Source organism: Oryctolagus cuniculus, chromosome Y (genome assembly GCF_051225735.1).
Source record: "Oryctolagus cuniculus isolate XC-2025 breed Fujian yellow rabbit chromosome Y, ASM5122573v1, whole genome shotgun sequence".
In the NCBI taxonomy this organism is placed as follows: Eukaryota; Metazoa; Chordata; class Mammalia; order Lagomorpha; family Leporidae; genus Oryctolagus; species Oryctolagus cuniculus.
This window is the reverse complement of record NC_142889.1, coordinates 21,541,969-21,614,057: the sequence shown is the minus strand read 5'-3', so window position 1 is coordinate 21,614,057 and position 72,089 is coordinate 21,541,969. Positions and strand designations below refer to the sequence as shown.

Genomic DNA, 72,089 nt, shown 5'->3' with positions numbered 1-72,089 from the left:
AGGATAACAGCACAACATACCAAAACTTATGGGATGCAGCAAAAGCAGTGTTAAGAGGAAAGTTTATATCAATAGGTGCCTACATCAAGAAATTGGAAAGACACCAAATAGAAGAGTTTTCAATTCACCTCAAGGATCTAGAAAACCTACAGCAAACCAGACCCAAATCTAGTAGGAGAAGAGAAATAATTAAAATCAGAGAAGAAATCAACAGGATTGAATCAAGAAAAACATTACAAAAAATCAGCCAAACGAAGAGCTGGTTTTTTGAAAAAATAAACAAAATTGACACCCCATTGGCCCAACTAACTAAAAAAAGAAGAGAAAAGACCCAGATCAATAAAATCAGAGATGAAAAAGGAAATGTAGCAACAGACACCACAGAAATAAAAAGAATCATCAGAAATTACTACAAGGACTTGTATGCCAGCAAACAGGGAAACCTATCAGAAATGGATACATTCCTGGACACATGCAACCTGCCTAAATTGAACCAGGAAGACATCAAAAACCTAAACAGACCCATAACTGAGACAGAAATTGAAACAGTAATAAAGGCCCTCCCAACAAAGAAAAGCCCAGGACCAGATGGATTCACTGCTGAATTCTACCAGACGTTTAAAGAAGAACTAACTCCAATTCTTCTCAAACTATTCAGAACAATCGAAGAAGAGGGAGTCCTCCCAAATTCTTTCTATGAAGCCAGCATCACCTTAATTCCTAAGCCAGAGAAAGATGCAGCACTGAAAGAGAATTACAGACCAATATCCCTGATGAACATAGATGCAAAAATCCTCAATAAAATTCTGGCCAATAGAATGCAACAACACATCAGAAAGATCATCCACCCAGAGCAAGTGGGATTTATCCCTGGTATGCAGGGATGGTTTAATGTGCGCAAGACAATTAATGTGATACACCACATTAACAGACTGCAGAAGAAAAACCATATGATTATCTCAATAGATGCCAAGAAAGCATTTGATAAAATACAACACCCGTTCATGAGGAAAACTCTAAGCAAACTGGGTTTGGAAGGAACATTCCTCAATACAATCAAAGCAATCTATGAAAACCCACAGCCAACATCCTATTGAATGGGGAAAAGTTGGAAGCATTTCCACTGAGATCTGGTACTAGACAGGGATGCCCACTCTCACCACTGCTATTCAATATAGTTCTGGAGGTTCTAGCCAGAGCTATTAGCCAAGAAAAAGAAATTAAAGGGATACAAATTGGGAAGGAAGAACTCACACTATCCCTCTTTGCAGATGACATGATTCTGTATTTAGAGGACCCAAAGAACTCTACTAAGAGACTATTGGAACTCATAGAAGAGTTTGGCAAAGTAGCAGGGTATAAAATCAATGCACAAAAATCAACAGCCTTTGTATACACAGACAATGCCATGGCTGAGGAAGAACTTCTAAGATCAATCCCATTCACAATAGCTACAAAAACAATCAAATACCTTGGAATAAACTTAACCAAAGACGTTAAAGATCTCTACGATGAAAATTACAAAACCTTAAAGAAAGAAATAGAAGAGGATACCAAGGCATGGAAAAATCTTCCATGCTCATGGATTGGAAGAATCAATATCATCAAAATGTGCATTCTCCCAAAGCAATTTACAGATTCAATGCAATACCAATCAAGATACTGAAGACCTTCTTCTCAGATCTGGAAAAAATGGTGCTGAAATTTATATGGAGGCACAAGAGACCTCGAATAGCTAACGCAATCTTGTACAACAAAAGCAAAGGCGGAGGCATCACAGTACCAGATTTCAGGATATACTACAGGGCAGTTGTAACCAAAACAGCATGGTACTGGTACAGAAACAGATGCATAGACCAATGGAACAGAATTGAAACACCAGAAATCAACCCAAACATCTACAGCCAACTTATATTTGATCAAGGATCTAAAACTAATTCCTGGAGCAAGGACAGTCTATTCAATAAATGGTGCTGGAAAAATTGGATTTCCACGTGCAGAATCATGAAGCAAGACCCCTACCTTACACCTTACACAAAAATCCACTCAACATGGATTAAAGACCTAAATCTATGACCTGACACCATCAAGTTACTAGAGAACATTGGAGAAACCCTTCAAGATATTGGCACAGGCAAAGAATTTCTGGAAAAGACCCGGGAGGCACAGGCAGTCAAAGCCAAAATCAACTATTGGGATTGCATCAAATTGAGAAGTTTCTGTACTGCAAAAGAAACAGTCAGGAGAGTGAAGAGACAATCGACAGAATGGGAAAAAATATTTGCAAACTATGCAACAGATAAAGGGTTAATAACCAGAATCTACAAAGAGATCAAGAAACTCCACAAAAACAAAACCAACAACCCACTTAAGAGATGGGCCAAGGACCTCAATAGACATTTTTCCAAAGAGGAAATCCAAATGGCCAACAGGCACATGAAAAAATGTTCAAGGTCATTAGCAATCAGGGAAATGCAAATCAAAACCACAATGAGGTTTCACCTCACCCTGGTTAGAATGGCTCACATGCAGAAATCTACCAACAACAGATGCTGGTGAGGATGTGGGGAAAAAGGGACACTAACCCACTGTTGGTGGGAATGCAAACTGGTCAAGCCACTATGGAAGTCAGTCTGGAGAGTCCTCAGAAACGTGAGGATAACCCTACCGTTCGACCCAGCCATCCCACTCCTTGGAATTTACCCAAAGGAATTTAAATTGGCAAACAAAAAAGCGGTCTGCAGCCTAATGTTTATTGCAGCTCAATTCACAATAGCTAAGACCTGGAACCAACCTAAATGCCCATCAACGATAGACTGGATAAAGAAATTATGGGATATGTACTCTTTAGAATACTATACCGCAGTAAGAAACAACGAAATCCAGTCATTTGCAACAAAATGGAGGAATCTGGAACACATCATGCTGAGTGAAATAAGCCAGTCCCAAAGGGACAAATACCATATGTTCTCCCTGATCGGTGACGACTGACTGAACACAAAGAGGGAAACCTGTTGGAGTGAGGTGGACACTATGGGAAACGGTGGCTTGATCAGCATAGCCCTGACTGTTAATGAACAACTTAATACATTATCCCTCTTAGTAGTTTTTTTATCTGTTCTACTTAATATGACTGGTTTAGTTCTGTAATTGATGCACAGTTATTCTTAAGTGTTGAAAATTAACTGAAATGTGATCCCTGTTGAACATGGGAGTGGGAATGGGAGAGGGAAGAGATGTATAATTTGGGACATGCTCAGGCTGACTTGCCCCAAGTGGTGGAGTTGGAAGCATACCAGGGGATTCCAATTCAATCCCATCGAGGTGGCATGTACCAATGCCATCTCACTGTTCCAGGTGATCAATTTCAGTTCACAGTTGGTCATGGTGGAGGGACTGGGAGTCAAAGGGAGCACATAGACAAGTCTAGTACCTGCTAATGCTAACCGATGGAGTAAATAAAGGGGAGAGTGATCCAACATGGGAAGTGAGATACTCAGCAGACTCATAGAATGGCAGATGTCCTAAATTGCACTCTGGCCTCAGAATCAGCCCTAAAGGCATTCGGAGCTGGCTGAAGAGCTCATGAGAGTATTTCAGGCATGGAAAGCCAAGACACTCTGGCAAAAGATCTGTGCGAGTGAGATCCCAGTTGAAAGAACAGGTCATCAAAGAAGGAGGTACCTTTCTCTGAAGGGAGGAGAGAACCTCCACTTTGACTATGACTTTGTCTAAACAAGATAAGAGTCGGAGAACTCAGAGGGCTTCCATAGCCTTGGAAACTCATGACTGGAGCATAGGGAGGTTACTGATGCCATAGACAGGAGTGTCAATTGGTAAAGTCAACAACAGGAGTCACTGTGCACTTACTCCTCATGTAGGATCTCTGTCCTTAATGTGCTGTACATTGAGATTTAATGCTATAACGAGTACTCAAACAATATATTTCACTTTGTGTTTCTATGGGGGTGCAAACTGTTGAAATCCTTACTTAATGCATACTAAACTGATCCTCTGTAAAAAAAAAAAAGAAATTATCAATTCCCAACTTGACTCTCACTGGGATTAAACATGACAATAGGTCTGCTCTGATTTCATCATCGTTTTAAAAAAAATCATCTATTATTTTTCACTTTATGTTTCTGTGTGGGAGCAAACTGTTGAAATCCATACTTAATGTATACTAAGCTGATCTTCTGTATTTTAAGATAATTGAAAATGGATCTTGATGTGAATGGAAGGGGAGAGGGAGTGGGAAAGGGGAGGGTTGTGGGTGGGAAGGACGGTATGGGGGGGAAGCCATTGTAATCCATAAGTCGTACTTTGGAAATTTATATTCATTAAATAAAAGTTAAAAAAAAGAAAAAAAATTGATCCCTTAATCATTATATGATTTCTTCATCTCCTTTAACAATTTGTTTTCTTAAAGTCTATTCTGTCTGATAGAAATACAGCTAGTCCTGCTCACTTTTGATTTCCATTTGCATGATATGTATTTTCAACCTTTCATTTTCAGTTTGTGTGTATGTTCATTGATAAAGTGTGTTTTGTATAGCTTGGTCTTGTTTTTTTTATCCATTCAACCAATCTGTACCTTTTATTTGTGGAATTTAGTTCTTTTATGTCAAATAATTATTAATATGTGATGATTTTGTTCAGCCATTTTCCCATAAATATCACTATTGTTTGTTCAGAATCACAATTGTTCTATTTTAAAGACTTCATTTGTTTGAAATGCAGAGATACAGAGAGAAGGACAGAGAAGGAGGGAGAGATAGAGAGAGATTTACCATCCACGGGTTCACTCCCTGAATGGGTGGGCCATGCTGTAACCAGGAATCAGAAGCTTATTCCAGGTTTTCCACATGATGGCAGGGGCCTGAGGACTTGAACCCTCTTTTGTTACCTTCCCAGGAACATGAGCAAGGAGCTGAGTCAGAAGTTGAGCACTCAGGGCATGAATTGATGACCATATGGTAAGGCAGCACTGAAGACCATGGCTTCACCTGCTATGCCACCATGCTGGACCCACCACTATTCTTTTGCTAGGGGGTTTTCCGTCTTCACCTTCTTTCATGATGCTGATTTCTGTTCTCTCTGTATGTAATACATCCTTAAGTATTATTTGTAAGGCTGGTCTGATGTTGAAAAATCAGAATTGGAGTATCCAGGACTCATAATGGTGCCTACATGGGATGCTGCACTTCAGATAATGGGTTTGCCAGCTACATCACAGTGCTGGCCCTGTTTGTTTATTTCTTATGAGAACCATTCTAACAGTGGTCAGGTAAAATCTATTGTGGTTTTGATTTGAATTTCTAATAGCTACAGAATCTAAGTATTTTTTTCATGTGCTGTTGGCCATTTGAATTTCCTCTCTTGAAAAATGCTTGTTCAAGTCTTTTGCTCATTTCTAAACTGTATTGTCTGCTTTGATGTTGAGATCCTGAGCTCTTTATAGTTTCTGGATATCAATCCTTTATTAGTTTCACAGCTTGAAAATATTTTTTCCCATTCTGTAGGTTGCCTCTTCATTTTGGTGACTCCTTTTTTAAAAAAATTTTTGCAGTACAGAAGCTTCTCAGTTTGATGCAATCCCCTTTGTCAATTTTGGCTCTGATTGCCTGTGTTTCTTTTTTTCCCCAATATGTCTTTGCTTATGCCAATGTCTTGCAGAGTTCCACCAAACTCTCTAATAGTTTGATGGTCTCAGGTCACAACTTTAGGTATTTGACAAATTTTGAGTGGATTTTTTTTGTAAAGTCTAAGGAAGGAGTCTTGCTTCAAACTTCAGAATGCAGAGACCCAGTTTTCCCAGTACTGTTTGCTAAATTGATTGTCCTTGCTCCAGAGATTGATTTTAGCTACCTTGTCAAAGATAAGTTGGTTGTATATGCATCAATTGATTTCTGGAATTTCTATTCTGTTCCAATGGTCTACACATCTATTTTTTGGCAGGTCTTTATTTCACCTTGATTTATGGATGAGATCTTCCATGGGTGTTCTGGTTTGGCTGTGAACCCAAATGCAAGAAATTGCTTTCATTTTTTAAAGATTTATTCATGATGTGGTTCACTAGTTTTGTTCCTCCCTCATTCATCATGCCTCAGCTATCCCCTGCCTTGAGTTGCCTCCTGACTTTAAGAAAAACTAATGTAAATCAGCTTGTGTTCTCCATGTTGGGGATTTACATAATGCTAGTTTCTTAATTCTGGCTACTAACTCTCCCTCCATAATATATTTAGATTTTGGCACAAGCTACTATGGAACCAACTTCCATTGAGGTAAAACATGTTGGCAGATTCAGATTCCCATCAGGAAAATCTCTAAATTATTTGGCATAGGCCATAATGCTAGTGTCCTATGATCTGTGCTTAGCAGGAAAGATCACACAATAAACAGTAAAGAAGTATGGGAGGAAGTTATTGTTCCCATATGATTTACTATTTACTACTAAAATAGTATCTGAAACCCTGTCCAATATTAATCACTATGGGCAGTTGTATCCTGCAATGTTAGTGTTTGTGTAGCATTCATTAACTAAAGTTGTATCTAATACAATGTTACTAATTAAATGTGTTGCATGAATAAATGCTGCTTCTTTGTAATAGTAAGAGTGAAATAATTTAACCCTTTGATACTGAGATGCCTTATAGGAAAGGGTACACAAAAATCTCCATTAATTGAAAGTATGTCATAAACTCTTGCATACCAAGCCATCAACAATCATGGAGAGCCATGAGTGTTTGGTGCAGTAGTTAAGATGCTGCCTCTTGGGATGCCTGTATCCCACATTGGAATGCCTGGTGTCGCTCCCCCTCTTCGTGGAGGAACAACACAGGACCCTGCGTTGTTCTTTTTGTCTGCTCGGCCCTCCCCGGGTTTGCTGCTGGTTCTTCCCTGGTTGGCTACCATCCCTCCCACCTCCATGGAAGGGCGGTTCCCCCTGGCCACTTTCCCCACTTCCGCGGGGGAGCGGCACACCGCCAGCCAGCTCTCTTGGGAGCTGCACAGGTGTTCCTTCAGATAGATGTTCCCCTTAGATGTTCCTGGTGCATGTTGTCTCTCTCCTCCTTTATAGTCCTCTTCCACCAATCCCAACTCTGCTACCCACACGCCAAGTACGCTGCTCTCCTCCAATCAGGAGTAAGTCCTACAGTTTATTGGTTGAACTGGAGGCAGCTGTGTAGAAGCTGTTTCTCACTTCTCAGCGCCATATTGTGGGAGAGCAGATGCATAGAATAAGTCTTAATTCTAGTAACTTAGTCTAGTCCGAGTTGCTCCCCACACCTGGTTCACGTGTTGGCTCTGGTTCTGATTCCAGCCTCCTGCTAACATGTGCCCTGGAAGACAAAAGGTGTTGATTACAGTGCTTTGATACCTACCACTCATGTGGGAGATCCAGGTAGAGCTCTAGGCTTCTGGTTTCAGCCTAACCCAGCCTTTGCTGTTATGGCCATTTGGGGAGTGAACCAGTAAATGGGAGACCTCTATTTCCACCTTCCAAACACATTTTTTAAAATCAAGAATCAGACAGAAGTAAAAGTTAAGAGACTGATGATAAGCCAGCTAGTAAAGTCTTCCAAACATGAGGGGGTAGTAAGTGATGAAATGTGATTCCATCAACTCCAATAATTTCAAATATCTTTATTGTTTCATTCAATGAATTTAATAGTGTTCGTCATTGAAGAGAAAATTTTAAGATATTTTTTTTTTTAAAGGCAGAGTGACAGGGAGGAAAATACAGAAATATAACAGAGTCTTCTATCCACTGTTTCCTTCCCCAAAGGGCCACAATGGTCAGGGATGAGACAAGCCAAACCCAGTAGCCTGGAATTCCATCTGGGTCACCCATGAGGGAAGTAGAGGCCTAGGCACTTGTACCACCCTCTGCTACTTTCCAGGTTGCATCCTCAGTGAGCTGGATCAGAAACCAGAAACAGTGCAGCTAGGACTTGAACTGGCAGTCCCATATGGGAGACCAGCATTGCAGGTGGCAGCTCAATCTGCTGCACCACAGCTCTATCTCCTGGAAAAAAACTTTTTATTTTCACAATTTTTTGACTCAACAATTGTGACTCTTAAGGGAGGAACATCGATAATGGTGAAAACTGCATGCATTGGAATTTGTGGCATTACTGTAACTCCAGGAGCTGTATCAAAGTGCATTAAATGGTCTCTAGCACTTAGTAGAATCACATAGATAATAAATGCTTGTTGAAAATAGATCTTTGTAAATGATAGAATGGGGATGGGAGAGGGAAGAGGAAGAAGGGTGGCAGTATGTGCGGGAGGAGGGCAGGGTGGGAAGAATGACTATATTCCTAAATTAGTATATATGGAATGCATGAAGTCTTTATTCCTTACATAAAATTTTGATAAATAAATGAATGAATGAATAAATACATAAATAATTGCTTGTGTAATGACTGTCTAATAAAAAAAGCAAACACAACTTAAGAAGCCCATAATTAAGCAATTACAGTAAATCTATTTAATGGACTATCACACAGTCATCAAAATTAAGCTTTTTTTAAAAAAAATATTTATTTATTTGAAAGACAGAGTTACACAGTGAGAAAGAGAGGCAGAGAGAGAGAGAGGTCTTCCATCTGCTGGTTCACTCTCCAGTTGGCCACAGTGTCCAGAGCTGTGCGGATCCGAAGCCAGAAGACAGAGCTTCTTCCTGGTCTCCTACATGGGTGCAGGTGTCCAAGGACTTGGGACATCTTCTACTGCTTTTCCAGGCCATAGCAGAGAGCTGGATCAGAAGTGGAGCAGCCGGGACTTGAACTGGCACCTATATGGGCTTCCGGTAATGCAGGCGGTGGTTTTACCCACTATGCCACAGTGCCAGACTCAAAATTAAGCTTTTGAAAACTATCACTATATGACATGGAGTGGTGTTTGGTGTAGTGGGTATAATGCCTGCATCTTGTATCATCTCATACCAGAATGCCTCAGTTCAATGCTCACCTCCAACTTCCTGCTAGTGAAGATCCTGGGAAGCAATAGGTAATAACTCAAATAATTAGATCCCTGGCACCCATATGAGACCTGAATTGAGATTTTGGTTCCTGGATTTTGCTGAACCTGGTCATTGTAGGCATTTGGGTAAGTGTACCAGTGAGTGAGAGTGCCCTTCAAATAACTAAACTTAAAAAAAAAAAAAAAAACTAGAAACATATTGTAGGTGCATTATGATTATTCTCATGTAAAAATATCTGGATAAGTAAAGTGGCAAACTATAATAATTATGCTTTTATCAAGCTAGTAGAACCTTGGGTGATTTTTTAAAATTTACTCTTTTTAAAAAGGTATTTATTTTGGATAAAAGGGAAATACTAAAAACCCCCACCATAGTGAAGTAGGTTCTGCTTTGTTTCTGGTATTTCCAACTCTTAGTCTATTTTTTGGGTAACTTTTGTCAGTCACATAGTGTTCATATACCATAATTATTTGCCTACAGGAATATTTGACATGATGGCTTGTTTGTAACATTTCATTGGAAAAAAAGAAATGGTGGAGCCATATCATTATCCAAATTCCCTTTCATATGTTGAGGCTAAAATTTAAAAAATAAAAAAGGGAATCCCTGTGAGTATCAGTATTGTTGCATTCATTTTGTCACAATTTTTATACCTTTGTCAAAACAATGTTTTAAAATATCATAATACATATATAAAGATCTTTTGTTGATCTGTGATTATTTAAAATTACTGTAAATGGATGAAATGATCATCTTTCTATTTTATTATTATTTATAGCCCTTGCCTATATCATCACTTTACTAGGGTTTTTTTCTTTAACTTGTTTATCTATTGAGTGGGACATTTACCTCATTGATGGTAATGTTACTTAAAATTGTTATCTCAAATACTGAAAAGGAGAAGGAAGGAAGGAAGAAGGAAGGAAGGAAGGAAGGAAGGAAGGAAGGAAGGAAGGAAGGAAGGAAGGAAGGAAGGGGAGAGTTAAGGGAAGGGACAGTGAAGGGGGAGGTTGCTAGGGAGGAAGGGAAGCATCATATTTTTAGAATTACATCTATAAGCTGCATTTAACCTGCCTTCTTTGTGTTAACATTACATTGCACAAAAGAACAAAATATTTCAGAAGAAAATAATATATTTCATGGAATACATATAGTCATCTATAATTGTTTTTGAGAGCTATCAATAGATCAGGTGGATTGAAATTTGGCCTAGTAATCAGCATGTGTCCATCTCATATCAGAGCGCCTGTGTTGAATACTTACCTTCAGCTTCCTGGGAATGCAGACCCTGAGATGTGGCAGGTGATGGGTCTCTGCCTCTCACGTGGGAGACCTAGAGTGAGTTCCTGGCTCTGACTTCCACCCAGCCTAGCCCTTTCATTTCAGGCATTTGGGAAGTGAACCAGTGGGTAAAAGTGATCTCTCTCCTTGGTATTTCTGCTCTATTCTATCTCTCAAATAAACAATTTATTAAAATACAAGATAAAACGTGTAAAAATATTTGGGTAGGAAAAGAGCTGAAAGTCATAATACTTGTGATTTTATCAAATTAGTGAATGATAATTTTTTTACTTTATTCTAAAAAAATTCACTTTGAAAAAAAGAAATACTGAAAAGGATCAATAATAAAAAACAAATCTGAATTCCAGCATCCAGGAAGGGCACTGCCAATAAGGAAGTAAGTTCTGCTTTGTTTCTGTCCTTTCCCCATTTAACCTATTCTTTTGATGACTTTCTTTTTTTTTATTTAATGAGCATAAATTTCCAAAGTACAGCTTATGGACCACAATAGCCTCCTCCCCACCCCCGTATCTTCCCTCCCATCCACAACGCTCCCCTCTCCCACTCCCTTTCCCCTTCCCCTTCACATCACGATTAATTTTCAATTATCTTTATATACAGAAGATCAATTTAGCGTATATTAAGTAAAGATTTCCACATTTTGCTCCCACACAGAAACACAAAGTGTAAAATACTATTTGAGTACTAGTTATAGCATTGATTAAACACCTAAGAGTAATTGTGTATTAATTACAGAGTTCAACCAATTGTTTTAAGTAGAATATAAAATGCATCTTTTGTATTGTTGTGGCTTCCCCCCGACCTCCCTCCCTCCCGTGGCCCTCCCCTCACCCACTTCCTCTCCCATCCCGCCCTTCATCATGTTTCATTTTCAATTACCTTCGTATACTGAAGATCAACTTAGTATATACTAAGCAGGGATTTCAACAGGTTGCACTCACACAACCGAACCAGGTATAGGGTATTGTTCGACTAGTAGTGTTGTTTTTTTGAGTTTCATAGATAAACATATTGATGACTTTCAACAATCACATGGTGTTGGCACACCATAATCTGCTTGAATAATGTTTGATATTATAGGCTGTTTGCAATATTTAATTTAAAAATTACAAATTCACGTCATTACTCAGCGAGGCGACCAGAGTTGAAAGTAAAACATCTGGAAAGTGGGTAAGGGTAGGTGCACAATCTGGGCAGACTGCAGGGAACAGGAGCATATGGGCTCCTCAGGGGCTCAAAGATGTGAAATCTCCATGTGTGGTACTTAAAACATGGCAAAATCTGGACCAGAAGGGTCAGAGATAGGTGGCAGAGTCCCTGACCTCTGCACTCCAGTCCTGCATAAATGAAGTTTGTCAAAGGCTTTGATTTGCAAAGGTGTCTGTGCCCTGAGCTGGAGAGGTTATGAGACCTAGCAGGGTGCCCTCCCTATTGTAATTCTCGCAATCTGAGCTCTGATTTGGGCAGTGGAGGATAAGGATGAAACCTGGAATGGATACGCTGGGGTGCAGAAGAGGGAACCTGAGGGGTCCAGTGATAGTCAGGGGCGTTCCTAGTCCAGGGAGCCTTCCCACAGCTGACCATGGAAAGTAATGGGGTGGAGAGACTGAGACTTGAGATGATATTTAGACGGGCATGGGTAGGTCCTGGATGGCTGTAGATCGCAAAAAAAAAATAAAATAAAATAAAATAAATAAAAATAAAAAATGACCAAAGGCCGGGAAGGCCAGAGGCAGGCTGATGAGAGTGCCCTGAAATGGAGGAGCCGCAGACTGGTGAGTGGGGACGGCGGATGCTCCGAGTGACCCTGAGGTACAAATGAGACGTGTGATGCGGTGCGGGTCAGTAAAGGGGGAATGGGCCACGGGAGAATAACAGGGTCACACACATCTGACAGTCAAGTCTCGATTTGCTCCGGTTTCTACCTTTCGTGGGAGAAAGCCAGGGTTACTGGCGTCGGAGATAAGAGGCCTGGGGCGGAGTGGGAGAGGGAATATGTGCGCCTAGCGTCACGTTGAAGTGCAAAAGAGGCGGGTGAGACCGGGGTGGAGGGCAGTCTAGTGGGCACAAAGCTCCCCTGGCTGGGCACCAAGGCCCTCCAGGAGTCGCCGCCGCCGGGGTTCTCAACCACGGGGCTGGCCAGGGAGCCGCCTGGAGGCACTTGCCCCTGTGGCCAGCTAGGGGCGGCCATCCGCGGAGCCGGTCAGATCCCGCCTCCCTCGGCCCCCTGGGGGCGCGCCTCAAGCTGGGCTCCTGTCGCCAAGAGCATCCTAGGCTCTCCGCTGTCTGAGAGCCCACCTGGGAGATGGGAACTGGACGCCATAGGCAGTCCTGAAGGGCAGTCGGGGAGGGGGTCTCAGAGGTGGAGAGGGGAGAATGCCCGCCGCAGGAAAATGGAATCCCACGCTCCTTCTGGCCCCCGCGACCCCTCCATGAGGGAGACCGGTTCTCAGCGCTGCCGTCATCCCACCATCCCTACTGGGATCCCAGCTCCGGCCATTCCCGGGATCCCGCCTCCATACATGCTGCCCATTATTCGCGTTCTTCCCGCAGCCCCCTCTCTGGTTTCCTGTTTCCAGTTCCTCCCAGGTTCAACCCTCCCCTGCCCTAGCCCTCCCCGTGCCCTCACCGCCTTTTCTCATCCCACTGCCAGCCTCCTTCTTTGGCTCCCATCGCTTCAAACCCGCATCCATGCTGCTGTTTCTGCTCTGGCCAGCTTCTTGCCAGCATCCTCCTACATGGGTCCTCAGCGCCACCTGTCTGTCCCACGGCGGCTGTGGCTGCGTACTTCTCCTGGCTGTCCGTTTGAAATAGGATGTGTGGTTGTGGCCCTGCCTCAGAGCTGAGTCCACCCACTTCCTGGAACCCTGAATGCTCTCCCAAGTCCCACATCCTACGCAGCCATAGAGTGACTCAGTCTCCCCCATCCCTCATCATGTGACTGCTGTGTGCTCCACATCCCCTGGAGTAAGTACCCCTAAACCATTCACTCTCCATTCCCCAGCCCTGCTCACCCAGGACCAGGCTGAGCCCCAGGACAGAGGCTCCAGGGCCTGATACACTGCCCTTCACAGCCTATCAGTCCTATAGGCCCAGGACAGCCAACTGGCCAGCCTGATCCCCACCCACCACCACCATTCCCCTTCGCATTCCTGCCTTTTGCTTCTTCTGCCATCCTCCCAAGCCTGATGCAGAGGGCTGACACCTTGCCTCTTAAGCTGCTTGGGCAGAGAGACCTGAAGCTTGACAGGAGTCTGGGGATCAGGAAGGAGGGAGGCATGGGTTAGGCTGGGAGAGGCTGGGGAGGGAGTGCTGCTGGGAAGCCCTTATGATGAAGGGGTTCTGTCAAGGGTCTCTCCACAGCTGACTTGCATGGGAGGGGCTGGGCAGATCCTGTGGCAGCAGAGAAGCTCTGCACAGGAGGAAGGGAGCTGACAGGGCAGGTTGCTCACTTAGCTGGTGATATTGGAGACTGTCAGGGTACTTCAAAAACCTTGTGGGAAATAGAGCTATAAGAGAAATTCATTTCGTGCAAACGTTTTTGAAATCCATGCACAAAATGTTCAGAGTATACATTTTCCAAGAACATTTTGAAGTCATCCTCATACGTCTTTGGAAGGTTTTAATGAGTTGAGTCAGTTGTCTGCCCTGGAATTGGGGCAGGAGGATAGTCCCGATGACCTTTCATGGGTCTCAGAAGTGGTACTGAAAGGCATTACAAGCATCACCTTTTTCTTCATCATAAGCCCTCCAGATATATCACCAATTTACAGATAAGAAAATGGAGGGTCAGAACAGTCAGAATAAGAACCAGGACTTTGGGGCTGACACTGTGGTGCAGCAGGTTAAATCCCTGGCCTGAAATGCTGGCATCCCATGTGGGTGCCGGTTCTAGTCCCAGCTGCTCCTCTTGCTCATCTTGCTAATGAGTAAGTAGCAGACATGAATCAAGCATCACTCTGTTTCTACCATCCATTTGGGGACAAAGATGAGAATATATAAAATCTACTTCCCAGTTGCAAAAAGTTATTTTATTATCTAATGTGTCAAATAATTGATTTGCACAGAAATCTTATATGTGTTCTTATGTCCTATCTAAAACATTACTGCTTAAAGGAGCATATTCTTGTGGTACATGAAAATTAAATGGATCTGTGTAAAATGTGTTAGCATACTCTTAGCAATCAGTTTCAATTATATATAACTTTTCAATGTGTTGGATTCATTTACAAATGAAATGACAATTGAATGTTTTTTTCTTATCTTAAGTAACTGAAGAAATTTTACTATGGGATATTTGTGCTACATCTTAAATGAACTCTCTAGCAGCTCTTTAGTTTCACCCTTAAGGCAATCTAAAGAATCGCAGAGGTAATGATTTGGAATACTTGTATCTCAGAAAGTAATTAAAGAAGCATCATTATTCACAGACAGTAGATAAAATAATTCAGCAACTAGGCAAAAATAATCACTGACTCCTTAGAATGATTGTGAATGATTTTAACAAATACATCCTCAAAAGCAGACATCTGATAGGTAACGTGCAAAAGAAGAAAGATCATATGCACCAACATTTTCTTGTAAAGAAATGTTAATTTTAGCTCCAAGCCTCATTATACTAAGATTGATCCACTTTCTCTTCATTGAGTTTATACATTTCTTGCATTGAGGTTTTCTAGTTTTTTTTCATTGCATGACTATTTAGTGTGTGATGACACACAGATGAACCATATAATGAACATTAGGCTTCTCAGTCTTCTGAGTAGGCAATGATGTTCTTTCCTGTTATTATGAAACAATTTAGACTACATTTTGTCAAGAGTATTGCTCCAGCATGGATATACATGAGGCACCATGCTACAGTAAGAGCAGCCACAATGCCATTCAAAATTGCCACGCTGTCGCCCATGTGGAAGGAGTGTCCAGTCAGTTTCTTGACTGGCAGGTGAAAGAGGAGTAGGAGGAAACATTCCTGGTTCAAAAGAATCAAATAAGTCACTGTCCAAGAAAAGCTGCAACAGGAGAATCCAGCAGTTAGGGATATTATAAGCAGCATCCAGAACCCTAACAGCCCAGCGTCTACACCATCTTCATTTTTCAAATTCTCAGCATGCAACTCTTTAACGGCCAGGTAGACGATGGCGAGCAGAAAGGCGAGGAGGATGGCGAACAGCAGTGAACACAGAATAGAAAGGACCTGAACCGGCCACTGCTGAGATGGGGTTCGGCTTCCCGCAGCAGCCGGGAAGATGCATTGAGCTTCTCTGGCAGCACCGGCGACCCATATCCATCTGGTGGGAACAGAGAACCTCTCTTGCACTCCAAAGATAGTCCAGCTGAGAACTCTCTCAAGTCGCGGGCCACTTGGTTGCATCCCTCCTGGTCGTCGACTTCGCCTTCACCCCAACTGTCCCCCTGAGAGAAGGCAGGGTATGTGGAGCCGTGAAGGGCGCCGGGGTGCCAAGGCGACTGTGGTGCAGTGCCGAACGCTTCCCACTCTCCACAAAAGACATGGTGGGAAAGAAGGTGTGTTTTCAAAATTGTGAGTTCTGATTGTTATATCTCCTCATGTAATAAATTTGTAACTGAGCATCCATTGATTTCTGTAGTTGTCAATCCTTTCCTTCATTATAAGACAGCACTAATTTAATTTTTGTTCCACTCATTTCTTTACCATTATATTTTTTCCTTGCCATTCTATTTATGATGCACCCCTTAACTTTGTGATCAAGTTAAATAACTAGTTCTTTAGCACACTATAACATTAAAAAAGCTAAATAAGATCTCTTCTTAACTATATAAAATTTTCAAACTTATTCACACAAAACTCAATACTTTGCCAGCGCCATGGCTCACTTGGCTAATCCTCCACCTGTGGCGTTGGCACCATGGGTTCTAGTCCCGGTTGTGGCACTGGTTCTGTCCCAGTTGCTCCTCTTCCAGTCCAGCTCTCTGCTGTGGCCCTGGAGTGCAGTGGAGGATGGCCCAAGTGCTTGGGCCCTGTATCTGCATGGGAGACCAGGAGGAAGTGTCTGGCTCCTGGCTTCGGATTGGCCATCTGGAGGGTGAACCAACAGAAGGAAGACATTTCTCTCTGTCTCTGTCTCTCTGTCTCTCTCTCTCTCACTAACTCTGTCAGTCAAAAAAAAAAATAGCCAGCGCCACAACTCAATAGGCTAATCCTCTGCCTTCGGTGTCAGCACCCTGGGTTCTAGTCCCATTGATTATTTTTCCTGTCTAATTCCTTTGACAGAATCTTCCAAAATGATGAGAGTGGGCACCCTTGTCTGATTCTATGATTTTTTAAATATTTATTTCTTTGAAAGGTAGAGTTACAGGGAAAGGGGGGGGGGAGAGATGGAGATGCCTTCCATCTGCTGGTTCACTCCCCAAATGGCCACAATGGATGGAGTTTGACCAATCTGAACCAGGAGACTGGAGCTTCTCATGGGTCTCCCATGTGGGTAAGGGGGGCAAAGGACTTGGGTCATCTACTGTTCTCCCAGACCATAGCAGAGAGCTTGATTGGAAGTGGAGCAGCAGGTACTTAAGCAAGTGCCCATATGGGATGCTGGCACTGCAGGTAGTGGCTTTACCTACTATGCCACAGTGCTGGACCCTACTTCTGGATCTTAGAGGAAATGCTTTCAATTGTTTTGAATAGGTTGAGAAGCCTTGGGATTATACTTTAAAAGTTATTAGAATTCATTAGTGAAGCCATTTGATCTTGGATTTTTTTGGCTTTGTCTTTGTTACTGATTTTAGCTCTGGCTTAATCACTGTTTTATTTAGGTTATCTGTGTCTTCATGACTCAATTTGGTAAAGTGTTATATGTCCAGAAATTCATCCATTACTTCAAGATGTTCCAATTTGTTGCTATAGTAATTCCTAGTGACTTTATTTCTGTGGTATCCATTGTAATACCTCATTTATCATCTGTGATTTTATTAATTTTGGTCTTCTCAATTTTATGGTTGAGTGGAACAAAAGGATGTACATTTTGGTTATTTTTTTCAAAAATGTTATTCATTACACAAATCTTTCGTATCTTTGTTTCAATTTTGTTTCTTCTAATGTTTATTATTGTCTCCTACTCATTTTTGGTTTGTTCTTGTTTTTCTGGACTATTGAGATGATCATAGATCATTTGTTTGATGGATTTCAAATTTATTTCAGTAGGTAGTAAAGTTTTAACACAGCTTTTACCATATCTCAAATTTTGATATATTGTAATCTTCATTTGTTTTTAGAAATTGATTTCTCTTTTGATTACTTCTATGATCCACTGTTCATTCAGTGGTATAATGTTTAGTTCTCTATAGGTTTACATTTTTTCTAAAGTTTCTGAAGTTTTAATTCAGTTTTATTCCATTGGGATCAGAAAGTATACATGGTACAATTTCATTTCTTTAAATTTCTTATGGCCTAGCATCTCATCTATCCTATATAAAGTTCCATGCATCAATGAAAAGAACATGTACTCTGAAGTTGTGGGGTGAAATGTTCTGTAGATATCAGTTAGGTCCATTTGGTCAAAAGTGTAGATTATCTCTGTTGTTTATTTGTTACATTTCATCTACTTGATTTGTCCATTGATGAATGTGGGTGTGGAAGTCCCCCATTACTACTGAGTTGAATCTGTCTCCCTGAAGATCCTTTCTGATGTGTTTTAAATGGCCAGATTCCCTATCATTGGGTACACAGACATTTACTAATCACATGTTCCTGTTTGTTGAGTAGATACATTAATCATTAGTAGTAGTGCCCTTCTTTGTTTGTTTCTTTTTTTTTTTTTTTTTTTGACAGGCAGAGTGGACAATGAGAGAGAGAGACAGAGAGAAAGGTTTTCCTTTTGCCATTGGTTCACCCTCCAATGGCCGCCATGGCCGGCGTGCTGCATCCAGCACACCGCACTGATCTGATGGCAGGAGCCAGGTGCTTCTCCTGGTCTCCCATGGGGTGCAGGGCCCAACTACTTGGGCCATCCTCCACTGCACTTCCTGGCCACAGCAGAGAGCTGGCATGGAAGAGGGGCAACCAGGACAGAATCTGGTGCCCCAACCGGGACTAGAACCCAGTGTGCCGGTGCCGCAAGGTGGAGGATTAGCCTAGTGAGCCGTGGCACCGGCCTCTTTGTTTCTTTTAACAGTTTCTGTGTTAGAGTATTTAATGTCTGATATTAGTGTAACTATGTTAACTTTTATTTCTATTAGCATGGGATATCATTTACCATATTTTCACATTTAGTCTGCATGGTAGTCTATGAGGTGTGTTTCTTGTAAGTAGAAAATAGATGGATTTTTTTTAAAAAACTGTTCAGCCATTCTATGTCATCCAATTGGAGGATTTATGCCTTCTACATTTATGTTTATTAGTAATAAGCAATGACTTGGCCCTGTTTTTTTTTTCATGAATATTCCAATTATTAATTTTGGATTTCCTTAGTAATTTTACTAGGAAATTTTCTGTTTTCACATACTTTCATGATGTATCTTTTTCTGTTTCTGTGTGTAGTGTGTTCAGAAATATTATTTGTAAGGCTGGATTGTGGTGACAAATTATTTCCATTTCTATTGGTTTTGGAAGTTATTTAACCATCAATTATACATCAGAGCTTTTCTTGGGTATTGTATTATGGTTAGGCTTTTTTTTTTCTTTTAGGACTTGACCTGCATCTCTGCACCCTCTCTCAACTTATAGCATCTCTGATGAGAAATCAGCTTGTCAATCTACCTTGATATCCTTTGATGGTAATCTGGCATTTTTCTCATGAACATTTTGGGATCTTCTCTTTATGTGTTACTTTAGAAAATTTGGCTATAATGAGTCATGATGAGGATCATATCTGGCCCAGTGTTTTTGGTGTTCTATCTGCTATTTATACTTCAATTTAAATATTTAAATCAATAAATTTTCTGTTATTTCATTGAATAGGCCTTTTAACCCATTTTTTCTTTCTATACCCTCAGTAATTCTTAAGACACATATGATTGATATCATTTATTGGTATTCCATAAATCTCAAACACTATTTTTGGTTTTTCTTTTTTTTCCTTTCTTTTCTGAGAAGCATTTCAAAGATTTGTCTTCTAGCTAAGAAATATTTTATTCTGTGTCACCAAGTCTGTTGTTAAAGCTTTACATTTCTATTGAATACTTCATTTCTAATATTTCAGATTGATTTCTCAACAATATCTATTACATGGTAAAATTTTTCATCCAGGTCATGTATGCATTTCTTTAATTGGGTCAATTGCTTCTCCTGTTTGTGAGTAATCCTCTGATCAACAATTTGACTTCTGAACATTTCGAGATGTGGAATATGGAAAGTGCAGTCTGCTCTGGGCTAGGGGAAAACAGTATTTTAAAAAGTAGATAAACTGCATTCTCAGGGGAGAGTTGGAGGTAAAACCACAGTGGAGAGTCTGTGTGGAAAGTGCAGATGTACAGCTATGAGTGCAGAGCCAGAGAAAACACCAGCTTTGCAAAGCAAGGTGCAGTCAGCCTGCAGTGACCCATGCCACTGGCTATTTAACCAGAGAGAGGGCTTAGTGGCCTTCACTGTCTTTTGTTATGGTCTGGAGCCCAAAGCAGAACAGGGTGCCTGATAACCACAGTGGAAAAAAGGGGCAAGTCTTCTTCTCCTGATCCTCTCACAACAGTGCCCAGCAAGTGGCTGAGAGAGGTTGGGCACCATTTTAACAAGAAGAGAATGAGTGTACACCCAGAAACTGGTGCAGATAAAATACAATCTTGTCAGCAGAGGCACCTGCAGCAGTACTGGTGAACACAGCAGGCAATGGGCAGGGTGAAAGAGTCATTCTGACCTCTGTAATGGCTGCAGAGATTCTTGTATGTTCCTGCATGGCAGTCTGTGGGGAGAAAGCATGATTGTGAAATGGGAAGGGCTGTGGCTGGTGGCCATTGTGCAAGCATGTGATACAGAAATTTAACCAAAGTAAAATTTCATGTTCCCCACTGACTTTGTGTAGGGCTGGGAGAATTCAGGTGTCTGGGTACCCTGATAGGAGGTGCCCTAGTCTCTCAACATATCATAGGTTCTGAAGTTCAAACTGAAGCTGGCTCTGAGCATCTCAGTTTCTCTGTGGAAGTGACAGACTAATGGAGTGCTTGTATCCTCTGCACACCATGAATGTGGGAGCCCTGTGTGCTGAGATGGTGGGAAATCTGTGACTGCATAAGAGGTCACAGAATGTACCTGGGTTTCTGGGCAATTACTGTGTGCAGCTTCACATGCCCAGAGGTCCCTGATTGCCTGGGATGGTCATTGAAGTGAGGTTTGTGCTTACAGTGAGGACTGAACAATTCCTTTGTGCAGTTCATGCAGAGTGCAAGTGAGTATGTCACTGACTGAGGACTAACATCTGGGCATTGATCACCTTGTAAGAGAAAAAGTATATGTGTGATTATACCAACAGATGACCATACCTCCATTTTCTGTTAACAAGAGGAGATCTGTATTGCCCAGTATATTCCTACCACCCTGGGGCACTGACCAGAATTCTGGCCACACTTAGCACATACCACTGGATATATCACTGAAACACCCAACACTCCACTAACACACAGAGGCAGAGTTAAAAAAAAGAGATCAGAGGGAAAAACCAACATGGAACTCTGAAAATGCCCAAAAATAAATGCAGAAATTCAAGAAACAAGAATAAGGAAGATAAGAGGACTCCCTCCCCCCACATAACACAACACTTGATATCAGAATGTAAAGATGAAGAGATGGATGAAAAGACTGAAATTGAATTCAAAAGATTAATCATAGGATTACTCAGAAGCAATGAGGAGCAAATTCACAAATTCAAGTAGTCCATGCATGACATGATCGAAAAAATCTACCATTAAACTTGAGATTTTGTAGAGAAATCTAAATGAAACATTAGAAATGAAGAATTCAATATGTCAAATAAAAACTTGGTGGAAACAACAGACTGAGTGAGGCAGAAGAAAGAATAGCCAATCTAGAAGACAAAACTTTAGAAATTTTTCAGTAAGACCAAAAAAAGAAGAAATTAGAAAAAATAAAAATAGTGTTGGAAATTTAAGTGATGTTGTCAAGTGACCCAAAATATGAGTCTTAGGAGTTCCTGAAGTTGTGGAAAGAGAAAGGATTAGAAGTTCTATTTAGTAATATAATTACAGAAAACATCCCTAGTTTGAGAAAGAAAAGGATATCCCAGTACAGCAAGCACATAGAACTCTTCCTAGACATGGCCAGAAAAGATCCTCACCACAACACATTGTATTTAAACTATCAACAGTAAAATATAAAGAAAAAATCCTAAAATGTGCAGAAGAGAAGTGACAGATTACTGTCAGTGGATCTCTAATTAGACTCACAGCTGATTTTTCATCAGAAACTCTACGGGCTAGGCAAGAATGAAGAGACTTAGTCTATGTACTAAGAGAAAAATAAAAAAAAAAAAACTGTGGACCCGGAATACTGTAGTCTGCAAAGCTCTCATTCATGAACAAAGATGAAAGAAAGACCTTCTATAACAAACAGAAATCCAATTTGTCACTACTCTTCCAGTCTTGCAGATGCTTGTGGAAGTGCTACACACAGAAACACAGAAAGATAGATATCATTATGAAGAAACGTGAAAGCAGAAAATCTATTTGCTGATTACAAGAAACATAACTCACCAACAGAAATGCACACGGAGCAAAAGTGAAAGATTAGAAGATATTACATCCTAGCAGAAACCAAAAAACAACAGATGTAACCATCCTAATATCAGACAAAATAGACTTTAACACAAAAACTGTAAAAAGTGATAAAGAAGGGCACTATATAATGATTAAGGAATTAATCCAACAGGACACAGTGACTATAGTAAATGTATATGCACTCAACACCAGGGAGCCTGGACACTTAAAATAAATGTTAATGGATCTAAAGGGAGACATAGACTTCAATGCAATTGTAATGCTGAACTTTGACAAAACATTTTCATCAATAATCAGGTAAACTAGACATAAAATCAAAAAAACAAGCAACAGAACTAATCAACACTATCAGCTAAATGGACATGATATTTACAAAACTTGTCATTCCACATTTCATTCTAATTTCATTCCTTATCATGATTGACTGCTAAAAGTAGTAGGCTTGAGTAACTTTCCAAAAGTGGAACCACAAAATGGAAACAAAGGACAGTTCCTGTAGAAAATATATGCTCTACCTAAGCTAAAGAGATAGGAAGATGTACATCTTAGGATATCTCTGGGAACAGAGTAATCAGGAAGTACCTTCTTAAAAAGGAGGAAAAAGATTTTTATTTGTTGTGGAGGAAGAGCAAATAGAGAGGAAAGGAGAGGGTATATGGTGAAGGAATGAGAAAGGGGGAACTCTGTGTGTGTGTGTGTGTGTGTGTGTGTGTGTGTACACCAGTCTTCCTGCAGATTCAGGTGACTGAGAGTAAAGGGAAAGTTTAAATGATGCACATGCTTTTCTGTGCAGTTTAGGTCCTGTGCTACACACAGATTCACTCTGGATTGCTAAGTCACAGACAAAATGATGGTTTAGTATAGACAAAGCAATTTCTGAAAGCAGTGGAGAAGTAGAAGATGTAAAATTTTCACTATTAGTTTCTCATTTCAGTGAAGAATAAAGAGTGATTCCTAGAGATCAGAAACAGAAAAATTCAAACATTTTAAGGGTATTTGCCATGAGCTAACATTGTAGCACAATGGAATAAGCTGCCACTTGGGAAGCCATAATGCCATATCAGGGTGCTGGCTGAGTCTCTACAGCTCTGATTCCTTTCCAGTTTCCTGCTAACACACCTCATAAAGATGGCTCAATTGCTTAGGTCCTTATTGTCCACAAGGAAGACCATGATGGAGTTACAGGCACCTGGCTTATGTCTATCCCAGCTCTAGCCATTGCAGTATTTTGAAGGGTGAACCAATAGGTAGATTTTCTGTCTCTGAATATTCCTCCCTCTCTGTTGTAGATAGGTAAACAAGCAAATAAACAAACAGCCAAGGAGGAGCACCCAGAGGTTCTGGGATTATTAGTTGTCTGTGAGTCACAAAGAAAGCCTGTCCCAACACATCAAATTGAATAGCAATGAACCCTGTACGTAAGTATTAGAATCCTAGAAAATCAAAAGAAATCATAAAGCTCATGTCAAAGTCAAATTCAATGGCAAAACCTTGAAGATAATTTATTTCCCAAATGCTCTTATTCTCCCTCCATAAGTCATATTAACTCTTTCTAATGAAATAACATATTCATTTATTTCTGAAATTGAAAAGATCTAAGACACTTGGTCCAATTAAACTTTTAAATTTTAAATTATTGTCTCAAGAAAATAACCTTTGAATTCCAAACTACCTGTTATTTTGTTTGATATAAGGTATGTTTCTATGAATAATCTAATCATTTAAAGAAACATCTCTGTGATGTACAGCATGTGTCATTGAGAAACAGTTTTCTTTTGTAGTTAAAGGCAGGCTCTGGATTTAAACTGGGTTTTAGTTATATCTAAATACTGAGTAGCTGTGTGATCATAGGCAAATATTTAACCATTCCATGCATCCATTTTCTCATTCAGATATGATAATAATGGTAACTGCCTCATAGAGTTGATAGAATTAAGAATTGAAGCTAGAGAAATGAAATACAATGTATGCCATCAGTACATAACAGACTTATTTATTTCACTTGAAAATGTAATATTCTGGAAGGTGCAATCTCAGGCAAGAGTTAGGGAAAAAACACAGTGGAAATTCCACAGAAGGAAGAGGGATGCTATGCTCTTACATGGATTGTGTGGATGCACAGAATGAGTATAGGAACAACATAGGACCCCAGTAGCCAAGAGTCTAAATGCCAGTTTTGGACACTGAGGTGATATCAGACTGCAGTAGTCCAAACAACTGGTGATATAGCTTCAGGGAGAGCCCCACAGGGCTCCAGGATATCTGCCAAACTGGAAGGAAGATAGAGGCTCATTTGTCTCCCCCGTGCCAACAATGATGTCCTACAATTAGCTGAGAGAGAGAGGGCAGAATTTTGGACACACAAACAGCTGCACCACCTTGTGTCCACAAGCCTAACAACCAACTGCAAGGAGATGCCTGAGTCTGGCTGGGAGGACTGACAGGGGACTGAGTACCCATGTAGGACTATGAGGTGCCCAACATATTAAAAACTCTTGGGCTCACCTGCCTAGGAGGAGCACCCATAGGTAGCTGGCTCTGAGAGTGTCTCTGCCTCTCTGTGGATGGGATGGACTGGTGGGGTAGAGTGGATCCTTGGTGCTGCAGGACTGTAGGATCCTTGCATGTTGGGACTGTGGAAACACTATGGTTGCATCTAAGTCACAGGTGTTGCTGGGTCTCTGGGAAATCACTGTGGATTGCTCTACATAATCACAACTCCTTGACTGCCTGGGGCGGGTCATTCTGGTGGGATTCATGCTCACACTGATGATTGCATGGATCCTTTGTGTGGTTCTTCTGGCAGCATGGATGAATATTTTACCCAGTGGGGTTAGCACCCAGGCATTAATCACCATGGAAGAAAGGAGGTGAAAATGAAACTACTACACCAACACAGCTGATTAAACTCTCTCTTCTGTTAAAAAAAAAAAAAAGATCTAGCATGCCCAACTTGGGTGTCACCCTTGATACTCCCCCAACCCTGGCACACTAAATAGAGCTCCCAGACACAGCCAGCACACATCTCTGGGTATTCACTGAAAGGACAGACACTCCACTAAGCCGCAGAGTAATGACCCAAAGATAAAAGTAATCAGAGGGGAAAAAATACAAGTATCTCCAAAAATGCCTAAAAACAAACACAGACATTCAAGAATCAAGAATAAGGAATACAAAGTGATGCACTACAGGAACACAACAGTTCAATACTAAAATGTGAAGAGGAATAGATTGTTAAGGGCTGGAAATAGAATTCAAAAGATTAATCATAGGGTTATTCGGAAGCAATCAAAGTTAAAGTGATGATTTAAAGAAATTAAATCACATGAATGAAATTTTTGCATAAAATTCAGATTTTAAAGAGAAACAAAATGAATTCTTACAAATGAAGAATTCATTAGATTAAATAAAAATGATGCAGAAAGCCTTAACAACTGAAATGATGAGGCAGAGGAATGAATATTTGAGTTAGAAAACAAATCTCTGGAATTTTTACAATCATATAAAAAAAAAACAGAAGAAATTAGAAAAACTAAAAACAGTGTTGCAGATTTATGTGATAATATCAAATAGCCAAACATACATGTATTAATAATTCCTGAAGATGTGGAAAGAGAGAATGGATGAGAAGTTCTATTTAGTGAAATAATCACAGAAAAATTACCCAGTTCAGAGAAAGAAAGAGACATTCAGGTACAGGAAGCAAATAGAACTAACAGACATGAACAGAAAAATTCTTCCCCACACATATTGTAGTTAAAATTCAACAATAAAACAAAGAAAATAGTCTAAAGCATGAGAGAAATGCCAGATTAATTTTAGAGGATGTCTAATAAGTATTACAGCTGAATTCTCATCAGAAACTCAAAGGGTAGGAGAGAATGGTGAGGTATAGTCCACGTCTTCTCCTCCCCTCTTCAGAAACCTTTTATTTAAGGAAAAGGAGCTTCATACATTTCGTAATTACAACTTCAGAAACATGGCTATTCTTCCCACTGTACTGCCCTCTAACCCACTCTCCCACCCCTTTTCCTCCTCCCTCCCCTATTCTCACCTTTATGTTTTTACTAAGATCTATTTTCTGTTAACTTTGTATGCATATGATTAGCTCTATGTTAAGTAAGAAGTTCAACAAATAGTATGAATGACAAAAAAAGAACTTTTCTTCAACAGTTAAGACAAGAACTGTTAAAAATACAGTCCACGTTTTAAGAGAAAGAAACTATCAACATAAAATACTGTATCTTGCAAAGCTCTCATTTATTAATGTAGGTGAAACAAAGATCTTCCATAACCATGAGAAAATGAAAGAATTTCTCACCATTCATCCAGCCTACAAAAGATGCTACAAACAGAAACCCAAAATGATAGGACTATGAAAGAATGTGAAAGTAGAAAACCACCCAGTAAAAGTACAAAGAAATTTCAAAGTAAACAATATGAATATTTAGATTAGAAAAATGGGAGGGTCAATCCTTATTTATCAACAGAAACTTTGAATGTAAATAAAATAGATCAAAACAGAAATCAACAAAAACCTCTGGGAATGAATGAAGACAACAATACAACATACCAAAACTTATGGGATACAGCAAAATTAGTGTTAACATAGAAATTTAGAGCAATTGGTGCCTACAGCAAGAAATTGGAAAGGCAACAAATAATGACCTATCAATGCATCACAAGGACCTAGAATGACAACAATAAACCAAACCCAAACTTAGCAGGAGAAAAGAAATAATTAAAATTATTAAAGAAGAAATAAACAAAATTGAAGCCAAATAAATACAACATACATAAAAATACAACATCCAATCAAGATGAAAACCTTAAGCAAATTGGGTATAGAAGGAATATTCCTCAACGTATTCAAGACAATTTGTAACAAACCCACAGGAAGCATCTTATTGAATGGAGAATAATTGGAATCATTTCAGTAAGACTTGGAACCAGACAAGGATGCCCACTCACACCACTGCTCTTTAATATAGTCTTTAAATTTTTAGCCAGAGCCATTAGGCAAGAAAATGAAATCAAATGTATACAAATTGGAAAGGATGAAGTGAAACTATCCCTATATGCAGATGATTTTATATATAGGGGATACAATAGATTCCAATGAGAGACTACTAGAACTCATAAAAGCATTGGATAGGGGAGGTGCTGTGGGAGAATGGTTAAAGCCTCCTCCTGCAGTGCTGCCATCCCATATGGGCACTGGTTTGAGTCCTAGCTGCTCCACTTCTGATCCAGCTCTCTGCTATGTCCCAGAAAAGCAGTAGAAAATGGCCCAAGTCCTTGGGCCCCGGCACCAGTGTGGGAGATTTGGAAGAGGCTCCTGGCCCTGACTTCAGATCAGCATAGCTCTAGCCATGCAGCCATCTGGGGAATAAACTAATGGATGAAAGACCTTTCTCTTCCTCTCTACCTCTACCTCTTTGTAACTCTGACTTTCAAATAAATGAATAAATCTTTTTTTTACAAAAGAGTTTGGAATGCTGGTACCATTGGCTAATCCTCTGCCTGTGGTGCTGGCGTTCACTATGGATGCCAGTTCTAGTCTCAGTTGTTCCTTTTCCACCCTAGCTCTTTGCTGTGGCCCTGGAGGACAGTGGAGGATGGCCCAAGTGCTTGAGCTCCTACACCCTCTTGGGAGACCGGAAAGAAGCACCTGGCTCCTGGCTTTGGATTGGTACAGCTCTGGCTGTAGTAGCCATTTGGAGAGTGAATCAATGGAAAGAAGATCTTTCTCTCTCTCTCTCTCTCACTGTCTATAACTCTACCTGTCAAATAAAGAGTTTGGTAAAGTGGCAAGATATAAGATCAACATAGAAATGTCAACATCTTTTAAATACACAGACAATGCCATGGCTGAGAAAGAACTTTTGAGAACAATCCCATTCACAAAAGCTACAAAAGGAATTCAATACCTTGGAATAAATTTAACCAATGATGTAAAGATCTCTTTGATGAAAATTACAAAATATTAAAGTAACAGAAGAAGACATTTCAAAATGGAAAATTCTTCCATTTTCATGAATTAGAAGAAGAAATATCATCAAAATGTCCATACTACCAGAAGCAATTTATAGTCTCAATGTGATTCCCATCAAAACACCAAGGACATTCTTCACAGATGTAGAAAAAACGATGCTGAAAATCATATGGAAATATAGGAGATTCCAAATAGCTAAAGCAATCATATGCAACAAAAACAAAGTGAGAGGCATTAGTTTTCTTTTTTTTCAGATTTTATATTTTATTTAATTTTTAAAAGATTTTATTTATTTGAAAGGCAGAGTTACAGAGAGACAGAGAGAGAGAGCAATTCCATCCTCTGGTTCACTCCCCAATTGACTGCAATGACCGGAACTGTGCTGATCTGAAGCCAGGAGCTCCATATGGGTCTCCCATGCAGGTGCAGGGGCCCAAGTTGGGCCATCGTCCACTCCCCGCAGACATCACCCCATCTCCTGTGTTTATCTGGCGGCTTGGCCATGGACCCAATGGCTGACAGTGACGCAGCTCTGACACACTTGTCCCTGCTCTTGACAGACAAGACCCCAGAGACAGCGGGTGCTCAGCTTAGCGGTTAAGACACTTGCTTTTCTTTCTCCTCCTGAAGATTTGTGTATTTATTTGAAAGGCACAGCTATGCAGAGAGAGGGAAAGAGGTCTTCCATCTGCTGGTTCATTCCTCAAGTGGCGGCAATGGCCAGGGCTGGGCCAAGCCAAAGCCAGGAGCTGGGAGCTCTGTTCGGGTCTCCCATGTGGCTGGTAGAGCCCAGCACTTAGGCTGTCCTCCATTGCCTTCCCAGGCACATTAGAAGGGGGCAGGAATGGAAATGGAGCAGCCAGGATGTGAACTGGTGGTGTGACAGGTGGCAGCTTAACCTCCTCTACCGCCGTGCTGGCCCTAACACCTGCTAGGACATCTGCATTCTAGGTCCCAGTCCTGGGTCCCCCCGACTCAGCTCCCAGCTGACGCCTACCTTGGGTCCCCCTGACTCAGCTCCCGACCGACGCCCACCCTGGGTCCTCCCCTACTCAGCTCCCAACTGACGCCACCTTGGGTCCCCCTGACTCAGCTTTCTGGGTCCCTCTGACTCAGCTCCCAGCTGACACCCACCCTGGATCCCCGGACTCAGCTCCCAGTCAATGCCCACCCTGGCTCCCTGCCACCTGTGGGGGAGCCCACGCAGAACTCTGAGCTTCGGCTCCTTCAGCCTTCCCAGGCACCCGGGGGTGACCCAGTGGATTCGAGCTCTGCCTCTCACACTGAGCATGAGGTAAAGAGAACACAAAACTCCAAGAACCAAGGCTGCAGGCCCAGCGCAGAGGATTCCACTTAGATTCCCAAGGGCCTGAGCAGCCTGGCTTTGTCTGGGCCAAAGCTCCCAAGGTTGGGCGCATTTGCGACTCCCAGCCTGTGCACGGGCTCCCTGTGCTCTGCCCCAAGCAGAGAGGTGCTAGGGCCCAATGCTAAGTGCGCTCTGTTCTTGTTTTGTCTGAACCCCCTCTGCCGGACCCTGCCTGGCCACACCACCCTCCTCTGGCTGGACGTTCCGGCGGCACTGCCCGGCCCCAGCTGAGGGTGCAGGCTGCTCCGCGAAGACACAGAGACGGAGTCACTCCGCAGCGGGGCAGCGGACATGGCATGGCTCTGCCGGGACTGGGCCAGCAGATCCCAGAGGCCCTGAAGGGAAGGGGGCTGCCCAGCTCTGGGGCCTGCGGGGGAGGGTCTGCGGGGACGTGGCTGCGCATGCTTGAGCCAGTTACTCAGCCTGTCTGTGCCTCCGCCCGTTCCTCAGCTGCGAATCACAGGAAGTGAGCTTGTAAGGGTCAAAGAGGTGACACGGGGCTGGCACTCAGCCCAAAGGCCGCTCCCCAGCCCACAGGCCATGCCCCTGACCCATAGGCCACGACCCCAGCCCAGGCCATGCCCCCACCCCACAGGCTGCTCCCCTGTCCCACAGTGGAGCCCTTGGGTCCAGTGCCCGGCTCTCACTGCTGTTGCCAGCTCCCTGCCAGTCCACACCCTGCGAGGCAGCGGTGACAGTTCAAGTGCCGGTGCCCCTGCCACCCGCACAGGAGACCCGGATGGAGCTCCAAGCTCCTGGCCTTGGCCTGGCCCAGCCCTGGCTACAGGCACTGGAGTGAACCAGTGTGTGAAAGACCCCTCTGTCACTCTGCCTTGCAGAAAGATAAGGTAGGTAAGTGAATGAATACAACTTTAAGGATGTTTAAATCCGTGGACTTAGAACATGCCTGGGCTTCCTTTAATCAGCCGAGGGCCCAGGAGAGAAAGGCCCGAACCCCCGGGGCAGGGCTTGCAGGTGGCCTCTCCCTGGGCCTCCACACCCACGCGCACCCCCACAACAGTGCCCCCCCCGCAGGGTGAGGACAGTGCATGCTGGGAAAGTGTGTGGGCTGCAGGCCGTTTTGCACCCAAATAATCTTTAAGACATTTTCAAGACTTTATTAGACTTGAGCAGCCAAGACAGGGAACCCCCACTGCTGGTTCAGTCCCCAGATGGCCACGGCGATGCCCACAGGGGAGCCCTCCCTGCTGCCCTCCAGGACTCGCCCCAGCCTCATGATGTGGGGTGTGGCTGCCGCAAAGAGGGGGCCCATGGCAGCCCCTGCCCTGGGCAGGTGTGCAGGCACCATCTGCCCGCAGTCACTCAGCATCAAGTTCAGGCCCCCAAATCCCATCGGAATCAGGGGCGCAAGACTCGGGTTGGATTATCCTGGGCTAGAATTCCTCTCCAGCCAGGGACCACGAAACCGGAGTTACTGCTCCTGGGCAGGCAGCTCCATGCAGAGGGAAGCAACACCCCCCCACACACACACCCATAACTCCAAAGCCTGGGGGGGGCAGATGCGTTGGGTTTTACTTTTCAGGGCGGGTCCCTTTTGTGTGAGGCTTGGGGGTGACCTTCTGGCTCCAATCTGTCCTCACTGCCATATGGCCACTCTGAGGGGTCAGTGCCTCCCAGGCAGGGATGAGCCCTCAGTGTCAGGGTCACTGCTGGGCCCTCCCTTGGCCCCTACAAGGAGAGGAGTGATGCTGGCGTGACACACACACAGCCCCCCAAGCCCAGCCCGCTTCCCACTGAGCCCTGTCTGAGAGGGGTCTCTGCCTCCTGCCTGTCTCAGCCAGCCAATGTCTGGGACTCAGGTGCCCTCCGGGCAGGACGGTAACCTCCCTACCAGGCCACTCCTGAGTCCACAGTGCTGAGCACATGCACAGAATGATGACCTGACCATTTTCTGCCAGGACACACCTCTTACATTTTTCTATGTATTTATTTAAATGGGAGACAGGCAAAGTCAGAGACTGAGACCCCTGCCTGCTAGGTCACTCCCCAGACACCAGACGGCCAGGGCTGGGCCAGGCTGAAGCCGGGAGCCAGGAGCTCCATGGAGTCACAGGGCTGGTGCAGGGGCCCAGGATGCGCAAGCACGGGGGCTGGCTGGAGCTGGCTGGATGCAGAGCCGGGACCCGCGGCGCCTTCACTGCTGCAGCCAGTGCCCACCCACTGCCCCGCAGGCGCCAGGGGATGGCCACAGCTGCCCCACCCCAGCCCTGCCACTCCGCCTCCTCTGCCAGGCAGGGCAGTGGGGTGGGGGGAACGCGAGGGGCCACAGGTCCTGTCGGCCTCTCCCCAGCCCCTCCCGGTGCACTGAACTTCAACCGACCCTACCAGAGAAATGCAAGACCCTGGTGGCCCCGGAGATCAGCATCTCGCTGGACCAAAGCGAGGGCTCCCCGCTGTCCAACGACTTCCTGGACACGCCGACAACCTGGACATGAACGTGGACAACATTGAGACCCCCGACGAGATGGACTCGCTCGAGTTCCTGGGCAACGGCAATGAGCTGGAGTGGGAAGGTAAGGGCCACGGGGCTGTCCCAGTCTTGGCCACGGGCGCGGGGTGCGGGGTCCGCGGGGGCCACGGAATGGCGCGGGGTTCATGCGCACCTGCACCTGTCGCCACCGCGCGGGTCTTCCCCAAGATCCTCGAAGGGGACCACGGCCTGCGGCCTGCCCGGCTTTTCGAGCGCTTGCTCTGGGCGCTGGGGACGCGGGGCGACACAGCGGGGACGTGGCGGGAGGTGACACGGTTCTGCCCACAGGCGTGGGCAGCCATGACACCGAGGGCAGGGCGGAGTGTGGGTGTGGCTGGCACGGAGCAGGGGGCAGGGACGCTGCTCCAATCCTAGGGAGCCCAGGACGACCCGGCCCCTTGTCCACACTGCCGGAGAGGAGGAAGCTCTGGCCAGGGTAACCGAGTGGGGTCCTTGGAAAGGATGCCCGGCACAGGCCTGGGGGGTGGTGAGGGGTGGAGTGGCCGAGCAGGAGCTAGGGGAGAGGGAGGCAGGCGCAGGTCTCACAACCCCAATGGCCACAGTGAGGGCTCTGGCGGGACACGCGGAGCAGGATCGGCCAGGTCTGATGTCCACGCGTGTGGGACAATCTCACGGTCACGGCCAGCGAGGAGCGGCAGGTGAGGGCGGGTGGGGGCCCAGGGAGGAAGCAGGAGGGACTTCCCTCCAGGATTTCGGAGAGCAGTAAACAGATCCTCTCTGACAATCACACTCTTCCTAGGTTTTCATTTGCTTTTCTGATTTATTTGAAACGCAAAGTCAGAGAGAGAGAGAGAGCGAGCAAGCACGCTCCCATCTGCTGGGTCACTCCCCACATGGCCACAACGGTCGGCGCTGGGCCAGGCTGGAGCCAGGAGCAGGAGCTCCATCTGGGTCTCCCACGCGGGTGCAGGGCCCCCGGCACTTGAGCCCTCACTGCTGCCCCCAGGGAGCGCATGAGCAGGGAGCTGGATCCGAATCCAGTCTGACCCAGGATGCCCCTGTCTCAATCTCCTCACCAAACATGGGTCCTGAGGTCCCCACTGGACGCGGCCCCCAGCAGAGCGAGGACAGCGCCCGGCGCTCAGTGGCCGAGCAGAGTCCAAGAGCCCGAGAGCCTGAAAGCCCGAGGCGGGAGCGCTGTGTGCGGGACTCCAGGGCAGGGCAGGCCAGGAGGGCTCCCGCTTCCCCCATCAGGTCCTGGGTCCCTCCCCAGCTCTGCTCTGGACTCAGCCTGCATGGGTGGCCCGGGTGCTCCCGGCCAGCACTGGAAGACCCTGATGGCGCTTGCGCGCCCCAGCACGGCAGATTCAGGGGGCCCAGATGGCGCTCCCGCCCTAGCATGGCAGGTCTGGGGAGTGACCGGAAGGGAGCTGGGTCTGACTCCCATGGCACAGCTGTGGACCCCAGTTCTCCCACTGCTGTCAGCAAGGTGGCTCTGCCCAGGGGTGGGGGATACGGAGTAGCACACCATGAACCCCCAGGCCCTCTGGCTGCTCGCGTCAGTTAAGGAGCAAGAGACCCAGGAAGTGTTAGGAGTCAAATGTCCGGGAGGCGCAATCTCGGAAGGCTTTCTGGAGGAGTTGGCACTTGAGCCAGGTCCTGTCAGGGCACAGGCGGCCAGGTCGGGAGAAGGAAGGCAGCCGCGAGAGGCCAGTGCATCCAGCCCAGGGGTGCTGCTTCCAGATGACACCCCGGTGGCCCCCGGCAAGAACATGCCTGGGGACAGCGCGGACCTGTTTGGGGACGGCGTGGCAGAGGACAGCGGTGTGGCCAATGGGCGCCTGTGGCTCACAGTCATCATCGGGGAGCAGGAGCACCGCATCGACCTGCACATGATCCAGCTGCACATGAAGGTGGTCACGCACGGAGGTGAGGCCCCCGGGTACCTGTGCTCACCCACAGAGGTTGACCCCTGTGCCCGTAGTCACCTCGGAGGTCGGACCCCCCATACCTGTGGTCACCCCAAAGGTCGACCCACCCCCGTACCCATGGTCACCCCGGAGGTCGGACCCCTGTACCCATAGTCACCCTGGAGGTCGGACCCCTGTACCCATGGTCATCCCGGAGGTCACTCCTCCTGTACCTGTGGTCACCCTGGAGGTCGGACCCCCCCCTGTACCCGTGGTCACCCCAGAGGTTGGAGGTTGGCCACCCTGCCGGTCTGGCAGCCCCTCCGTGCCCCACCACAGCGGAGGGTGGAGCCTGCATGGCTCCGAGCTCTGAGACGGCCACCCTCGGCCCCCTCTCCCCAGGCAACCACAGCGAGGGCCTCAACGCCATCATCGTCTTCACCTCCTGCTTCCTCCCCAACAGCAGCTGCGCTGACTACCACTGTGTCATGGAGAACCTGTCCTGTGAGCAGGCGGCGGGGCAGGGCAGGTGTGGGGCGTGGCTGCTCACCCAGGCTCTCTGCTCTGCTGGCCCCACTCACCAAGCCTGGGCCTTCCCCTGGACCCCTGTCTCAGCAGCTGCTGCCTCCACCACACATGTCCATCACCAACACTACCATCACCTTCATCATTACCACCAACACTACCGTGAGCACCAACACTACCACCCTGATCCCCATCACATGTCTGTCACCACCACCACCACCACCACCACCACCACCACCACCACACGCCGGTCACACCCGTCACCGCCTCCCACGCCACAGCCACAGGCCGGGCACCCACCACATCCACACCCGCAGCCGCCCGGACAGGCTCAGTCCCCGGCCCCAGGTCACAGTCTCACGGGGAGGATGAGTGACAGTTGTCCATCATTGCCACTCTCACTCCTGGACCCCCAGAGTTCCACCCAGCACAGGCGGCCAGCGGGGTGGGGACCCCCAGGTACCCGGTGTGCTGAGCTGGGTGGTCATGTCCACCCCCAAGGCCCGCCCAGAGGGGGCCCAAGGGGCTGGAACACGACCCCTGCTCCAGATCCCCTGACCCTTCCCAGAGCCCCCTGACCCTCCCCAGAGCCTGAGGCACCCTCCACAGAGTCCGTGGGCCCCCTCCACCAGAGCCCCCGACCCTTCCCAGAGACCCCCGCCCCTCCCCAGAGCCCGCGGCCCTCTCCTTCAAGCCCCACGCCTCGTCCGAGGGGGAACCCCGATCCCTGAGGCCCACGGGGGAGGCCCGGGCTGGGCGCGGCCACCCTGAACCCGACCCGCTGCCCCACGCAGCTAAGTCAATAGCAGCCTGGAGCTCCTGGTGGCCGAGGACTACATGATACTTTTCTGAATGGCGCCACACCTGGCGCAGGATGCTGGGCCTCAGCTGGTGAGGGCGTGGGTGTGGGCGCACTGCCTGGGGTGCTCCACACTCTGATCCACCCAGGCCCTCAGCTGCCCTTGGCTTGTAGGAAGCTTTTGTTTTCAAGACATACTACAGTGCAGTTATAATCAAAAGTCTGGTACTGACAAAAATGAAAAAGAAAAAAAGAGGTAAAACATTAGACCAATGGAACAGAATAGAAACACCTAAAATAAATCCATGGGCCTCCAACCAACTTAAATTTGACAAAGGAGCTAAAATCAATCCCTGCAGCAAGGTCAGTCTCTACAGCAAATGTTTTGGGACTACTGGGTCTCTACATGCAGAAGTAAGAAATAAGACCCCTACCCTACATCTACACAAAATCCTTCAAAATGGATCAATGTCCTAAACCTGGAGGACTATCAAATTACTAAGGAACATTGGAGAAACTCTGCAAGACATTGGCATAGGGAAACACTTCTTGGAAAAGGCCCTAGAAGCACACACAATCAAAGCCCAAATTGACAAATGGGATTACATCAAGTTGAGAAGCTGTGCACTGCAAAGGAAACACTAAACAAAGTAAAGAGGCCATTGACAGAATGGGAGAAATTATTTGCAAACTAGGAAAATTATAAAGGATTAACATCCAGAATCTATAAAGAGCTCAATAAACTCAACTACAACAAAACAATCCAGTTAAGAAATGTGCAAATGACTTAAACAGGCATTTTTAAAAGAGGAAATTAAAATGGCCAATAGACACATGAAAAAATTCTCAGGATCACAAGCCATCAGGGAAATGCAAATCAAAACCACAATAAATTTTTACCACAACCCAGTTAGAATGAATCTCATACAGAAATCAACAAAAAACAAATGCTGGCAAGCATGTGAGGAAAAGGTACCCTAATCCACTGTTAGTGGGAATGTAATCTGGTACAGCCACTTTGGAATACAGTATGGAGATACTTCAGAAATCTGAACAAAGACCTACCATATGACCCAGTCATCTTGCTCCTAGGAATTTACCCAAAGAAAATGAAATCAGCATATGAAAATGTTTTCTGTAACTGCATGTTCATTACAGCTCAGTTCACAATTGATAAGATCTCCCTGATCTGTGGTAACTAATAGAGCACCTAACAGGTAATCTACAGAAGTGAAATGACACTGTGATAGGCTATGATTTTGAACAGCCCTTATCTCAACTGTTGAACACGTTTCTTTTATATTGTTTATTGAGCTGTTTTGTTTCTTTTGCTCTTGTTGAGTTTCTTGAACTCATGCAGAATTAATCTTATGTGTGTAAAGTTAACTGAATAGATCTTTGTAAAAAATAAGAATGGGAATAGGAGAGGGAGGAGGAAGAAGGGTGGGAGTGCAGTTGGGAGGGAGAGTAGGGTGGGAAAGACCACAATGTTCCTAAATTTGTACTTATGAAATGTGTGAAATTTTATGCATTAAAAAAGGTTTCTAGGTAGAATATGTTACATTCTTTTTCATTTAAAAATATTTGTTTAACCGGGAGACAAAGAAAGAAACGGAGAACTCCCATCTCCTGGTTCACCTCCTACATGGCTTCAGTAGCCAAGTGAGAGGTTAAAACCAGGAGCTAGAAACTGAATCCAGGTCTGTTCTGTAGGTGGTAAGAATCCAGTTACTTGAGTGATGATGGATTAATCCCATGGTCTACATTAGCAAGAAATTGCAGTCAGGAGTTAGAGAAGACTCAAACTGAAGCATTCTGATATGGGGCATAACCTCTTAACCAGTGTCTTAACTACTAAGCCAAATGTCTGCTCCAATAGAAGGTTTATAACAGAGAAATCACCTATATCCTGGCTGCACTTTAACATTTATTTATATATATTCATATATATACAGTTATTCATATATATATGTGTATATATATCCATATCCATTTCCAGATAAGCTGCTTTATTTTGTGGTAATCACTGGAGATCTCAACAATAAATTCCAACGGTTCCTTTTGGTACTGTTTTCAAAAAGGTGTACAGAATAAGAAGTGTAAGCATTTTGTTTCATCCAACATATTATTATAACAACTTAATTCAACTTTATTTTTAAAGTGTTTTATTAAGATTATAAGTAGTTCACAGATATAATTCTTAGATCCTTTCTGCTCTCAACTTTATAACTTCTTCAATGACATTTTAAATTTACTTTATAATCATAGGCTTAATGTTCCACTGAATAAAGGGATGAACAAATTAAAAGTAGAAAGAACAATGTTCAAAAGGCATACAGAAAATTCTTGTAAATAATAAAATGCCAAGACATAAATTTCCAACATATATATTTTAGCTTTCTACTATATATATTAGCTACCACAAATCAGAAAAAATGTGCTATTAATCTTTTTGAGTCTGGCTTACTTCACTGAGCATTATGGTGTCAAATGACATCCACTTTGTGGCAAAAGATAGGATTTCAGTCTTTTTATGGATGAGTAGCCATCCTTCTTGTATACGAACATTTTCTTTATCCAGTCATCTGTTGATGGACACTGGGGTAGATTCCATATCTTATGTATTGTAAATTGAGCTGCTATAAACATGATAGGTACACATACCTCTTCTATATGCTTCATTTCCTTTGAGTATATTCCCTGGAGTGAGATGGCTTGGTCATATGATAGATTTATTTTTAGATTTCTGAGGAATCTCCATAAAGTCTTCCTTATAGGTTGTACCAGTTTACACTGCCACCAGTGTTTGTTAGTGTATCTTTTTCTCCACATCCTCAGCAGCATTTATTATTTTTGGGTGATAGCCATTGTGACTGGGGTGAAGTGACAACTCATTGTTTCTCTTTGCATTTCCTTGATGGCTAGTGATCCTGAGAACTTTTTATCTCTGTTGGCCATTTGTTTTTAGCCTTTAAAAATGCCTATTCATGCCTTTGGCCATTTAACTTATTGCTCGTTTTGTTGTTTTCTTGAGCTCCTTATGTATTTTGTATATTTACCTTTATTAGATGCATAGTTTGCGATATTTTCTTCGATTCTGTCTGTTATTTATTCACTATGTTGATTGCTTCCTTGGCTGTGCAGAAGCTTCTAAGCTTGATGTAATCCCATTGGTCCCTTTTTTTGTTTTTATTGCCTGTGCTTCTTGGGTCTTATCATGAAGTCTTTGTCAATACCAATGTCTTGCAGTGTTTATATATATATATATATATATATATATATATATATATATATATATATATTTAAATGATTTAATTATTTATTTGAAAGTAAGAGTTACAGAGAGGGAGGAAGGGTTAGAGGAGGAAAGAGGAGAGAGAATGAGAGAGTGAGAGAGAGTATCTTCCATCTACTGATTCACTCTTCAGTGGTAGCAAAGGTCAGGGCTGAACCAATTACAAGCTAGGATCCAGGATCTACATCTGAGTCTCCCACATGGGTGGGAGGAGCCCAAACACTTTTGCCACCTTCTACTAGTTTTTGTAGGCCATTAGCAGCAAGCTGGATCAGAAGTGGAGCAGCCAAGACATGAACCAATGCATATATAGGATACTGGGATTGCAGGCAGTGTTTTTATCTGTTACACCATGATACCGGTCCTTATGTTATATTTTTAACATCGCTCTTACAGGAGGAGAGCAGAAATATTTTCAAAGAAGGCTCATTTGACAACACAGACTGTAAGAAATTGAGAAACGGCACTTTTTAAAAATTTTATTTAATAAATATAATTTTTGAAAGTATAACTTTTGGATTATAGTGGGTTTTTCCCCCATAACCACCCTCCCACTTGCAAACCATCCCATCTCCTACTCCCTCTCCCATCCAATTCCTCATCAAGATTCATTTTCAATTATCTTTATATACAGAAGATCAACTTGTATACTTGCTTCGCATGTAGGACCTCTGTCCTTAATTTGTTGTACTGTGCGAATTAACGGTAAAATTACTACTGAAACAGTACTTTATATTTGTGTGTCTGTGTGGCTGCAGTCTGTTGAAATCTTTACTTAGTATATACCAAGTTGATCTTCTGTATATAAAGATAATTGAAAATGAATCTTTTTTTTTTTTTACAGGCAGAGTGGACAGTGAGAGAGATAGAGAGAAAGGTCTTCCTTTTCCATTGTTTCACCCTCCACTGGCTGCTGCAGCCAGCACTCTGCGGCTGGCGCACCATGCCAATCCGAAGCCAGGAGCCACGTGCTTCTCCTGGTCTCCCATGTGGGTGCAGGGCCCAAGCACTTGGGCCATCCTCCACTGCACTCCTGGACCATAGCAGAGAGCTGGACAGGAAGAGGAGTGACTGGGACAGATTCCGGCTCCCCGACCAGGACTAGAAACTGGGGTGCCAGCATTGCAGGTGGAGGATAGCCTATTGAGCCATGGTGCCGGCTGAAAATGAATCTTGATGAAGAATTGGATGGGAGAGGGAACAGGAAATGGGATGATTTGTGAGTGGGAGAGAGGTTATGGGGGGCAAAACTGCTATAATCCAAAAGTTGTACTTTCAAAATTTATATTTATTAAATAAAAGTTTAAAGAAAGTCTCTCATTATCAGGAGTGAGACTGTTCAGGTATCAATTTATTCTCAAGTTGAATTAACTATAAACCACTACTGATTAGATAAAGAAAAGCAAATGCCAGTGACATGTAGCCTTTTTGACATGTCTAGATATTTTTAGAAATATCTTAAAGACATTTTAGGCTTAAAGATTTCTGGTATGACCTACAGGCCTAAGGACAGATTATTTAATTATTTAAAATAGTCATAGAGAGAAAGGGAGACACAGATCTTCCATCTGCTGATTCACTCCCCAGATGATTGCTTCATCTGTGTCTCTCACAAGGGTTGTAGGGGCCCAAACACTTGGGCCATCTTCTGCTTTTCCCAGGCCATTGGTAAGGAATGGATCAGGAGTGATGCATCCAGGATATAAACCAGTACCTACATGGGATGCCCACATCACAGGCAATGACTTTATCCTTTGTGCCACAATGTCAGCTCCCCAGCAACATCTCTTGATACCATGTTGAGTACAGCAGAAAATATATTCAACCTATTGTTCCTTACAGGTAGGTCATTTCACATCCAAAAATTCTATAAGGATTTATTTGTTTATGTGAAAGTCAGAGTTACACAGAGAGAAGGAGAGACAGAAAGAGATTTTTGATACATTGGTTCACTCTCTAGATGGCCACAATAGCCAGAGCTGGGCTAAGCTGAAGCCAGACATCTGGAGTTTCTTCTGGGTATCCCATAAGTGTGACACAGGCCCATACACTTGGGTCATCTTTTGCTGCTTTTCCCAAGCTATTATCACAGAGTTGGATCAAAAGTGGGGCATCTTGAACTTGAACTGACACCCATACATGATGCTGGTATCACAGGCAGTGACTTAACCTGGCAGCCCCAGAGACAGCAATTCTAAGTGATGTTATTATGTTTAGTGGTTCTATAAAGGTACTCCCATCACCTTATTTTTATGTAAATTGCCTTTACTGACATATCTCTTTTTTAAAAAAGATTTATTTATTGGAAAAGCAGAGTTACAGAGAGGCAGAGGCAGAGTGGGAGAGAATATCTCCCATCTGCTGGTTCACTTCCCAAATGGCCGAAGTGGCTGGAGCTGGGCTGATCCATAGCCCAGAGCCAAGAGCTTCTTCCAGGCTTCCCATGTGGATGCAGGGGCTCAAGGAACTGAGCCATCTTTCACTGTTTTCCTAGGCACATCATCAGAGAGTTGGGTCAGAAGTGGAGCAGCCAGGACTCAAACCAGTGCTCATACTGGATGCTGGCACTGTAGGAAGTGGTTTTACCAACTGTGTGACAGTGGCAGGCCCTGAGCCATCACTTTTAAAATATATCTGTTGGAAGATGAATGTAAGCCTTTGCTTTTCTCTTCTACTCTAATATGCAACATTATTTCTTAGCTCCCATGCATGGTAAGGTTAAAATGTGGCAAACCTCTTTACATAGATTTGTCAAGCAAGTGTGGAAGGTAATTTGGGTAATAAGTAGAAATTATTACAACCAATTTTTATCAATAACTTTTTCTTTTTTACTGGCATCAAACTCAAAAGCTACTGTCTGGTTTCTGATCTGTGAACTTCTCTAAAGTAGTTTCATCCCAGTGTAAGGGAAATTATGATCAGCCCACACATCAAAAATGGTAGTATACCCATTAGCCTCTTCAGTACTAGCATATACAGCTTCATGATAGCATGTAGTGAAATGTTCAGCAGTACCAACTGCCAAACCAGTGTCAGTGGATAGCACAGTCAGTCTTAAAAAGAGACAGCACCCCCATTAAAAGAAAGTTGCAAAAATTTTGCTCAGTTCTTGCCAAGTGAACCCCCTCTATCAAATTATAATTGAATTATATTTAAACTTGTATCAGACAAATGAATTCCTAATATCAAAAAATAATATTTGATGTTTGCCTCCACTTGGAGACTTAATTTTGGTGCTGAGTTATCACGCTAAAATTGAAAATTTTAGTCTACTTAGCAATTTTTACATACCCAATTAGAGATGTAAGGTATACGCTGATATTCAATATAAACCAGTGGAACAATATGGTAATCATTCGACTTTTTAGTCCAAAACCAAGTAATTCCCAACTCCATCAACTTTTTTTTTATTTTTTGACAGGCAGAGTAGACAATGAGAGAGAGAGAGACAGAGAGAAAGGTCTTCCTTTGCTGTTGGTTCACCCTCCAATAGCCGCCGCGGCCGGCGCACCACGCTGATCTGATGGCAGGAGCCAGGTACTTATCCTGGTCTCCCATGGGGTGCAGGGCCCAAGTACTTGGGCCATCCTCCACTGCACTCCCTGGCCACAGCAGAGAGCTGTCCTGGAAAAGGAGCAACCGGGACAGAATCTGGCACCCCAACTGGGACTAGAACCCGGTGTGCTGGCGCCGCAAGGTGGAGGATTAGCCTAATGAGCCATGGCACTGGCCCTCCATCAACTTTTGTCATCCCCTTGGGGCCATTCCTCAAAGGTTTTCCAAGTAGATTCAACTTCTTAGTGCAATGAAAGAAGGGACGTCTAAAGTCAACCACTCTGTCACTCACCTGGAAAAAGTATCCAAATTATAAAACCCTGAAATAATTTATTACCAAATTTAGAATTTAAATGAAAACAAAAGTTTGCTTGTAAAAGCCTGAAAGAAAAAGACAACATGCATTCAAAAGCTAAGATGAAGACACACATTTTTATCTACACAGGCACTGGCAGACACAACTTAATTAACTTTACTCGTAAGACATACCCCATTCTACACTTTCTCATTCACTAATCAATGAGGTACCAATATTCAAGACTGGGAAATTTAATATTGAAAAATAATAATAAAACCTAAAATTGAAGCTGTTCTCTCACCCCCTTCAGAAAATTATGGTAGGTATTGTGTGAAATGTTAATATATTTAGAGACTTTACCATCTATGGTGGTTATTTATTTATTTATTTATTTGACAGGCAGAGTGGACAGTGAGAGAGAGAGACAGAAAGGTCTTCCTTTTCCATTGGTTCACCCCCCAATGGCCGCTGTGGCTGGCGCACTGCACTGATCTGAAGCCAGGAGCCAGGTGCTTCTCCTGGTTTCCCATGCGGGTGCAGGGCCCAAGCACTTGGGCCATCCTCCACTGCACTTCCGGGTCACAGCAGAGAGATGGACTGGAAGAGGAGCAACTGGGACAGAATCCAGTGCCCAACTGGGACTAGAACCCAGGGTGCCAGCGCCACAGGCAGAGGTTTAGCCTATTGAGCCATGGCACCAGCCTATGGTGGCTTTTTTAAGAACAAAAACCGTGTTCCACCTACTGGTTCTGTGATAAAATTATCACTATGTAAATATCATTGTCAGCAGACTTTGCAAATTAACAAAGAAATCTTGGCTATCAACTGACACATCTTCTTCATACCAAAAGACTCCTGAAGTTTAAAACAATCTCTTTTATTTCAGAACAAATGCTCCAGGCCAAAGTACAAATATTGTGTGACACTCAACGCGACACCGACAGAGAAGAGCTCCATGGAAATTATGAAATCCACCAGCAAAGCAATTCTGTACAAAGTGCATTGCATGCAAAGGTCGACTCTGCATGATTAGCCCTTCCTCCTTGATGTCAGTTTCTCAATGCAGCCACAGTTTAAGTTGTAGTGCATTGACTCCATTTAAATAATATCTGAATAGCCTCTTATCTGGAACAAAACCAAGATTTTCATAAAGTTTCAAAGCAGACTTATTTGTTATTTCTGTTTCCAAAGCAACTTCATCACAGTCTCCTTCAACCATGGCATAAATAGCTTTCTTAAGCAAGTTAGTACCCATGCCATTACTCCTGGGTTTGGAATCCACAGCTAACATGGCTATATAACCTCTGCAGAACATCTTTTTGTGCATATCCAACTTGCAAACGATGACACCTACACACTCCTCCCCTACGATGGCCAAGAAGCACAGCTGTGGCCAGCTGTGGATAAAATCTCTATAAGTATAAATGGAGTAGGGTTCAGACAGATCTTTGGTGCTCAGTCTCATCACATCAGGCATCTGGAGCTAAGATTCCTATTGGAACTACCCTATCCTATCATCGGATCCTCCCCTGGCTCAACCTCCCTGCCTGAGGGGCTTCTTAAACTGCAGCCTGAGGTCAGGGACAAAGATAGCAGCCGCACCTCCTCCTGCTCCTCCTCGCCCTTGGCCAGTCCAGTCCATTGTGGGCCACCATGGGATTGCTCGATGCCATTTCTGCTGGGCTTGGGGGTGCAGTTCTTGCATCCCTGGAGCAGGAGCAAGGGGGCCTCTTGCCCGAGGGTACCCAGCTCCTTTTGTTGCAGTCACTTTGGAGCTCCTGCCAGGGTGGCCGTGCACACCCTGGACCTTGCTGTTGAGGGTGGTGGCCGCCCTGAGGGGTTGCAGTTCGGGGCTGATCAATCCATGGAGCTGCGGCTGCTGTGGCAGTGGCTGAGGGCAGCGGAGGCAGAGATGCCCCTTGGCAGCCTGCTGGGTTCCTGCAACCACTTTCAGGCTTGCAGCAGGCGAGTGTAGTTGGGAAGGGGCAGCAAGGCTGGGCTGCAGCCAGGGCTGGAGGTGCTGGAGGTGGGAGGAGGCCGCTAGGCCCAGGCAGGACCTCTGCCCTCCCCTCACTGGTCCCTCCTGCCGCCACCTCCCTCACCACCAAAGCTCTCACTCATGAACCCATTTTCAATTGAAAATGCTGTTAGTCGGGGCAGCGCCTTGGCTCACTTGGTTAATCCTCTGCCTGCAGTGCTGGCATCCCATGTGGGTGCAGGTTCTTGTCCTGGCTGCCCTTCTTCCAGTCTAGCTCTCTGCTATGGCCTGGGAAAGCAGTAGAAGATGGCCCAGCTTCTTGGGCCCCTGCACTTGCATGGGAGACCAGGAAGAAGCTCCTGGCTCCTGGCTTCAGATTGGCGATGGGAGCTGATCTGATACATTGCCATCTATCAGGGAAGGTGTGTATGTGTGTTATATTGCCATGTATCAGTGAAGGAAGGGTGTGTGTGTGTGTGTGTGTTACATTGTCATCTATCAGTGAAGGAAGGGTGTGTGTGTGTTACACTGCCATCTATCAGTGAAGAAAGGGTGTGTGTGTGTTACACTGCCATCTATCAGTGAAGAAAGGGTGTGTGTGTGTTACACTGCCATGTGTCAGTGAAGTAAGGGTGTGTGTGTGTGTGTGTTACACTGTCATCTATCAGTGAAGGAAGGGTGTGTGTGTGTTACACTGCCATCTATCAGTGAAGAAAGGGTGTGTGTGTGTTACACTGCCATGTGTCAGTGAAGTAAGGGTGTGTGTGTGTGTGTGTGTGTTACACTGTCATCTATCAGTGAAGTAAGGGTGTGTGTGTGTGTGTGTTACACTGTCATCTATCAGTGAAGGAAGAGTGTGTGTGTGTGTTACACTGCCATCTATCAGTGTAGGAAGGGTGTGTGTATATGTTACACTGTTATGTATCAGTGAAGGAAGGTTTGTGTGTGTGTGTGTGTGTGTGTGTGGTTGGGTGAGTGAGAGAGAGAGAGATACCAGTGAAGGAACAGAGAGGCTAGGTGGTTCCTGACTCAGCCTATAACCTCCTGGACATGAATATGCATGGGAAACCAACCTCAGCGCCCAGTTGGAATCAGAAGGCAGAGGAAGATGTGCCACTACAAGACAATACTTATGTGTCAGACACCATTAGCAGTTCTGAGAGTTTGGAAGAAGAGGAAACAGAAGCCCAAATCAACAAAGCCATTCCAGGATCAGGGTCTAACTTTGGGAGTGGATTTGCCATCAAGCAGTGAAGAACAGGCTGACAAAGACTAAGAACGCTGGCAAGGCTGTGAATGCTGTGCCATGCCATGTCTCTGAGAAGTGAACAGCTCCACTCCTCTCTGGGATATAAGCCAAGAAGTCAGAAGTTATCAACTTCCTATTCTACTAGTAATTCCTAACCACTTTATCTAACTTTACTCCTCTTTATGTTTTACCTTATTCAGGCAAATCAAAACCACCTTCCAGCCCAATATAAAAACCTAGGAGTCATATTTAAGTATGACTACTCTGTAACATAAAATCACTCACTAATCTTATGATTGAGGTTTTTTTTAATATATTGTGAATACAGTGAGGATCTCAGTTTCTCCACTGTTCCTCCCTGGTTCAAGATACCATCAGCTCTCCCTGGAAAAACTTCTACTATCTCTTAACTGGTATTACCATTTACACTTACCCTCTGCTGTCTAGTCTCAACAATCTATGTGATCTTTTAAAAATCTGACATAAAAATCTCCATGCTTAAAACCTACCAATAGCCCTAATTATATTTCTTAAATTTGTTTTATTTAATTGAAAAAATAAAGTTTAATTAAAATATAATCTGCATTTACACACTTTTATGTGTATCATGTATACATACACTTCTATTAAATTTTGTGGAGAATGAAATTCAAAGGTATATTTATTTTTAGAGTTACTATTTAAGAATAAATGATACATGGATTGGCAGAAAGTATGATCTTATTAACCTTGTATTTCAAGTGTAACCTTACATAATGATTAAAGAGATGTGTAAATTAATAAATTTTATTCCCCACATCACTACTCTTTACTTCCTTTGCTCCCAAAAAGCAAATGAAAAGTCCTTCATTATTCAAAAGCAAGAAGACAGGGCTTAATAACAATTTAGCTAGAAAAGAAATGCCGGTGGGTAAGTGTCACAGTGGAGCTGAGAGTTTGTATGAAAGCACTTTTGAGAGCATCTACAACAGCTTCAAAAGTGTGGTTTTATTGTTTTACTAACATTATCTAAAACAATGTCTACCAGTGGTGGGGAAAGGGAAAAGTTACCATTGGTTTGACTTACAGAGACCTTTCTTTGAAGACTTCCAAGGAGAAGTCACAAATATTTTATCCTCATGCTCCCCTCAGACAACATGGTGATTGGCCCAGCAAGAAGCAGCGGGGCAAGGAGCCAGCAAGTGCTGGAAGAGGGACTACAGAACAGCCTACGAGGATAGAAAAAGCAAGAGTAGAAAGTGGAGAAGCCAGAGAGGAACCTGGCCCAGCTACAACCATTTCCATAGAGATAAAAAATGTCAGTGCTGACAGGGGCGGGAAAAGGTGGCAACTGGTAGGCGGGATGTGGCCATTACCTCCAGCAGAGCTCGTCAGGGTGTGCCCTCCTGCTTGGCCCAGCCGTGGGCATGGAGGTGAGTGGCCCGGCCCTCTAAAGGAGGATGGCCGGGTTCTGGCTCTGCACTGGATCCTCGGGGCGGTCAGGGTCCCTCCTCCTGCTTGGCCAGGCCGTGGGCAGGGAGGAGAGTGGCCTCTATGCACTGAGAGTGCTGCCACTGCCTCTTAGCAAAAGAAGGTGCCGGGTTCAGCCTTCGCAGCCGCTTCCCTGTCTGCTCCAGGCCCGCTACACCCTCTTATACATTACCTCCGAATTTGGCGCCAATGCGGCCTTCAAACAGGGTCCGTGTCTGCCATGGGCAGCATGCAGGAGTCTGGGCTCTTGCAGTGAGTGGGAGAAGGGATGGCCTGTGTTGGATGCGGAGTACACCTGGGGTCACGGGGAAGGAAGCTGGTTTTGTCCGCGAAAGGTCGATTCATGGCCTCAGTGCCAGGTGCAGTCAGGGCCTCCACACTGGGAGAAGCCTACATGGTGCTCTTCCCAGACCCTGGGGCTGGGCGGCTGAGCATGCGATTGGCTGAAGCGCCTGCGTTGGTTCATGTGGGAGTTTAGGGTGAACTACAAACGCTCAAACTAGACAGGGTCAACAAATGCAACAGTCAAATTTTCCTCTGGTAGGACTGTTTTCCCTATTTTATATGTGAGGTGCCTAAGGTAACACAATATCTGTATGACAAATCCTTATACTCTCCTTTGTGGTTGTGTACTCTGAAAAAATTGCTTTTAATATTAAATATTTCTTCCAGGTGTAGTGTTAAAATTATATATGAATGGGGATTTTTTTGAGACATTACACTTGTGCTAGCTTTTATAATAATAATGCCTTTGTGAGGCTTAGTTTTCTGATTTTTTATGTAATAGTAGCTATAGCAATGCAGCACTATTACTTTCATTTTACTGAGGTTCTGCAACTGGCCCAGATGTGAAATCTGTCACATGTTATAGGTGCAATAAATGAAAACATGGCTATGAGCTAACCTTGGACAATCATCCATTCAGAGAACCAGCTGTGTCAGTTTACCACATTTGTAACCGTATTCAGTGGACTTTACTTTAGAGGTTAGTTTAATATTGAAAATATTGTTAGGGATTCATAACCTTGATTGGCTTGCCCCACTTTTGTTCCCCTGAAAAGGATGCACACATACAGATTATGTTCAGTATCAGCACCTAAAGGCCTCTGCCAGCTGAGGTCAGCAATGCTGTGGACCATTTGCTGTTGCTCTCCTGTTTTGACTGGAAATCTTTTTAATGAGAACTTTAAATGGGTCTGTGACACATGATGAGTTTTATGGTAAGAAATACAAGTTGAATGGACATATGTGTACTCCTATTAATAAGCATGCACATTTCTGTTAGCAGCCTTTAAAATGAAAGAGCTCTTGACTAGGAAGATGCCTCAGAACTGCCAGGCTCCTAGAGGATTCTGAAGCACTAAACTTTGAGTGAGGCCTGGCTTGGGCACTTCCAAGCATTACAGGTAATTCTGATGCACAATGATCCCATTCTGAACATACATGACAAAACATAAGACTTGGTTTAGACACTTTTTAAATCTTTGAACTTGCCAGGAAATTAAAGGGCTAGGGATAGTGAACTCACTGGAAGTGATGATTTGTCCAGCGATCCTCAGCCTTTTCACCCCCTAACCACATTGGAGCCCTGTGGGATGTGCTTTGTCTCTCTGAGCCCTTAACAGTGCCTTGTGCAGAGTGAGTGTGAATGGACATGAATTCTCCCAAGAACAGTAAATGATGAACTATATATCATTGTCCCTGTGTATACAGATGAACTCAGTTGAAAAATGTTTGGTGACTTCTTTGAATTGGTTTATAACCAGGGAGTCCTCATACAATATTCTGTGGTGAGATCTCTTTGTTTTCTCTTCTGTCTCAGTAGTTCCCTGGGAGGATAGTTTTGACAACACTTACCAGGCTGATGTGTGGTCAGTCTGACTGATTTGTCTGTAAACTTGTGAGACAGAAGTGTATTGTAAGATTTTATTTTGTACCTAGCATAGAATAAACATTTACCTTCAGAAAGTTATTTTAAATGTGCATTTAAATAACAAGGTTGAGTCAATGATAATCAAATTTTGATTGAACAGTAGTTCTCAAATTACTGTTTTCAATCCTAGATTTTTACATGTAAAGGTTCTGTTTTGTGACCATAATTTTTTTTCTTTTTATAATGTAAGTTAATTACTGATAACTTTTGTAATATTACAGATGGGAGAATTATTACCTTCATATGTATCTGTCTACAACTTTATATCAATTGTTCTGTAACAGTTTATGTTTGATTACTATATATAATAATCTCATCAGACTTATGCAATTTGTGAAATTGCATCTGGCTGTAAAATAACTTTAAACCTCAAATATAGGTGATGGTAATTCCATGGTATGCTTTCTTAACTTAGGTAGATTTCATCCTGCTTGAAGTTGTAAGGTCAAGACTATTGAATATATGCACATAATGTGGCTTGCATTAGAATATGTTATTTTCAAATAAAAATTCTTATGATGTTAAAAACTTAAAAATATTTTTGTAAGGCTAATGTTGTGGCATAGTGGGTAAAGCTGCTGCTGCCTGTGACACCAACATCCCATATGAGAATGATTCATGACCCATCTACTACACTTCCCATCCAGCTTTCAGCTACTGTCCTGAGAAAAGCAGTAGAAAATGTCCCAAGTGTTTGGGTCCAGGACAACTATATGGGAGACCTGGATGAAGCTCCTGGGTCCTGGTTTCATCCTGGGCTAGTGCTGGCCATGGTGGCCATTTGGGGAGTTAACCAGGGAGTGGAAAATCTCCCTGTTTGTCTCCCCCTCACTCTCTGTAACTATGACTTTCAAAATAAATCATACACAATCCTCGCCCCCAGAAACTTCTTAACATAATCCCAATTGTCTATTTTTATTTTGATTGCCTTTGCTTCTGGAGTGGTTCCTAAGAAGTCTTTGCTTATGCCAATGTCTTGTAGCATTTCCCCAGATATTGTCCTCCATTAATTTGATGGTATCCAACTTTTGCCCATTCAATATGATGCTGACTGTGGGCTTGTCATCTGATGGTGTTGAGGAATGTTCCTTCTATACCCAATTTGCTTAAGGTACAAAATTAATGGGGGGCTTTGACACCCCACTTTCATCAATGGATAGAACAACTAGACAAAAAAATCAACAAACAGAGCTTACTACACTATGGACCAAATGTATCTGATATCTATACAGAACATTTCATCCTAGAGTTGAATAATATGCATTCTTTTCATCAGCACATGTAACTTTCTCTAGATAGACCATATGCTAGGCCATAAAGCAAGTTTCATCAAATTAAAAAAAAATTGAAATCATACCATGTATGTTATCTAACCACAATGGAGCAAGACAGGAAATTAACAACTTAAGAATCTCTTGAAAATATTCAAATATATGGAGACTGAACAACATGCTCCTGAATGAAGAGTGGGTCATAATATAAATCAAAAGGAGGAATCAAGGGCCAGTGCCACAGCTCACTAGGCTAATCCTCCACCTTGTGGCGCTGGCACACCGGGTTCTAGTCCCGGTAGGGGTGCTGGATTCTGTCCCGGTTGCCCCTCTTCCAGGACAGCTCTCTGCTGTGGCCCAGGAGTGCAGTGGAGGATGGCCCAAGTGCTTGGGCCCTGCACCCCATGGGAGACCAGGATGAGTACCTGGCTCCTACCATCAGATCAGTGTGGTGCGCCGGCCACAGTGCGCCGGCCGCGGCGGCCATTGGAGGGTGAACCAACGGCAAAGGAAGACCTTTCTCTCTGTCTCTCTCTCTCACTGTCCACTCTGCCTGTCAAAAAAAAGGAGGAATCAAAATATTCATAAGAAAAATGAATATGCAATATAAAACTTAAGAGATACATCAAAAGTAGTGTTACCAGGGAACTTAGGTACTTTATGAAGTGGGGTCCTGTGGATGGATACACTTGGAAGGTTGTTTCCATGTGACCTTTTCAGTCTTCATGAGAAGCTTGTTGTAAAAGCCTGATCTGTTCCAATTCTTTTTCTTCCTCACCCTGTGATCTTTCTTCCATATAGGCTTAGCTATTAGCATCAGACTCTTAGCAGAGGGGTCTGTGTTATGTCATTTGGACATTGGGTATCCAAAATTGAGTTAAACCTTTTCTTTTCATAAGGGAGCTGCTTTATGTATTTCATTGTAATGAAAGTGCAGTGGGCAGGCACCATAGCTCTATAGGCTAATACTCCACCTGCAGTGCCAGCACACTGGGTTTTAGTCCCGGTCGGGCACCGGATTCTGTCCCGGTTGCCCCTCTTCCAGGCCAGCTCTCTGCTCTGGCCAGGGAGTGTAGTGGAGGATGGCCCAAGTGCTTGGCCCTGAACCCGCATGGGAGACCAGGAAAAGCACCTGGCTCCTGCTTTTGGATCAGCGCAGTGCACCAGCAGTAGCGCCATGGCCACGGCGGCCATTGGAGGGTGAACCAATGGCAAAGGAAGACCTCTCTGTCTCTCTCTCTCACTGTCCACTCTGCCTGTCAAAAAAATTAAAAAAAAAGTGCAGTGCATTTATACTTCTGAAAAATTGAGACATTCATTTATTTCTTTAGTATTTCTTTTCCTTTTTTTTTTAGATTTTTATTTTATTGGACAGAATTATAAATAGTGAGAGAGAGACAGGGAGAAAGGTCTTCCTTCCATTGGTTCACTCCCCAAATGGCTGTAATGGACAGAGCTGCACTGATTCAAAGCCAGGAACCAGATGCTTCCTCCTGGTCTCCCATGCAGGTACAGGGGCCCAAGCACCTGGGCCATCCTCCACTGCTTTCCCAGGCCACAGAAGAGAGCTGAACTGGAAGAGGAGCAACCAGGACTAGAACTAGCACCCATATGGGATGTTAGTGCCACAGACAGAGGAATAGATAGTCTAATGCAACACTCCAATGTTTTATTCTCAAGAAAAGTGTGATATAGCAAGTAGCTCTGAGATTCCAGCTTCCCAAATTTTCACCAAGACTGTCAGTGCAAATTTGCTATTTCATGGATGTATTAATTGATCCTTACAAATTAAACATAATATTTTCTTTCAAATAATTTCCTGCTTAATCCACAAAATGTATGTATACTCTTTTCTAACATTTTTTTGCCTAATTTTCTTTTTTTAAACTTTTATTTAATGAATATAAATTTCCAAAGTACAGCTTATGGATTACAATGGCTTTCCCCCCTTACCTTCCCTCCCACCCACAACCCTCCCCTTTCCCTCTCCCTCTCCCCTTCCATTCACATCAAGATTCATTTTCAATTCTCTTTATATACAGAAGATCAGTTTAGTATATATTAAGAAAATATTTCAACAGTTTGCACCCACATAGAAACACAAAGTGAAAAATACTATTTGACTACTAGTTATAACATTAAATCACAATGTACAGCACATTAAGGACAGAGATCCTACATGAGGAGTAAGTGCACAGTGACTCCTGTTGTTGACTTAACAAATTGACACTCTTGTTTATGCCGTCAGTAATATCCCTAGGCTCTAGTCATGAGTTGCCAAGGCTATGGAGGTCTTTTGAGTTCACCAACTGTGATCATATTTAGACAAGGTCATAGTCAAAGTGGCAGTTCTCTCCTCCCTTCAGAGGAAGGTACCTCCTTCTTTGATGACCTGTTCTTTCCACTGGGATCTCACTCGCAGAGATCTTTCATTTAGGTCATTTTTTTTTTCCAGAGTGTCTTGGCTTTCCATGCCTAAAATACTCTCATGGGCTCTTCAGCCAGATCCAAATGCCTTAAGGGCTGATTCTGAGGCCAGAGTGCTGTTTAGGACATCTACCATTCTATGAGTCTGCTGTGTATCTCGCTTCCCATGTTGGATAGCTCTCCCCTGTTCTTATTCTATTGGTTAGTATTTTCAGACACTAGTCTTGTTTATGTGATCCCTTTGACTCTTAGTCCTATCATTATGATCTATTGTGAACAGAAATTGATCAAATGGACTAGTGAGATGGCATTGGTACATGCCACCTTGATGGGATTGAATTGGAGTCCCCTGGTATGTTTCTAAGTCTACCATTTGGGGCAAGTCAGCTTGAGCATGTCCCAAATTGCACATCTCTTCCCTCTCTTATTCCCACTCTTATATTTAACAGGGATCACTTTTCAGTTAAATTTCAACACTTAAGAATAACTGTGTATTAATTACAGAATTCAACCAATATTATTAAGTAGAACAAACAAAAAATTCTTAATGTGAATATACGGGATGACAACCATTCAAAGTTATCTTTGTCACTGATTTTGTAGATGAGATATCAAACACATATATCTTTTGGTGGCTTAAAGTGTTTCTGAAGTGAAGGTCCCACACAATGTAACAGGAAAGGAATTTGAAAAGGTGTGAGTAAAGAGAAACTAAGGGGTATCCTTATTCATTATCAAGTCAAAAATAAAATCTACTTTTTAAAGTTGTTCAAAGCATTTCTATGTCATACAGAGTTAGAAATTAGGCCTTGATCATATCATTTGCATATTTCATGTCAATGGTACCACTTCTCTGGGCCTTAGTTTCATCATGTAAAAATAAATTATACCTAGAGTTTCTATCTTTATAATTTAATTGTTTATTACTTGCTTGTTGTCCTCTGCTAAGCAAGATGTTGCCACTCTACCTTGGATACAAAAAAATTTATCTTTAAAACTAATATTTGTTACTATGCACAATATTGTGAAAGGTTATTAAATAATATTTAAGGATGAATAGAGCCAAGTAAAGAGTACTCTGAGAAGTAGAAAACTAAATTGGAAATAGAAAAGTGGAAAGAAGATGTTGAAATCATCTCCTGGTAGAGAAATTTTTGAAAATGTATTAATTATGTGGCAAATATTTTTGTTCACAATAGTGAGTCTGCATATTTGATACATGTGGAACAACTCAACCCAGAAAGCCTTCAAATTCTGCCCTCAAGTATTCCATATAATTTACCACCTTGGTGTATCTTAAGGAAACAGTGAAAGATAATTCTACCAGGTCCATTGAATGTTATGGAATAAATCAAAAGCAGCCATCCTGTGTGTTCATGGAGAATTCATGGATAATTTACCCCATATGACTTTGACCAGGTAACCATACCAAAATTTACCCTTATATAAAATGAAGTAATAGTAGTTCCTGATACTCTGAAAATTCCAGGAGACAACACACAATAAAAGAGAGCCAATACTAGTGTTCTATATTTTGTATATAGTTTACAATATGTGCATTGCAAGCATTGATGAATCCACTAACCAAATTACAAATTTAAATGTTACTATACTTTGGAAACCTTTTCCTACCTCTCTGTTACAATTCTTCCCCAGTGGAAGTCACTCTCTTTGATTTTATGATAATCATTCTTTAAGTGGGTTGTTCTCTCCTGCACAGGGAGGCAGCCTGTCAGGTTTCCTCCACCCAACTATAAACATTCTTTAAGTGATATTGTTTAATATTTTCTGATTTTGCATTTTGTTTATGAAAAAAATCACATGGTGCCAAATCCAACTTGCTTCCGTAATATACTTTTTAGGATTCATCAGAGTAGACATACGTCTTGTTGATTCATTTTCACTGTGCAGTCTTTACTACATGAATATGTGCTGATTAGTTTGTTCACTCTAACAATGGTGACATTTTGGGCTATTTCCATGATTTTTTGATATCATAAAAAACACTGTTATGCATATCCTTATCCATGACTTCTCTGTACCTAACCCAGATTATTGCTAGATTTCTAACTAGAAGTGGAATTGCTCTGATTCATGTAAAGCATCTGTTCACTAACTGATCTCTACCTCTTTGATTTTGACCTCAGTCATCCCATTGACTTTAATATCAACTCTGGATATCCCAGAGAACCATCACTAGACTGATCAGTCCTTATTACCATTTCTCATCCCAAACACACACACACACACACACACACATTGAAATAAAAGGCACAATAATATTAGAGAACATATTTTAAAGCTGATTGTGTGAGGGTGAGGAAATTTCACTGCAATGCCTAGTGCTTCAAAGTAACACACCTCTGTGAAAAATGGTGTCTTCTAACTCTACTTTTGTAGGACCCTAGTGTCCTCTTTACCTGACACATTTCATTTTAAGTTACTGAAGCAAAAATGTTCTCTACACTTTAGGAATTCTTTTTGTCATCTATATCTAGATTGTGGGCCTAAAGTAAAAGACAATAATTTTTTAAATGGCAAAATTTTGGATAAGCTCTTTTCTTTGAGCCTAACAGCATCCATATGCATAGTTCTTGATGATACACACCCTTTTTAGCTCATAAAACCCAACAAACTCTCAGTACCTAAGCCAGCATCAACATTTCCTTTACTAATTTATTGTAAATATTACATGGGTTGTGCCTGAATTCCTGGTTTTTTTGAAAAATTATATTGATAAATGCTCTTGGACTTTTAAATAATTACAGAAATGCACTGGGAAAATTACAGCAATTTTACTCTATACAAAGGTAAACAAATCATGTCAAACACTGCTTTCAGCTTTAATTTCTGCACAAAAATATAAAATAGAAGTGTTTCTATGGCTACATTGGATATTCTATTATAAAGGTATTTATTTTTGGAAGGATAGGATGTTAGAAACGGAGAAACAGAAAGATACAGAGGGAGAGGTAGAGAGAGAAAGAGAGGGAAGAACAGAGAGAGGAGAGAGGAGGGAGGAGAGAGGGGAGAGGGGAGAGGGGAGAGGAGAGAGAGAGAGAGAGAGAGAGAGAGAGAGAGAGAGAGAGAGAAGCTTTTCAGTTTCATTCTCCAAATGCCCTGAAGAGCTGCAGCTGGAGCTGGGCCAGGCCAAAGCCAAGAAGAAGCAACTTCATCCAGGTCTCCTACGTAGATGGCAGCAACCCATGTACTTGGGCCAGTATCTGCTTCTCACAATAAATTATCAGGAACCTGGATTGATGTGTGCATTCTAAGTGTTAGCTTAACCTACTGTGCTATAACACTTACCTTAAGATAACAACTATTTTGCAGATAACAATACATAATAAGGAACAAAATGAGCCAGGTATTACTAGCTGGAATTGTGCATGCACAATTAACAGCCAAGTGTTATTATGCCCTCTCACAGTTATTTATTTAAATTATATTATCTTTCCTTATTTTCTCTAGTTTTCAGACTACTATCTCTTAAGCTAAAGGAAATTTGTTTTAGGAAACATCTTGAAAACTACTTTCTCTAGACATGTGTTTATTGCAAAAAAGATTACAAAAGTGAATTCATGAACAAGTGAACATAACTGCTATTTTTATTTAGATTAATTTTAATTAAGTGCCTTTTAATACAACTGATAGAAGGAACAGCAAACATCATTTTAGAAACTTTAAAATAGTATTATTATAGTCTACAAGCTATCTATATTACTTGATAAATCTTTCTCATAGTTATATTCCTGAAGTAATATTAGGATTGTGTTGAAGCTAAAGGGGTACACACACTGGGAAGTCTTTTCCTTAATATCAGAGAGACTTCATGCCTCATTTGTGGGAGACTAAAGTACCATAAGGGACAACCTGGGTAGGAGATGAGGGGCTTGACTGATGACAATTGTGCTTACTAAACAAAATAAAAAGGATATATTGTTTCTCTTCAGTTAAGAATAAACCTACATATATGGAAAATTGATCCAATGGGCTTATCGAAATCATTGGTATTTTTCCTATGTAATAAAGCTCCCTAAATTGCTTGATCTGTGGCTAATATGGTAATCTGAGAGTGTAAAAGTGACATGATCTTGATAATGTCACTTACATTCCCTGTATTCTTAGCTCATGGCTACACATTAGCTGCTGTATGACCAACACACTGTGTTTCAGGAAGGAATAAGGAAAATGATTTTGCAGCATAAGCTTCCTCCATTATAATGAACATTCCAAGGAAATTATCTCAATGACTTCCATTTTCACCTTAGTTTTTCAAGAGAATACATCACAACAGAGATTTTTGTTCAAATACTTTGAACTACAGTAATAGTTAAACAGGATGTGCTAACAGATACCATGCAAGTCATGTTGACACACAGAAACAAATATAACAAAATTATCATAATTAAATCTGTGTGCTGTATTTAAAAATAAAAAATACAAAAATGAGTTAAAAATAAAAGTCAAATATTAACACATTTGAAGGTATTACAATGGAAATTAACATAAAGTCATAGGGCTAAGATCTGATTATAAATGGAAAATAAATGTGTTTGAAAACATACAAACTGAAACAAAGCAAAAAATCAAAATAGATAATGAAAATAAAAATCATTATACTATAGTGTGCATAGTTTTAAGCAAAAATAATTTTCCCATATACAGAGGTAGTGAATTTGGGAGGTTGACAAAGGAATGTGGTGTGATGGGGTTAAGATGCATTAACTTTAATATTCTAATGATTGAAACATTTTTATTTATTTTTAAGCTGTTAATATAGTGAAAAATATCTTCCTTACTGTTCAATTATGTAAGTATTCACCCTTAAAGGCAGTGCATGATATAACTTCAGTCTCCACTTTCAGAGATATTCCACCCATTTAACCTATACTTTATTGCCTTTTTTCAGAACCAACAATAGAAGAATAAAGTTACTGGTCTGAATTTTGTTATGGTGTCCAACTGATAAATCTTGAATATAATACTATAAAAGTGCTTTTGTAACTTTGTAAAATCACATGCTGTTACATTTTATATACCATTCTTATTGTTTGAAACATACATTTCCTCTTTTGCCGATTTTATCTTTCTATTTTTCCTTACTACAAGGGAGAGGTCCCTGCCTGGCCCCTTCCCAGATTGGCAGGAAGAAAAATGGCATCATGGCAGTAGGGAGTGTAGTAACTGTGGGTATGGAAGGAAACACAGGTCTAACATTAGCTGTGAGGAAACAGCATGGAACACATTCCATGACAAATGTGTATGTTTCTGTGTCTACCCCATGTGGTCCACGGTGTCCTTCCCTGCTGGCCACCTGTTCCAGATCTTGTTGTGGGATGGAAGAGGGAGATGCAGGGATTCTGAGACAGAGGGGCAGCAAGAGGCAGGGGCTGATGGAGGCCTTCAGACAGCTGGGGTGGGCCATACACTCAAATGTGAGGAAACTGGGAGAGAGTTCCCTTAGGGCTTTGCCCCAATGTTCCCTGAATATTCAACAAGACTGCTCCTCACCACTGAGCCTCTGAGTCTGAGGAGAGAGAGGGTTGCTGGCTGGGTCTCTCAGAGAGTCTGGCATTTGACAGTGTTTCATGTCAAAAATAAATAATTTACTAAAAAGCAGCTTGCCACACCCATGGTGAGCAAAGCCTCATGGTGGAAAGGGGATGTCCGGCCAGCTGGGATGGTTAATACCTGTTCTATCTCCTCCCAGCCCACCAGGTGCAGCTGTCAGACCCAACAGGCCTGTGACAACAGCTGTCAGATGAACATCAGGTAGCAGAGAGCAGGGTGGAATGTTGATGATGAGGGAATCTCCTGATGTGATTTTATGTAAAGGATGACAGTGGCATGTGCTGAGTTTCAGAACATGGGCAGCAACAGCAATATGGTATAAATAGTTCCAAGTCCCCAAAGCAGAGACATGGATGGATGTCTGGGCTCCTCCAGTTAAACGTGGACAGCTGCTGTGCAGCAGGCAGGTCAGGGCCTTCATCTGGTTTACAGGGCTGTCAGTCTGTTGAGGGCAGAGGCACTTAGCTCCATAGTGCATTGTGTCAGGATGGACAGGAGTAGGCTCTGTAGATGGCAGGACTGCTCATAGTAAATTGGATAGTGATTGCCTAGTGGGTACTGGATCCACCACCACCACTGTTTGAGGAGACTAGGACAATCACTGTGCTCCTTATTCAGCCTGTTTAAGAGGCAGTGTCACTGACAATCCCTGCATTGGCAAAAAGAATCAGGTCCTTGTGGCCTATGAATGGAGCTGCCACCAGTGGCACCAGTCAGGTAGTGGGTAGAGCACATCCCAGCCATGGCGATCCCATTACTGAGGTTGCAGGAGCTGTCCAAGTTCCATATGGTCTCACATGTGATTCATAACGGGAACCAGGTAGTGTTAAGGCCTGTATGCCTGTGTATCAAAAAAATCCAGGAAGTTCAGGGATTTAGAGCCCATCTTGTCCTGACCATAATATTGATGTCTGTAGTTGGGGTCCTGTTGGCAATAAACAGATATGTTGCTGAAAGCATATCTCCAGCCTTGGCAAATTGTGATCACTGTTGCAGGTACCAGAAATGGTAGCAGTGTGTTAAGGGACCTGTCACAGCCATGCAGAGCCACATGGTCATAATGGAGCCAATAAAAGCAACATCAAACAAGAAGGTCAGATCTCTGAATGAAGCATGTGGAGTTGTATGAGTTCTCCCTGTGAGAATCTCTCTTTGGCTTCTTTTTTTTTTAAGATTACTTTACTTATTTGAAAGGCAGAGTTGAGGGAGAGAGAAGGAGAGAAAGAGAGAGAGAGAGAGAGAGAGAGAGAGAGAGAGAGAGAGAGAGAGAGAGAATCTTCAACCCATTGCTTCACTCCCCAAATGAACTCAATGCCTGTAGCTGGGCCTATCTGAAGCCGGGAGCCAGGAGCTTTTTCCATGTCTCTCATGTAGGTGCAGGAGTCCAAGCATCTAGACCAATGTCTTCTGCTTTCCTAGGCCATTTGCAGGGAGCTGGATCAGAAGTGGAGCAACCAGGACTCCAGCCAGCACCCATATGGGATGCAGGCACTGCAGATGGTGGCTTTACCCACTATGCAAAGGCACTAGCCCATCTCTTTGGATTTTGAGAGATGCCTCTGCCAGCATCTAACTTCCTGCCACAGCCCCTGAAACACACACCAGCCACTGACTGACATCCCACTGCACATGCCACCACCCCAACTGCCATCTTAAATCCCAGCATAGGCCTCGTGGCCACATGAGTAATGCAGCAGCTTGGATGTTCTGTATTTATTGAATGGTGCCCTAATAAAATTAGGACATTGCAGGTAATCACTTTGATATGGATCTCAGAAACTGCAGTACACTTGGGTTAGACAGATACAAAATACATTTCTTGGGGAGACAGTTGTGTCAGAGAGGGCCTTCATGGTGGACCTCAATAATTTATATTCTCCTCCACAATATCTAAGAGTTTCTGATTCCTGTATCATTTCTAATCTGTCATGCTGTGGTATTTGGTATCCAGGTTTACTTTTTTCTCCTTTTTTCATCCTTCTATTGTTTCTATCATCCAAATATTCTATAGTAAGAAGGTACTGCTTTTATTTTCACGAAACATATATCAATATGTTTATAATGTGAATATAAATTCTGTTTAAGTTTTATTAATATAATGGGAGCAGATCTTACGCATTCCATAGGTACAGTTCCACGAAGACAACCACACTTCCCCTTACTCCTCTGCTCCCCCAACCCTCTCTCATCCTCCCCGAAACTCCTCCCACCCTGCTCCCTCCATCAATTCTTGCAGACATAATTTTAATCCAGTGTATATTCAAAGACATAATTTGCCACTAATTAATTATAACATTCAACAAGTAAATTATTATTATTAATTATAATATCCAACAAGAAATATAAACACTAGCTAAAATGACAATATCAGTTTTCTTTCATGTGTGTTTATTTTCTTGTGGGTAAAATTAGACCTGCTCCCATTAAGATACATTTATATTTATTTGCTTTGATTTGTTGTCTATATTCTTCCTTGACTTTTCTATCTGATCATTCAGTAGTAACTTTCTGTTTAAATGTCTGTGTCTTCAAATTATTGTCTAAATCTAGAAAGAACTGTCACCTTTCATTGTGTTTTATTTTTAGAAATTCTTCATGCTTATTTTACCCATGAACTTTAAAATCACCTTATAGAAAATACACATCACATATGACAATCACCCTCTTCTCATTAGTGATTGAGCATGCAAAAAGCAGAAAAGATTAATTCATTAAATGTCCCTCAGTGTCCTAATCATCTCCATTTTTCTTTAAAATCATCAGAAGCAATTCCAGCGTTACTAGCCAACTCCTTCAGACCAGCTCTGTACCCTTTGCTTTCAATGATTTCCCATCTGGCAGAAGCTGTGGCAGATTTTCACCTTGCAGCCTTACAGTCACACAAACCAGTTCCTTACTGTCAGCATCCTTCTATGCACCACACACACACACATACACACACACACACAGTGGTTCTGTTCCTCTGTTCCTCTCTCCCTTCAAACTTTTCCATTTCCCTTTTTTATTTTGCCTGGCATTAATATTTTACCTTTGCTCCCATAGATTTTCTGCTGCTGCTTTGTTTTATTCTAAGCATTTATATCTTTCTTTCCATCATAGTTTCTCATTATTGTTTCTACTTATGAAGAGTAGTGTTTGAAAAATATTTATATTCAACCAGCAAAATTATCTTTTTGTGCTATTTGTTTATATATAGTTCTTTTAGAATTTCAAGTTTATCAGCATACTATCTAAAATTAATGTAATTTTGTCTCATTTTCACTGTTACATAACTTTCTACTTGTCATATTACCTACTACCTTCATCACAATATAACCATGTGTTCTCTTGATATTAAATGGATACTTTCCAGGGGCCACTTCCTACAGTGCCAGCATCCCACATGGGTGCCAGTTAGTGAGTCAGCTGTTCCATCTCTGATCCACCTCCCTGCTAGTGGCCTGGGAAAATCAGCAGGATATGGCCTAAGTGACTTGGTCCCTGCTACCCACATGAGAATGGAAAGAAGCTCCTGACTCCTGGTTTTGGCCTTGCACAGCACTGGCTGCTGTGGCCACCTGGGTAGTGACCAGCACATGGGAGATCCTTCTCTCTATGTCTTCCTCTCTCTCCTTCTCTCTCTATAACTGACTTCTAAATAAATAACTCTTTTTAAAATGGCAGTTTCCGTAGAGATTTTATTCACATATTTATTTTTCATTTGAGAAGCGGAATCTTGCATTCACTGGCTCACTGCCAATGATGGGCCACGACAGAGCCAAGAGTCAGGGAATTGATCTGGGTCTCTGAGTTGGCAGGGACATGAGTCATCTGCTGCTTCCCATGTTGTGCATTAGCAGAAAACTGGAGTGAGATGCAGAACCATGACTCAAAGCCACGCACTCTGATGTGGGATGCAGAGTTCCCAAAGCAGTTCCCCACTGCACTCTGAAAGGAATAGTTTCCAATTTTTTCATATAACATAAAGTAACAATTTTCATCATGTTTTGCATCATTTTTCTATATTTCCCAAATCATCATTGTCCCGGAAGATTTCATTGATCTATAAGGGGTTTCAAAATATGTCTCAAGAGTGGTTGTTTTGAAGTAGCTGTTTAAGCCTCCACATCAGAGACCAAAATCCCATATCAGAGGACCTGGTGTAAGTCCCAGTGATTGTGGCCGTCTGATCCAGCTTCCCTCTAATGTCCCTAGGAAGCAGAAGGTGTAGCATGTATGTTTAGGTTCCTACCACCTCCCTGGGAAACTGGGATGCAGTTCTTGGCTCCTGGCTTTGTTCTGGCTTAATCCTAACTGTTGTGGGAATTTGGAGTGAGAAATTCATTCTCTCTCTCTCAAATAATTAAAACATTTGGAAATACAATGGATGTAAAATACTTACAGAAATTTGACATAGAAACAAAAGCCATAGGATTTTGACATAGAAAAAATACAAAATAATAAATTTATCTGATTTTGTCCCTATACCATATTCTCTCCTTCAGGTGAGTAACTATGTTAATTCAAAAAAAGGCCTTAAAAGTTGTAAAATGTAAGTGCATTGGAGTAAGAGGATGGGTAGAAAGTAGAGACCTGCAAGAACATGGGGCCTTGTATAGCAGGGCCTTGTATAGACAGAGAGCAGTGCATACCTGCTCACATGAAATACCTGTCCCAGATCTTTTCACCTGTGCCTTAGGGAGGCCTCAAGACCCCCACCCCTTGAGATTTTTACTATTCAGTGGGTTGAGGAGGCTGGCCCTCCTGTATACATAAAGTGCACCATTGTGACAGAGCTGGTTCTATGATGTCACTGTTGTCCAACACCCCTCCACATTCCACTGCAATTAGAGGCCACTGATTTTTAGATAACTCACTATTGACTTGGAGTTGGGACCTTCTCTCTTCATTTCCTTCTGAGTTGGGGACATTCACTTTGAGGTGGGTGGCCCCGATTTCTCCTGGCTGCTGCAGAAAGTGATGTTGGATGTGCCCTTAGTGGTGCCCAATAGATGCTGAGTATGTATATAGTTGTTTCTCTCCCTGTAGGGTGGGATCAAATTTCCCCTTGATATGGGTCTGTGGAGGGATATAATGACTATGGTGCAATTATTCAGGTTTCCAAAGCCTGCTGTGTTTACTTGGTGTAGTGTGAAGGAATCATTACAATATAAGATGGAGGTGTCTTCTAACTTGATGCAAGCTTCCAAAACATCTTTATGTTGGTTTAAAAGGTGGATGTGCAGGTGTCTGACTGTGTTATGTTCCTGTTTGTCTTGAAATCTTAAGGAAGTTCTTGGTAATTTTAAAACCTGCTGCAAGGTGTTCTGTGGGAAGTCAGAAGATGAACTACAATTATTTAGGTGACTGGGAGAGCATTGGAACTTCCTATCTCAGACAAGCTGTGGTTACCCTGAAAATGATCTAGGAAAGTTTGAGGGATGACCATATACCCATGGGAGAAACTGAGCACTAATGTAGCAGTGTCAGGATTTTGTGTCCCAAGTCAGTGTTGTAAAGGGGAAAAGACAGGAATCAGAAGGTCTCCTGGGAAACTTATATACATCAACAGTGGTTAAATACCAGTAATTACGTTGGATGATATTGACAAGTACTGGTTCAAAAATAGTTAAAAAAAAGAAGAAAATCAATAGCTTAACAGCTATTAAGCCATATACCATAATTCATGTGTACATAGCCAAAAATGTTAAGTTTCCCACTAGCCCAACTCAACCTCAGGCTTGTCACATGAGGCAATGAGCTGGTAGACCAAGGGACATCAGGATAAACAGGTAATTCCTTCCCTAACCATCACTATTCAAAACAAGAAGGCATTTGTTCTGCCTAGCTACTTCTTTAGAGGAACATTTCATTTTATGAGCTTGTGCTCTGCATCCTGCCCTTGTAAGTGAGATAGTAAGTATGTTGCATTCAGAAAAGATCCAATAAAGAGGGAGGATTGTTCTAAGTGTCTTGCAGACTGAACCATTTGTTAAAGTGAGACCCCTATTAACAGAAAAAAAGCCTCATATACCACAATAAGATTCTATGGCAGAATCTGGAAATGCAATGTGAAGGTTGTCCTAATCCGACTTGACTTCCATTAATGGAATTATTAAGTAAACTTTTGTTAAAAATGATAAATTCAGAAAATTTTAAGTAGTGCTTGACACCAGATTGGTGTAAAATGGGACTGAACAAAGGCAGCTGAGACATGTGGTCTCACTGACATAGTTGACAGTGAAACCTACAGGGAACCCACATATTTGAACTGAAGAGAAGGAAAGAAGGACAACAAGCTAAATGATCTTTTATTTAATTGAGAAATTGAACTCAAAACCACATAATCATAATTGTTAAATCCATTTATCCAATAAACTGGAAAATCTAGAAGAAATGGATGTATTTCAATACACACACAGTCTACCATATTGTAGTCATGAAGACAAAAACCTAAACAGACCAATAATCAAGATAGCAATGGAATCAGTGATAAAGATCCTCACAGCAAAGAAAAGCCCAGGACTGGATGGCTTCACTGCTGAACTCCACCAGTCATTTTTTTTAATTTTATTTATTTATTTTTTTTGACAGGCAGAGTTAGACAGAGATAGAGACAGAGAGAAAGGTCTTCCTTTTTCCATTGGTTCACCCCCCAAGTGGCCCCTATGGCTGGCACATTGTGGCTGGTGCACTGTGCTGATCCAAAGCCAGGATCCAGGTGCTTCCTCCTGGTCTCTCACATGGGTTCAGTGCCCAAGGACATGAGCCATCCTCCACTGCACTCCCGGGCCAAAGCAGAGAGCTGGACTGGAAGAGGAGCAACTGGGACAGGACCAGTGCTTCAAGCAGGACTAGAGCCCGGGGTGCTGGTGCCACAGACAGAGGATTAGCCTAGTGAGCTGTGGCACTGGCCCACCAGTCCTTTAAAAAAGGACAAATTCTAATTATTCTCCAATTATTTAAAATAATTGAAAGGGGTGAATTCTTCCCAAACTCCTTCTATGAGGCCAGCATCACTTTAATTCAATAACCTGAAAAAATATAGAAAGAGAACTACAGACCAATGTCCCTTATGAACATAGACACAAAAACTCTCAACAAAATACTAGCTAATTGAATCCTACAACATGTCAGAAAGATGATTCACCAAGACCATATAGGAGTTATCCCTGGTATGTAAGGATGGTGCAACATAGGCAAATCAGTAAATGTGACACATCATATCAACAAATTGAAGCATAAAAGCCATATTATTATCTCAAAAGATGCAGAGAAAGCATTTGATAAATACAACATCCTTTCATGATATAAATATTAAGCAAATTGGGTATGTAAGGAGCATTACTCAGCACAATCAAGGCAATAGATAACAAACACACAACCAGTATCATATTCAATGGATGAAAGTTGGAAGCATTTGCACTGAAATCTGCAACTAGATAAAGATGCCTGCCCACTTTCACCATTGCTATTCAATATAGTCCTGGAAGTTTTTGGCAGAACCATTAGGCAAGAAAAATAAACCCACAGCTTCAATATATCAAAGGAAGAGAAACCCAGTGCTCCAGAATGCCTGGGGGAAGGGGAGAGGGATAACATGAGGTGGAAGGAGCTGGCCAGTGCCCCAGGAGAAGCCCTGGGAAACAGCTCTAATTAAGAAGGCACACTGAGGTGTAATCTCATCCAGAGCTTAAACATGGCCCTGACTGATCTTAAGTGTGTGGGGACCTGCAAGGAAGGGCCAGATGGACTACCTAGCCCAGATCAATCTTCAGGGGCTGGACTTGTGAGGAAAATGAGTGGAGGAGGAGAGCAGGTTCCCAGTTTGCAGGCTATGGCCAAAGTCCCCAGTAACACTGAGTCAGTGGCAGGAATGTGGAGGAGGCCCCTCTTGAAATATTGGTGGCTACAGTCTCTATGATCTCTGACACTGGGGGGCTCAGTCTTTTCCTTGGAAGCCTTCTTCCTCCTTCTCTTCCTCCTGAGGCATCTCAAGCTGGAGCCTGGAGCCTGAGGCATACCGGGGGGCCTGTGTTGGAGCAGGTGCTGTTCTCTACTTCTGTGGGGACAGGCCACTCCCCTGTATGGTGGCTGCGGCCTTTTCCACTTTGAGGTCTTCTACCTCTTTGGAACTTTAGGGAGTCCTCCAGCAGGTCCCCTGCTCTCCTCTTCAGTGTCCCTTTCTCTTTTTCTAGGCATGGTGGGTGTGTGTTTGCATAACTGCTTGTGTGTGAAATGCAACCCCTCCCTACTCTGTAGGAGCCTCTTCCTCCACCCAGGCCTGCTCCCACTCCTCCTCCCCTGGAGATGATTGATATGAATAGTCTGCCTAATTTTGTTCTCTGGAACAAAAACCACTTTTTAATTTTTGAGACCATTTTTACTATGGGCAAAGCATAATCCTGTAATTTACTGTGGTAATCTCACACAGAGATGAGATAAGGAGAAAATTCTAAGGTTTCTGTCTAGTTATCACTTTTACTGATTAGTCAAGACATCAGGACAATGCTTTTAGATTCTCAGGCTTGCTCAGTTACACTCAGCATTTTTACCTCATTTTAACATCTCTTGTTCCTTACCTTTTCTTTATTATAAGGGATAGAAACTATAGAATACAAAAAATATGGAATACACACAATGATAATAGAAGAGTTTCAAGTCAAAATTCATTAATTTCTTCACCATTGTTCTTCTGAGACTATTTTTTCCAGTCAGAATGTTTGCTTCAATATTTGCTTGAGTAAAAATGTGCCAGCTATGATACATTTCAATTTTTATTTGAAATTGCATATATATAAATACACTTTCACATATGATGTCTATAGGTGTTAATGAATACTGATTATACACATATACTGACAGCAGTACAAAATTCAGATTCCTCAACTAATACAGTGAAGCCAGACACAGATAAGTCAGCTATTCTCTCACTTTAGATCCTTTGGAGATTATATATTTTGTTGTCTTCTGTTTGTCTTTAGTTTCAAAAAGTGAAACTACGGCTAAGTATGATTTACCTTGAAAATGGTTTGCAGCTTTTAATGGATCTATGATGAGTTGATGATTGTTGACTTTTGAAAGTTTTGGAAAATTTTCAATGATTTTCTGCTTCAACATTGTTTCTGTTTCTTGTTTCTCCTTTTAAATCCTTTCCACTTGGGCCTACAATTTAAAAATGTCAGCAGTTTCTCTGTGACTTATTTAATTCATACATCATTGTCATTTTTCATCTTTTATTTTCTCCCCATTTTAAGACTGAATATTTTATTCTCTCTTGGATTTGGCTTTCTATAAACAGTTTATGCGTTCATGTGTTCAGCAAAAAAAATCGACAGAAAATACATTTTTAAATTTACATGTAGAGCTTCCTCCTCTGCCTTCTCCTCCTGTGGCTGCAGCCTCCGCTGGGCTGAGGAGCCGGGCATCCACAATGGTGGCGGCAGTGGCCACAGCACAACCAGCCTCCACCCCCAGTCCTGTCCTGCTGGGGAGCGCCGGGCATGGCCATCCCGCCCCAAGGCCAGAGCTGGGCAAGTGGATGTCACTGGAAGATGGCGCCCTCAGGCCCACGCAGCGTCAGGCGATGGTACCGGCATGTGTTGTGGTGGGTGCTGTCCTGGATCCCAGCAGTGTTCATCAGCCTCCTCCAGGGCTGGTCCTACTATGCCTCCACCATCCAGCTCTGCCTAGTGTCCATGGAAAACACTGGCGAACAAGTTGTGTGCTTGTTGGCTTATCATCTACTTTTTGCGATGTTTGTCAGGTCGTACTGCAAAACTATATATTACCAATGGATCCTTCCAAAGAATTCCATCTCTCTTATGCAGAGAAAGTATTGTTGGAGAGGGAGCCAAGAGGACAACCCCATCAGGAGGTTCTTAGGCGAGCAGCCAGGGTCTTCCCATTTATACCAGGACATGATTGGAGCCATCCGCTACTGTGACAGATGCCAACTTATAAAACCAGGTCACTGTCATCACTGTTCCGTCTGTGATAAATGTATTTTGAAGATGGATCATCATTGCCCATGGGTGAACAATTGTGTGGGAATTTCAGATTATAAATTCTTCCTCCTTTTCGTGGCTTATTATCTGCTGTACTGCCTTTTTATCACTGCTACAGACTTACAGTATGTTGTCAAATTTTGGACAAGTGGTCTACCAGATACTCAAGCCAAGTTCCATATGCTGTTTCTATTCTTTGCTGCAGCTAGTTTTCTGTCAGCTTATCTTCTCTATTTGGCTATCATTGTTGGCTAGTCAGCAAAAATAAATCTACATTAGAGGCATTCAGGAGTCCAGTATCTCGACGTGGAACCAATAAGAATGGATTCAGCTTAGGTCTCAGTAAAAATAATGAGACAAGTTTTTGGTGATGAGAAGAAGTACTGGTTGTTACCCATTTTTTCACATCTGTCTGATGGCTGTTCCTTCCCAACTTGCCTTGTTAACCAGGATCCTGAACAACCATCTACTCCTGCAGGACTGAATTCAACAGCTAAAAATCCTGAAAACCATCAGTTCCTGCAAATCCATAGAGAGAATTCCAGAGCCACCTTCTCACTGACTCGCAGTCTTGGACAGAAAGCAACATAAGCCCTGGAAGAGGCAAAGCTCCTATGAGCAATCCTGCATTAACCATGGAGAATGAGACTTAATCCTCAAGCAAAGTAAATTCATGCTTTATTAAAATATCGATGCTGTACGTGGATGAAAGGCTCCCATATGAAGGCACCGTTTGGATATCCAGAATATGAGTTAATTGTCTGCAAGTTGTTACTTAAAACATGACACACTTTGGATCCAATATACAGAAACAGATTCTTATTAAATATTAAAATGTTTTATTGTATATGAATCAAAGAAGAAATATCTTCTATTGAAAACTCAGCCTAAATTCATGAGCCAGTTTTCACCTAAATAATGTGGGTAGCACAGTTTATTACTTAAAAACTTCATTGATTATTTGATTTTTATTTCAAAAATTGAGATTGTTAAGATATTGTTTCAGATTTAAAGGATTTCATGTCACATTATAAGGTGCTTGATTTGTAAAATCTATTAGTTACTGTTAAGAAGGTAGGGGAAATAAACCAGATTTCTTTTACTTTTCCTTCTGATAGGAAATGAACCTCAGACATAGTGACCTGTCATAACTATGACTTCACTACAAAGTCCAAATGGCCTGTACTTGAAGATCACCATCCATTTTTATCAGACTTTAATTACTTCTAGACTTTGCTCCCCATTAGAAAATAAGTATGAACATTGAAGCTGGAGCTTTCTGAGCAAGCAAATGGCTAGAACACATTTCTGAGAATGAATCCAATGCTCTTAGAAAATAATTCTAAATCAGAAACACCTTTAATCTTTCCTGATTTTTGTAATTGGAGGAAAATCTGAAATATTACTAAGATTGAATTCTGATACACTTTTGTGGGCTTAGGTTTTTACAAACATCTTTTTTGTTCATTTCTCCTATTGAAATTAGTAAAAACATTAAACTTCTGTTAAGAATTCCTTTTGGTTCTGTGGGGAGCAACTGGGAGCAACTCGGACTAGACTAAGTTACTCGAATTAAAACTTATTCTATGCATCTGCTCTCCCACATTATGGTGCTGGGAGAGGAGCAAACAGCTTCTACACAGCTGCCTCCAGTTCAACCAATAAACAGCAGGACCTGCTCCTGATTGGAGGAGAGCAGCGTACTTGGCATGTGGGCAGCCGAGTTGGGATTGGTGGAAGAGGACTATAAAGGAGGAGAGAGACAACATGCACCAGGAACATCTAAGAAGAACATCTATCTGAAGGAACACCTGAGCAGCCCCCGAGAGAGCCGGCCAGCGGTGTGCCGCTCCCCCGCAGAAGTGGGGAAAGTGGCAGGGGGAACCGCCCTTCCACGGAGGTGGGAGGGATGGTAGCCAACCCGGGAAGAACCAGCAGCAAACCCGGGGAGGGCAGAGCAGACCAAAGAACAGCGCAGGGTCCTGTGTCGTTCCTCCACGAAGACGGGGAGTGACATAATGGTGCCGTGACTCAGATAGGAAACCTAGGCAGGGTTCAGTGTCACTCCTCCACGAAGAGGGGGAGCGACATAATGGTGCTGAAACCCGGGAGGGAAGAAATGGGAAGAAGTGGGAAAATACTGGAGAAAGAGACTAGCAAAGAGCCTAGGGAAAAGCCGGATGGAAAAGGTGCTGGAAGAAGCTATTGAAAGCCTAGGCATAGACTCGGATATGGACTGTGGGAAAGAAGTTAGGATTTAAAGTGAAAGCAAGAAGAAACTTAGACTCAGATACGGACTGCAGGTTGAAAGTGAAAGTGAAACCTAGAAGAAACTTAGACTTGGATACGGACTGTGGGGAGAAGCCAGGAGAAATGAGAGGGGAATATTGTTGGAAGAAAAGTTAGGGAAACATACCGGGCAGAGAAAAATATGTTAGGGTGGATGAATCCGCGGGGGCAGGCCGAGGTGGAAACGTAAGCTACCTTGGGATTCGTCGAGTCAGCCTGGGGAATAAAAGGTGAAAATCTGGAACCAGAGGCAGAGACGTGGGTCGCCAGGTTGGAATCCATCAGATTAGCCTGGGGAGCAAAAGACGGGAAGCCAAACCGAAGCAGAGACGAGAGCTAGGTTGAATTCGCCAGGTTAGCCCGGGGAACTTAGACTGAATACCGGTGGCGGAAACGTGAGCTAGGCTGTGTGACTCGCAGAAGCCGCCACTCGCAGAGAGAGCAGACGGGGCTCTAATAGAGAGAATGCAGGGCTGGCGCGAAGGCTGTGGTGCGGGCGCAAAGGGTGTGGAGACCGCAGAGTGCGCAGAGCCGGGAAGCAGCCGCGGGGCGGGCGCCGGGATGCGAGAAATAGAAGTATAGAAGTAAAATGAGAGAAATAGGAATGCTGGCAGATAGAAGTAAAATAGGAGAAATAGGAATGCCTGGAGATAGAGAAATAGAGAAAGGCCTCCCCACAACACGGCAATGAGAGAGCTTGGATTCGGTCTGCCTGATTAGTAAGACGATAAGTACCTGTGGGTAGCTGCAGGTCACCGAAGACAGGCACGTTATCAACACCAATAGGTCTCCCCACAACACAGCAATGAGAAGGCTTGGATTCGGTTTGCCTGATTGGTAGGGCTTGTAAGCGCCTGCAGGCAGTTCTAGCAGAGCAGAGCATGTGCTGCAGGGCACCGAACACAGGCACGCATCAGTGCCTAAAAACCTCCTCACAACATGGTGAAGAGAGGACCCGGATTCAGTTTGCCTGATTGGTATGGCTTGTAAGCACCTGTGGGCAACTCTAGCAAGCAGAGCAGAGTGTGTGCCGTGGGTCACCGAAGACAGGTGCGTATCAACGCCAAAAATAAAAAGAAAGGGGTATCTGTGGGGAGCAACTGGGAGCAACTCAGACTAGACTAAGTTACTGGAATTAAGACTTATTCTATGCATCTGCTCTCCCACATTATGGCGCTGGGAGAGGAGCAAACAGCTTCTACACAGCTGCCTCCAGTTCAACCAATAAACAGCAGGACCTGCTCCTGATTGGAGGAGAGCAGCGTACTCGGCGTGTGGGCAGCTGAGTTGGGATTGGTGGAAGAGGACTATAAAGGAGGAGAGAGACAACATGCACCAGGAACATCTAAGAAGAACATCTATCTGAAGGAACACCTGAGCAGCCCCTGAGAGAGCCGGCCGGCGGTGTGCCGCTCCCCCATGGAAGTGGGGAAAGTGGCAGGGGGAACCGCCCTTCCACGGAGGTGGGAGGGATGGTAGCCAACCCGGGAAGAACCAGCAGCAAACCCGGGGAGGGCCGAGCAGACCAAAGAACAGTGCAGGGTCCTGTGTTGTTCCTCCACGAAGACGGGGAGCGACAGGTTCAATGGATTTGCCCTTCTGTAACATCTCTATTATTTGTCCTGTTAATCCTCCAGTGGTATCTATATTATTTTTATTATGTCTTCTCATCAAAACTATGACAGTAAAACTATATGTTTCCTGAAGTACCTATCAAGATTAAATT

General features: G+C 43.0%; 4 pseudogenes; 2 read left to right on the top strand and 2 right to left on the bottom strand.

The window, feature by feature from the left end:
- Positions 1 to 15,041: 15,041 nt before the first annotated feature.
- On the bottom strand, positions 15,042 to 15,804 carry LOC149119359 (ADP-ribosylation factor-like protein 6-interacting protein 6; annotated as a pseudogene).
- Positions 15,805 to 31,446: 15,642 nt separating this feature from the next.
- On the top strand, positions 31,447 to 35,134 carry LOC149119358 (caytaxin-like; annotated as a pseudogene).
- Positions 35,135 to 43,243: 8,109 nt separating this feature from the next.
- Positions 43,244 to 58,566, bottom strand: LOC149119357 (N-alpha-acetyltransferase 30 pseudogene; annotated as a pseudogene).
- An 8,967-nt stretch (positions 58,567 to 67,533) lies between these two features.
- Positions 67,534 to 68,727, top strand: LOC149119356 (palmitoyltransferase ZDHHC2 pseudogene; annotated as a pseudogene).
- The last annotated feature ends 3,362 nt before the right edge of the window (positions 68,728 to 72,089 follow it).